Source organism: Cucumis melo, chromosome 6, assembly GCF_025177605.1.
Source record: "Cucumis melo cultivar AY chromosome 6, USDA_Cmelo_AY_1.0, whole genome shotgun sequence".
Taxonomy (NCBI): domain Eukaryota; kingdom Viridiplantae; phylum Streptophyta; class Magnoliopsida; order Cucurbitales; family Cucurbitaceae; genus Cucumis; species Cucumis melo.
The window spans coordinates 15,810,667-15,882,755 of record NC_066862.1 but is presented as its reverse complement, the minus strand read 5'-3'; the positions used below and the strand labels follow the sequence as shown (position 1 = coordinate 15,882,755).

The following is a 72,089-nucleotide window of genomic DNA, read 5'->3' as shown; positions in this document are numbered from 1 at the left end:
GGAGTTTTAGTCCAAGTGGGAGTTTGTTGAAATTTATGTCCTAAAACTCGTACTTTGTTATTTGATTCAATAAAGTTTATGATTGAATGCTATAATTTTAAAACCAATAAACATTAAGGTCCCGAGGCTATTTTATTGAGTTTGTCAATACACTTGAAATTTATGTAGAGACATAAACATGGATTAAGTTCGAGTTAATAGCCTAAATAGTCTATAGTGTATGAATAAGGTTGTGCGCCTTATTCTGGAAAAACACTATGGATGCGGCCCCCTCCGTAGTTAGTACAAATGATCGTAATCCTGAATCGTTTATGTAGAGACATGGCAGTGGGGGCATCCTATGTAAATGGTTTGCATAAGACTGGAACTCCGAAATAGTCACTTTTAGTTATAACATCGTAAACTATAAACTGATTATTTCAATTATGATGACCTAGGTAACTTGATCTTAATCCTGAGCTAACTATGAACTTCTGTTCATTTGGTAGTATCCTTAGATCTGCATAGGTGAGGGCAGCTCATCATCGCTGACCCAATAAGCCTCCCATTTTAGGGATAAGACCGAGTGGATAGCTAGGGACATAAGGTCCAAGATGGAGTTCACTCCTACCCACTTCTGGAATAGTAGATAGGTTGTTTCCTTAAGAACTAAATCCAAGTCTTGAAAAAGGGGCCCCACCTTCTCATTGGTCCGAGAAGGATTCAAGTTTATAGGTTGGAGCTTAAACCAATTGTTGAATAGTGGATCAGTGCGTCTTAAGGAGCGAGATGTAATCTCGGTGGTAAAATGGTATTTTGACCCAGCCAATATTATGAACAACATGTGAAGGATCGACTTACTCATCATGGTTATATCAAGTGGACAAAAATATATCAATAGTGAGGGGAGTACAACTATGAGTCTTTAATGGAATGACTCATTAGTTAACGAATGTTGATTAAGCTTGGTCTAAAAGAGTTTAGCCAATTAATCTCGAATTGTTGGAGCCTATGATCTATAGGTTCATTAGATTCCCCTACTAGCTTATATGGATTCAACTAAAAACAATATGTTAGAATAATTCGAATTGTTTGAATTAGGAAAAGAGAGAGAAATCGACAAGTATATATAAGATATAAGTCGGTAGATATAAACTTTAAGCTTTGTGTTTAAATATGATTTAAATAAATATGAATGTAGATTCATATTTAAAAGCTTGGAAAGTTTTGAAATAGTCAAAGTTGTAAAAGTCAACATGTTGACTTTTGACTTTGAAAAACAAAACTTTGACCGGATTTATATTCAAATATGATTTGAATTTTAGAAAAATGAATGTAGATTCATACTCGAGAGATTAAAATTAGTCAAGACGGGTAAAATAGCAAAAATTCAAAAAAGTTGATTTTTGACTAAGAAAAGTCAGTTTGACTAAGAGAAAGTCAAAGTTTGACTTTGACTTAAATTGGTCAAAATGACCAAATTGCCCTTTGACTAAATATATTTTCTACTAAATGTTAGTGGGAAATGTGGTAGATTGTAATGCAATTAGAAGCCACTAATTCCATTAATAGTTAATGGATTAATTATGTGTTGAGTTTATATGAAATAAATTGCATGCAAATTGCATGTAATTTTTCTATTTAAACTTCTCATTTTAGAATGAGAAAAGATGATGATTCTCATATAAAAAAAACTCTAAACGATTCACCTACATCCTTCCTTCTTTCTAAACGATTCCCTTCACAAAAACGAGTCCCACAACTCGGTTCTTGGTCTTGAGATTAGTAGGTCAACTTAGTGGTTGTCCTTGCTCGTGATCTTCAGGCAGAGAAGAAGCTTTGGATCGAAGAAGAAGTTGAGAACTACAAAAGGTAAGCTCAGCATTTACCTTTACATTCTTCGTTTAGGTCTATCATGTAGTAATTGCATGTTAATTTCAAAATCGTTTAGATGTATATAGAGTAGAATATGATCCTTTCTTCCGCTGCTGCATGCTTTTGGTGTTTTTTTTTCCATCACAGTCATGTTTTCAACTAATAATTAATTTAGTAATTTAGATATAATGGTAGATTGTAACGGTTACTTAGGCTTATAATGCGTCTCTTAATTCACAAAACCATCGAGTTAATGTTAGATGGACAGTTGAACCATTATTACCACAACAAATGAGACACTTAATTAGGTGCTTCTATCCAAATTCTTAACCATTTATGGTTCTTATCTGCTTAGAATCCAAACGATTTCGTATTCAATCGTTTGGGTGTCTTCCTTCATGGGTCCTCTAAGCTCTCTTGCGCACTACCCTACGAGTACACTCTCTTATGGGTTCTCCTCAAGGTGAGCTTCTCTTACGAGGCAAGGTCTTTTCTTGTAGGTTCTCCTCCTCCTATGAGTCCTTTTACGAGGCTAGGCTCTCCATCGTGGATCATTTTCCTCATGTAAGCTCCTACTTTGGCTACTCTCCCATGTTGGTCATCTTCCTATTCCTTTTAGGAAGTTAGACTTCCTTGCAAACTTTCTTATGCGAATCTTTCTTCTCTTATGAGCTCCTCTTAAGAGGCTACCCTAGAGAGGGGTGAAAGGAGTTTTTACAAATTGATGAAACTTTTAAACTAAGGAGGCCCGATTAATCAAATTAGTAAACGTTTTGCTAATAAATAAATTAGACAAAATTTTTTATACAAATACACATTTACATTAAAATGACTTATACATAAATGACATAAACAAATTCAAGCACAAGTTGTAGCAATGAATTATATCAATGAACAATGTCAACAAATTAATTGCAAAAACTAAATAGGAGAGGGTTAGAAATATTGACGCCGATAAGTTTATGGTGGTTCGACACAACCGTCCTACGTCCACTATCCAAGCTCCTTTTGGGTATCACTAAATTCTTTGACTTTTTCCACAAATTAGAGACAACCGGTACTCTGCTCTTTTTATAAGTTCAAGAGCAAACTCTATGGATCACGATCAAACCATCATAAATGAATCTTTTTAAGGATTAAAAGTAACCCCTTTAGCAATGGATTTGGAAATAAAGAACCATACAAGGAAAACTTTATTAAATAGTAGATTTACAAATTTCAAGCACTCAATAAATCAATCCCCACGATATAAAATTTCTCTCTAAGAATAAGATGAAGAGAAGAGAGTTTAAGGTTTGGAGAGAGCAACAATTGAACCTTTGAATTTTTGGAGAGGATTGAAAAAAAATATAATTATTGTTTCAAATGAATATTTTAATTTGAAGATGTCCTTAAATAGAAAGAGGAAATGTTGAAATCTAAAATCAATTTAATCCATTTGGACTTGTAAAATAAAATTAAATGCTAGAGATTTAATCACAACTATTTGTTAGACACAAACAAAATAATAATATAATAATATATATCTTTATAAAATTATTTCTTTTAAACCCCAATAAAACTAAGTGTCCACCATAGGTCAAAAAACTAGCAATTAGACACAAATATAAAATGTTGGAGTGTTTGTCTAAAAGATTTTATGAAATATCTTTGACTAATTATCTTTGATTAATGAATTAAAAGATGAGATATTTAAGAGATAAAAAGATTTTCCACTATTCTAGGAATCTTGTTAAGATAAGAAGATCTATACATATATTATATATGTGACGTTACGTAGAGGTGAGGTTTTGCGGCGAAAAAGCGAAAAATACAGGTTGAAGACGGTCTTTTGCATCAAGGTCGTCCGCAGAAGCTACGGAGTTAAAAAGGTACGATGATCTTATGTCAATGAGGTCGTCATGTTGATCGTAGTAACAATTATTGATGAGTAACAGACAAAACAAGTGATTGGTATGATCACGAGGATCTTTAGAGGGATCTAAAGACGTCACCAAAGATATTCACTCATGTGTTCAGGGGAGCCTGAAGCTAGACATCGTGAAGATAAGTAACTCAGGGGGAGCCTGGAGTCTGATGTCAAGACGCATGTTATTAAGTTATATTATTGAATAGAGTACCATATGCTGTATCGATATATATTAACTCTAGTGAATATTAATAAAGATTACTCATCAAGGCTGTACGCAGCTCCCCAGACGTAGGCAATATTAGTCGAACTGGGTTAACAAAGTTTCATGTGTTATTCTCCTTTGCTGTCCCTCTAGCTCTTACAACTGTTATTAGCTTTAGTATTAACTGGAGTCCTAATTGATTATCTCACTGTTTTATCATAAAATAATATTGAATTCATTTTCTTTTTAAAATAATATTAAATTTATTGTTTTTAAAAAATGTTAAATTCATTTTCTTTTTAAAATAAAACCAATTAAATTCCAAAATCTTTTTCTTTTTAAAACCAACCTAAGTGACACTTTCAAGACTCCAAATATCACTCTTTGATTGGTGCTATGTAATCGCTTGATATTTTTCCATTAAGCTTGTTTTAACTTCTCATTTTTTTATTTAATTGATTAAAATTGTGTTGAAATTGTTGTTTCGAGCTACATACTATAGACTCATCAAAACACTCAAATTGTTAATAAATTAATTTGAGTTTGTAATAATCAAATTATTGATTAATTAATTAATTAAAATTAAATAATCTGAGATTAAGGACAAAAAAGCCAACACTTACTTCTCTTGAGTTTACCTGATGGATTCTATTAAACTCTTCTACGTATATGCTCCTTTTGAGCTCTCTTCTAACATTTGAGCTCCTCATGAACCTACTTCATGGGTCTCATAGAGCTTTCTACTCGAGTCTACTTCATGGTCCGACTAAGTTTCTTAAGTTCTCTCCCATAGGTGCTCCTCTTGAGCTCTCCCCTAGGAGCTCCTCTTAGGCCTTTCTTAAAGCTCCCACCGAGCTCTTTAAGCTCACCATAAGTAGTCTTAAGCTCTCTCTTTGGCTCATAAGCTTCTCTTGAACACCTTATTGGTCCATTGAGCTCTCTCTAAGCTCACTTGGGCTCTCCCACGGATTCTCTTGAGTAGGTTAAAATTCATGCACAACCATTCCCCCCTTATTCTCGAGCATAACTTAGGGTCTAACTTAGAAGTCATTGTTAGACTCGTGATTAGATTAGAATGGTCAATTAAGTATAAGAGCTTTTGAAGAGAAGAGTTTTGGGAAGAAAGTGTTTTGAGGGATACGTTTAGGCATTCTGATGGTTCACATTGAAGCAAGGTAACGCAAGGAAGGAGTTTGCAAACAGATACAGTAGGCATTTTGAGGATCAAACGCGAGATGAGGTTAGGCATTGAAAGAGTTAGGAAAATTAGGGAAAAATTTCTAATTGTGCTCAATTAATGGGCAACTGCTTGTTTTAGTTTACGCAACAATCATTCATGGATATGTCATGTTAAGCTTTAAGTAAGCGACTTAATAGGAGAACTAGAATATGATGATGCAATAAAAGGTGCATGTCCTAACTATGTGTTGCTTATTTCTAATGATATACATGTAGTACAAGTTTTCCTCTCTATCGCCCAAGTGTAAGTGAAGAGAGAGGTTTCTTGGTAAGCCCAAGGTCGAACTCAGGGAATTAGTGTTCCTATTGAATCTATCATGTAGCTAGTCTTATGCAATATACTCTATACAGTATTAATTATGCACAATATTTTTATCCTAATTATATACACTAAGGTGCTATTGACGGTGCAAGATAATCATGACGATGTGTATGGAAATGTGAACTCATATAGTAGGCATGGCATGAAAGAATATTTAATCAACTAATAGCAATGTATTGTGCATTAATATTTTTAGTCGATACAAAGTATCTATTAACTTCAGAATTAAGGTGAGCGTCCTTTTGGTGCCTTTGCCTAATTTAAGCTATGATTTATATCTAATCAGTTTGTATGCATCACAAATAATTTATCCTAATTTAAGGAGAGCATCATTTTGGTGCCTTTGCCGCACATTAACATTTTTGCAAATTATGCGAAGGATGAATTCAACGATGAGATTGCATTGCTACGATCTCTTAGACTCTCTCTTTGTTAAATACGAGTTCTCACCTGTCAGGTGTTTACTGTCAATGCAATTGTTTTTTCCCTCAAAGAAACAAGACTTGATTTTTCGTTTAGCTAAACAAGACTTACAAGACAAACATCCATATTCTCTAATATCAATAGCACATTACATTGTTCAAAAACTAATTAAATGCATTGAAAATGAATAGCACAAGAGAAATGGGAGAATGGTAGAAGAAGTGCATTAATATTATAAACATAATTTCATGCCTTTCGGCCATAGAGTACATATTAAAACTTCATACAAGAAAAATACAAAATATAAATAGAAATGAATCGAGCTTCAGAGTATGATTTCTCATAAATTTTGGCTCTGATTTTTGCTTGTTGTGATGAGGGGAAATGGTGGGGAAGAACTCTCTCTCTTTTGTTCTAAGCTCTCATCTAAAACTTAAGACATAAAGGATGAAATCAAGAGTGAGCTTGTTCTCCGAGATCCAATTTCGCACACTTTCTTCTGAAGTAGATGCCTCTATTTATAGGTGGGAAGTGATGTTGATAGGACATTTCACACCTCATTAATGCTGTTAATAAAGTTGTATCAGCATCGCACAAACGTTCTTTTATCTTTTTCTGACATTTGCGCCAACCAAATTTGTCTGCTAGCGCTTCAAATCGCCTAGCTTGATGTGATCATCACCCTGTTGGTTGAACGCATCTCCTCACGTGAAATTCTATCGCCAAGCTTTACTTCTTTTTGCCTAATATTCTGCGATAAGACACATAAAACGCGATGAAACAGAGATAAAGTTCTTTTGTAGTCTGGGATACCTGAGTTAGTCAATTCTTTTACTTTTCCCGTGTTTTCAATTCTTTTACTTTTCCGTGTTTTCTTTTGATCTTATGCGATAAGACTTCATTATCTTACATAAAATGCTACAATAACTTGTAGTTTTACAAGTTAGCAACCATGTGTAAGAACTTAAGCTAAGCATGGTAATGAGAAATGTTAATTTTACACGTGTGTGACTTCAAGTAGGAGCGGGCGGTTTAAAAGAACTTATAGGGTGACTAATCCGACTTAGGATTAGTATAAAAGGAAGATTAGAACCGAAGAAAAAGGGTTACTCTAAGAATTTGTTAAGAACAGCTAAGTGTAGAGCTGCTACTAGGCAAGAAGAGTAGATATGAAACTAGGCATTATGAAGAAGAGAAATTAGTATGTGAGTGATTTTTCTAAATGTTGTTTAACAATTTAAAATTTTTCTTTCAAAGTCCATGTTGTCATGTAAAGTTGTTTTATACATTATTTTATGACTGAAATGATTTCTAAAGAAAGTTTTTATGGTGTTTCAATGAAAGTTTTATGCGTGATGATTGCATGTTATGCTTTGTGTGTAAGTATTAATTAGTCTTATTTCTATCATTGAGTCAACTATTATGTGCACATAAGGAGTAAAGGCAGTCATATAGAAAAGGACTACATGGTGGAGTGAAGTTGGCCAATACGTAAAAGGAGCGTATTGAGCTTAGCGGCTTGAGCAAGGGAAAGTGAACCAAAAATATCTCCTATGGATGTTGTTGATAAAAAGGACATCACAGTAGTCTATGCGTGGAAATGTTCATATTCTTGGAAGGAAAAATATGATAGACTAATGATTGATTTTTGTTATATGAAGTAAGGTGATGAAAGCCATGTTATAAAAAGGATTTCATATATTGTACGTCTGAAAAGGTTTTAAAAAAGTATCACTCACTAAGTTTTGACTTATATTTTAAGTTTTTCCTTCCCTAGGTCACCAGGCGTTATGACCAACTTGGGATAAGAAAGGTGAGCTACCATGCGTTGAAGACTGTGCAAGGCGTTTAAGACTTTAAGTTATAATTCATGTACTTAAGAAAACATGAAAAATTTGGATCGCATATTATTAAGTTAATAAAAGAGTAAATGTTTGTTATTTCTGCTACATTATGTTATTTTTATGCTTAGTAGCTAAAGATGTTAAGTTGAACTAGGCGATAAAGTCAAGTTTCAAGGACTTAAGTTGAGCATTCTGGCGTTTCATCTTGAGGTGTCAAGGTTGCTCAAGTCGCGGTGCATGCAACATAGCAAGATTTAAGACACGTGGGGGGTGAGGCGTGATAGTCATGGTCAAGAGTTTCATCTACGTTGTTTTGTGGTCTCTTATTCAATGACTTGGCTGACATGCTCAGTTGCTCCTATGACCATAGGGTGTTGTCTTCTAATCTTGACTCATTTGATGTTAAATTTTTTGATCTAGCTCGATTTGATCTTAAAAATTCAGATTACCATCTTGTGGTTGACTGGCTCAAAATATGTGGAGGAAGATAAATTTTCTCCACCTTTGAGTTATGGTTTCAATTTTTTTTTTTTTTGCTACTTTTGTATTCTTTTGAAACTATCTTGCATGTACTTTTCCTTTGGATGGTAAGCACAATTTTTTTGCATTGTGTTTTGCTTATTATTCGTACCTTCTTGCCCCTCTACTTGTTCAACTATTGTCTAGTAGGAGCAAGTTGTGTGTTGAGTATTATAAGGATAGTATACCTCTAAACCATATATTTCATGTCAAGAATACAACTTTAACTTTTAAAGTTCAATATCCTTAAACTCAAAATTAAAATAAAAGATAATTTAAAAGATAACCTTATTGTCAATAAAATGAACATAAATAGCTAGCACACTCTTGCTTCTCTATTTTCGGTCTATTTTCTCCTTTCTTCTTCGATGTCCTCTTACTCCACTATAATCTAAAGGGTCTTAATGATTTATGTTCTTACATTAAAAATGAGCATTTTTTTAGTTTTTTTTAATGCAAGGATATTTTTAAACTTCTAAAACTCATAAATCTTTTCGGACACAAACGAATAACAATTTCCATATTTTTGAGTTCTTTTTAACATTTAAGGATATGCTTTAAGATGACCCTATCAATTAGGTTGATTTGATAACAAACATGTCTTTAAAATTGTAAAACATAACTTTATTTGTAAGCATGTTTTTTTAAAATATTGAAAAGGAAAGGAATTTGATGTAGAGGAGATAACATAGAATAGTGAAAGTGGAGAAGGGGAAAAAGGGAAAAAGGAAAAAGTTGGGATGCATATTCGGAGGTGGGGCAAAGAGGGGGAAAAGAAAAGAAAAAAGGAAAAAGGAAAAAGGAAAAGGCGAGTTATATGCTTCAAGATGACCCTAATTAAAAATAATAATAAAAAGAAAAAGAAACTAGAATAATTGAACAAGTAGGTATGGAGGAGATGAGAATAAGAGATAATCAAAGGTTCAAAATAAAGAAACAACTCTTTTTCATCATTTATTTATTCTGAAGATTATGAGAATAAACGTTGGATATTCATTGGTTGCAACCACTTTGTGGGCCGCCGAAGTCGAAAGAGGTCGCTGCCATTCGAACTAACATAAGATCGAGCAAAACACTTTTATGAGGTGGGTAGCTCGTAGCATAAGCATTCTTGTGGATCTTGGTTTATGGACATTCTCATCCATACTTTCTATATTTCTATGAGTTTGAAACAACCAAACACAATATTAATAACTAAATGTCATTAACGTGGATACCTATAATATAAATAATAAGCATTTTAACTTATTTATCAAATTTATAATATTTGTTTATAACTTTGTTTTAAAAAATATATATATTTATTAACATCAACATCGTTTATCAAGACATTTTAATAAAATTGAGGTCTTCACATTTATTTGTTATTAACATTTTAAGCATTATATCAACTATACATGATATTGGAATGAATATTAAACAAATGGATCTGTTATTGGAAAAACTTTATTAATTAACTCTAAACTTGGCTGGTTTGTATCATTTTTAACTACAGATTTATAATTTTATTAATTTTAATCTAAAACTTCAACATCGGTGAATTTTTACTTCAAACACTGTCATATTGGTTTTCCATACATGATACATGCTCAATGCCACTTTTTTGCACTATCAAATATATGTAGATGATCTTATTAGTAGTATCAACCATCTTAGAAAGGATGAAGGTAACATTCATGTTGGATATAGGAATGGGAAAAGTGGTTCTTGTGAGGGTACACCCCAAGAATTTTGGTCTTTGACAATTTTTTCTAGCAACGTAAAAAAAGTAGGCACATCATCGTTTTTGTCGAAAAAATATATACGTGTGCAAAAAGTTATGTGGTCTTAAGGAAAATTTTTAAGTTTTATTTCTATCGACGTTTATTTTAGTTTCTGACCACGTATTCTGTGTCGATAGATATTTTAAATACTTTTCAATATAGTTTACGTGGTGAAAAAGCTTTTTAACCCACATTTTACTTTTACCTACACTTTTTAAAAACTCTATTCTTCATTCTTTTTTTTCCCCACACTTTCTGAAAACCCCTATTTTCTCCATTTCTAACAAAAAAGATCCTATTTTTTATAAAAGATTTCCCCCTATTTGGGACTTTTGCAGATATGACAAAATTAGTTTGATAAAGTAGGCCTGTAACACACAACTTTTAGGTTTGCAAAAATGGAAAAATTCAACACATTTAAAAAATACAAAATTACAAATCTACCCTTTAAACATTTCACGCATCTTCTTTCTTCCCTTCACATTTCCACATTTCATCTTCCACCAAAATGTTAGGGTTTCGTGTTCCATCTTCCCCAACGGTTCACCATTGAACTACCGAACTTTAGACGAAGACCAAACTTCAACCCCAATCAAAGATCATCTTGTTGATACACTTCACGAGACTGAACTTCAACCTTGTCTTCAAGGAACTTCGATTTAAGAACATTGTTGATAACTATTTATTATTCATTATTCAGCTTTCGAACATTTCCTATTTCAAGACATTGTTGAAACACATGCTTCAATTGAAATGGCAAGGGATTTCATACACTTTTATACTGTTAAACCATTGTTTGATTAATTTCTTTATCCAATATTTAATATTGTTGTTGAATACTAACAACTTGTTAAAAGTAATATTTTATCTATTATTATTGAATACAAACAAAACAAAGAAAAGATTGAAAAAGTTAAAATGACAAAGAGGAAAATGAATTTTGAAAAGAGTGAAGGTTCAAAAAGTAGAAAAATACAAATAAAGAAGAAATGATCATCGTCCAAAAAAGAAGTAATTATTGTACCTGGCACTTTTTGTATCTTTACTAATTAATGTACTTGGCATATAAAATATCTTTGACATATCACTACATACTGTTGATACACTTGATTTGTTTCACTAATGTAATTCATACACTTGTTTTTTCCTCTCTGATACTTCATTGATACACATCATTAGTTTGATACACTTGATATGTTGTTGATGTACTTGCTAAACTTTGTTGATACACTCAATCAGTTAAATATACTTGATGCACCAAGCATGATATATTTTATGTATTGTTGATACACTTATTACGGTTTGCTGATACACTTGATAGATTTAATACACTTAATAAGTTTGATACACGTGATGTATTTTTGTTACACTCGACAAATTTAATACACTTGATGCAGTTTATATGTTTGATACACTTAATGTATTGCTAAGTGTTGTTGGTACACTTTCTATGTTTACTAATACACTTGAGGTTCTGCTGATAAACTTAATATACTTCACTGGTATAATGGATACATATTATATGCTTGATACACTACATGATTGTTGGACCAGTATGGCAAACCTAAAGGGGGGAGTAGGGTTTAATTAAAATTTTTAACAAAATAAGCCTAAATTAAACTAATTAGATAAAATTTAAATTAAATAAAGAAAGTTAGCTAAAATATGTTAAATAACAAGATTGATAAAAAGTATGCAATAGAGTATGCAATGATCAAATTAACTTAACCTACAAGAATATGTAACTAAAATTAAATGCGAAAATAATTAGAAAAAAGTTAGGGAAAGAAGACACCGTAATTTTATAGTGGTTCGGTGAAACTTGACCTCCATTCACTTTCCCAAGCACCTCTTGGAATTTTGATTGAAAACCTTCTTTTGACTATTTCCACGGATTAGAGTCGAACCGCTACTTACTCCTTTTTCGATTTCAAGAGAAAACCCAATCATTTCCACGGGTTAGGATCGGACCGTCAAAATATGTTGAAGTTTTAAATTACACAAAAGAAAAAACTCTCTAAAAGAGTGAGTATATAATTTTATACTCACAATAATTAATCATCATAATACAATAAAAATTATCTCAAGGACAAGATGAAAAGAATGAAAATTGGAATCTTTAGAGAGAATAACAATGATGGCTTTTGCAACTTTTTGAGAATTGTAAAGATAAACAAAGTTCTTAAAAAATTTGGGGAAAATGGAATATTTAAAAAGAAGGGAAAGTTTGAAGTTCAAAATCATTTTGGGTCATTGGATGTAAGTAAAAAAAATGAATGGTTGAGATTTAAACTCAATTAGCCGTTAGATACAACACAAATATTAATATAATAATATGTCTTTTCAAAATAATTTGTTTAAAGTCCAATAAAACAAATTCACAATATTTAAAAAACAACTAGCTGTTCACACGAGATTTTCAGAGAAATTTAATTCGTGGAGTTGAACTTGTGTTGATGTTGTATTTACGTTGATTTGATGTGATGTGGTTCGATCTTTATAATTTGATCATCTGATTCTTTCTCGGTTGGATGCTTATGCTTAATTTGAGAAAGTGGAGCACCCGATGTTCTTGAAGTTGGAGTATTGGAAGAAAGCTTGTATCTTCAAAGGAGCTTCAATCTTCGATGGTGGTCGACTTTAGGAGTTGGGGAGTCTTCTAGCTATTGGGAGAATTCTCTCTAGACCTTCTGGAGTCAAAATTTTCCAACCATGAATGCTTACGCTTGATTTGAGGAATCGAAGCATGTGATGTTCTTGAAGTTGGAGTATTTGAAGAAAGCTTATATCTTCAAATAAGCTTCAATCTTCGACGGCGGTCAACTTCAAAAGTTGGGGAGTCTTTTAGCTCTTTGGGAGAATTCTGTGTAGGCATTTTGGAGTAAAAAATTTTCAACCTACACTTATGAAGAGAACTCCTCTATTTATAGAGTTCCCTGGTGGACTTTTATGGACTTAGGCTTGGTCTGGTTCATGGACCATACCTATGGGCTCAATCACATGGATTTTGGTCATATTTAATTTTGGGCTAAATTAAGCTTATTTTTTCGTTCAATTGAATTTTAGCCCAAGTAAATAATATTTAATTGAACCAACATAATTAATTTGATCTAATTGTCATAATAAAGACATGTGACATCATTATAGTTGTCCAATTTGTCTTTAAATTTAATTTGGGACACACTTCAATTTTTAGTTAATTCCAAATACAATTATTTTAGTAAACGACGTGTCAATTTGTAATTGGTTCCAAAATTTCTTATTCAACAAATGCCTCATTTCGAATTTATACACGTGTACGGGTGGGTGAATCTCGAAAAGATAAATTCAAAGTCCAAATACGAGCTTTTCTTTTTTTTTTTTTGCTCAATTTGACATATCAAATTAATCAAGCTATGAATCAAGGTTGATTAATTTGAAATAATGGTTGGAATATAGCCAATCCTTAATTTAAGAAAAGTTTAAAGTTTTATCCTGAACTTACTTTGATTTGAGGATAAAAATTTGATGATTTTTTTTTGATAAAATTTGGAACCATATTTTAATTTGAGACAAAGATGAGGTTTCTAGCATACCCTAATTTGTCCTTAGATGCACAAGAATTTGGAATGACCAATTTTAATTTTGGGATAAAATGACCAAATCTAATTTTGAGATAAATACGAGATCTTAATCTTAGGATAAAGTTAGATTTATGACTCCAATTCAAATTTGAGATAAAAATGGGGGTAAAATCTAAATTTTAATTTTGATTTAGGGGTAAAATCTAAATTTTGAAATATTTAAATATGCTTAATTTTCTCAAAGAGAGAAATTCGAGATTTATTCCAAAATAACATAAGATAATTGAATTTTAATTTTATTTAAAAAATTAAAAAATGTTTAAATATCTCAAAAGTGAAATCCGAGATTGTATTTCAAAATAAAATAACATAAGATAATTGAATTTTAATTTTATTTAAAAAATTAAAATATGTTTAAATATCTCAAAAGTGAAATCCGAGATTTTATTCCAAAATAAAATAACATAAGATAATTTAATTTTATCATTTAATCATTTTAAATTATCTTAGAAATTGAACTTGTTAGCCTATAAATAGACCCATACCTTCGATCATTTTTCACTCATCAAGCAGAACAAAGGTATGAGAGAAAAAACTTCTCTCCTCCCTCATTTTTTTTCTTTTCTATTTTTTTTAACTTTTAACTTAATTCTTTTTTTTTATCTTCTAGTTTAGTAGCTGTTAATTTGTTGCACCAACTTGAAGCTCTATCAAAGGTTAAGACACTTTTTTTTCAAGCCTTTAAAGGTCCCACGCAAGTATATATGAGGTTACAATCTCCTCAACGTCATGATTCTTTGATCGTCGGCTTCTGGGGTTTGTTCATGATAGACGATGCAACTCTATCATGACGCCCTATTCCTTCTTGGGGTTTGTTCACGATAAACGATGCAACTCTATCATGACACTCTACTGCTTCGTCAGCATATGGGATTTGTTCATGATAGATGATTCAACTCTATCATGACGCCCTGCTCCTTCTTGGGGTTTGTTCATGATAGACGATGCAATTCTATCATGACGCCCTACTGCTTTGTCGGTGTATGGGGTTTGTTCATGATAAACGATGCAACTCTATCATGATGCCCTATTCCTTCTTGGGGTTTGTTCATGATAAATGATGCAACTCTATCATGACACTCTACTGCTTCGTCAACGTATGGGATTTGTTCATGATAGACGATTCAACTCTATCATGACGCCCTGCTCCTTCTTAGGGTTTGTTCATGATAGACGATGCAATTCTATCATGACGCCCTACTGCTTTGTCGGTGTATGGGGTTTGTTCATGATAAACGATGCAACTTTATCATGACGCTCTGCTGTTTTTTGGGGTTTATTCATGATAGACGATGCAACTCTATCATGACGCCCTACTGATTCGTCAACGTCTGGGGTTTGTTCATGATAGACGATGCAACTCTATCATGATGCTCTGCTGCTTCTTAAGGTTTATTCTTAATAGACAATGGAACTCTATCAGACGCCCTACTTCTTCTTAGGGTTTGTTTGTGATAGATGATGCAACTCTATCATGATGATCTGCTGGTCCTGCTGCTTCTTGGGGTTTGTTCATGATAGACGATGCAACTCTATCATGACGCTCTGCTACTTCTTAGGGTTTGTTCATGATAGACGATGTAACTCTATTATGACGCCCTACTGCTTCCTAGGGTTTGTTCATGATAGACGATGCAACTCTATCATGACGCCCTACTGCTTCATCGACATATGAGGTTTGTTCATGATAGACGATGCAACTCTATCATGACGCCCTATTGCTCCATCGACGTATGAGATTTGTTCATGATAGACGATGCAACTCTATCATGATGCCCTTCTTCGTCCAATTTGCTTTTATATATTCTTTGTTCTAAGACCATGTCATAAGCACTAACTTGCTTCTGACGATCTTATTTTGAAGAACGGTGATTTACTTTAAAGAACGATTCTTGTCTAGAGTCTGACACCTCGTAGTATTTTTTGATAAAAATCAACTAAGAGAAGATGGACTTAGTCTCCTTGTGGAGAAGCCATGGGCTGGAAAGGGTGTCAATGAAACATGATTTTTTTTACATGTGACTAAACTTAAAGTGAACTTTAAGCTGCCTACGTACCCTTTTTATAACAAAGGGATCAAGTCATAACGTAGTTCAATTTTTTTTATATTACTAGATTAAGAATAAAACTTCTTGCGAAATTTGTCGTTGATTGGGTCAATTCGTAATCTGTCATGATCGACGATTTTGTATGCTCTATTCGTGAAAACTTCTTTGACAATGTAAGGTTTGTCCCATTTAGGTGTGAACTTATTTCCCGTATGCCTTGTTGTGATGATAGGTCTTCTTACTGCGAGCACTAAATCACCAACTTGAAATGATCGAGGCTTTACATGTTTGTCAAAAGCTTTTGACATTCGTGCTTGATAACATTCGAGTGCTCCCTAAGCGTCTAATCGCTTTTCATCAAGTGCTTATAACTCTTAAAGACGTAACTTGACATTTTCTTCGATAGTCAACCCCTTTTGCACTGCCATTCTTAACGATGGGATTTCTCTTTCGAGGGGAAGGACAACCTTTATACCGTAATAAGCAAATATGGTGTAACCCCTGTAGGATTGCGATGAGTGGTTCCATAAGCCCACAATGCTTCACCGATTCTTTCTTGCCAATCTCTCTTTGACTTGGAGACAATTTTCTTGAGAAAATTGCATAAAGTTTTATTGAATGCTTCTACTAGGCCATTCGCAATTGTGTTGTACATAGATGACTTGTATTGCTTGAACTTGAATTTTTCACATAATTTTTCTATCATGCTATTGGAGAATTTCCTTCCATTACCTGTCAAGATCCGGTGTGGAATACCGTATCGATAGATGATGTGAGTACGAATAAAGTTTGCCACATTCTCTTTCTTGGCCTCTCTCAAGGAAATAGCCTCAGCCTACTTTGAAAAATAATCTGTTGCTGCAAGGATATAAGAATTTCCTGCTGATGATTTTGGTGTAATATGACCAACCAAATCAAGCCCCCAAGCCTCGAATGGCCAAGAAGCCACAGTTAGATGTAGAGGCTTTAGAGGTTGATGTATGAAGTTTGCATGGTATTGACAAGCTTCACACTTCTTTGTAGTCCATTGAATCTTGAACCATCTTAGGCCAATAATATCTCATTCTTCTCAACTGAAATTGAAGCTTTGGTCCCGATTGATGTGCTCTACAAATGCCTGGATGCGCTTACTTTAGAGCTTTTATCGACTCTTTTTCAAAACATCGAAGGAAGAGCCCTTCAAGAGAACGACGATATAAGGTTCCCTTGTAATAAATGAAGTATGCAGCCTTTCTTCGGACCTCAGTTTTATGATGAGAATCCTTTGGAAGCATTCCATGTTCAAGATACTCTATGATAAGTTGATGTCAATCTTCTTCATCAATCAAATGGGATATTGTTACGTTCGCTTCTTGACATTCAGACAAAATTGGAGGCATAATCCATCGTTGACAAAGTGGTATATTCAGAGCTACGTCATTCGACATCGTCAATGCAGTGGCCAAATTTGCCAATGCATCTGTACTCTTGTTTTCTGTTCTAGGGACATGCTCCAACATCACACTGTCAAACCTTTCCATCAATTTTCGAGCATAAGCGAAGTATAGCTTCAAGTATTCATGTTTCACATCATATTGAAGCGAGAGTTGATTGATTATCAACTTTGAATCACCGTAAATTTCTATGAATGATACTTCGATCTCTAATGTTATTTGAAGGTCAATTATCAAGGCCTGATATTCAGCCACATTGTTTGAGCACAATTTAGCAAGTGCAAAGTTATAAGGCAACATATGTTCTAAGGAGAAATGAGGACGATGCTTGCCCCTGCGCCACTTCTTCGTGCTACGCCATCAAAATACATAGTCCAAGGTTCCATAACTTCCGTGAAGAAAACTTCATTGTCTGGAAAGTCTTCACATAACTTTCAATCTGAAGGAATTGGGTGGTTTGCTAAAAAGTCTGCCAATGCTACTAGACAATGCCATATTGTCTAGTGGGTTCTTTTATCGCCTTCTAGGGAATATAAACAATGTCATATTGTTGAAGTAGAACTGCCCATTTGGCTAAGCGTCCAGAGATAATTGACCTAGATAGAACATACTTTATAGGATCCGCCTTTGTTACTAGATGAACTGTGAACGTCTGCATATAATGCCTCAACTTATTGATAGCAAAGAAAAGTGCAAGACACATTTTCTCAATGAGAGAATAGTTAACTTTGGCCTCAACTAAGGTTCTGCTTAGATAGTAGAGAGCACATTCCTTTCCCTTCTCCTCTTCTTGCGCCAAGAATGCGCCTAGAGACCTTTCTTGTGCAGTAATGTACAATATTAATGGCTTGCTAGGTACTGGAGCTTTTAATACTGGTTGATTAAGCAAGTATTTCTTTATGCTATCAAAAAAATTCTGACAAGCCTCATCGCACATAAAATTTTCTCCTTTTCTCATCAACGTTTTAAAAGGTTGGCACTGACTGGCCATGTTGGAGATGAACCTTCGAATGTAAGCCAATTGTCCCTGAAGACTTCTTAGGTCATGTAAACTCTTTGGCCTTGGCATCTTCTGAATGGCATCAATCTTGGACTGGTCTATATCAATCCCTCGGTACCTTACAATGAAGCCAAGAAACTTTCCTGAAGTCACATCGAACGCGCATTTGAGAGGGTTCATCCTTAGCTGATATTTTCGCAAGCAGTCGAACACAATTTTTAGATCCTTCAAATGGTCTTGTCGTCTCTCAGATTTAACCACAAAGTCATCAACATAACACCCAACATACTTATGTAGCATATCGTCAAACACTTTTTGCATAGCACGTTGATAAGTGACACCAACATTTTTCAATCCAAAGGGTATCACCTTGTAATAATATATTTTCTTTGGAGTCCTGAAAGCTGTCATTTCTTCATATGAAAGAGCCATTCGTATTTGGTTATATTAAGATGAGCCACCCATAAAGGACAATGCGTCGTGTCCAGTAGTTGCATCAATCATGATTTCTGTGATGGGCAAATGAAAAACATCTTTAGGACGTGAATTATTCAAGTCACAAAAGTTTACACAAACGTGAAGCTGCTCGTTCTTTTTTTTTTTTACAGGGACAATGTTTGTTATCCATGTGAGATATTTGACTTCGCGAATGAATCTTGCTTCAATCAACTTGTTGACCTCAACCTCAATTTGGGGAATAAGCTCTGGTCGAAAACGTTGTTGCACTTGTTTAATCGGTCGATATCCTGGTTTACTTGGGAGATGGTGGACTACTAATTTTGGATCAAGTGCTGACATCTCCTTGTATGACCAAGCAAAAATGTCTTTACACTCTGCGAGCAAACTCATGTACTTACCCTCCTCTTCACTAGAGAGAGATGCATTAATGAAAGTTGGGCGCGGTTTCTCTATTGTACTAAGGTTTACCTCTTTCAGATCATCTATGGTAGATTGGCCACAATCCTCTAAACTTTGTGGAGCATCTTCCGCATCTTCTTAAAGGGTTTCAATCTCTAATTCCTCAAGAATGGTGGTGTGATAACATGAGGTTTCACCTTCTCCTTGTTTTGAGTCTTCCTTTTCAGGATTAGTTAGTATAACATCATGTCTTTTCACCTTCAAGGAACCTTGACTTGTATTGAGAGTAACAAAAGTTTTTCTTTTCATTTAGGAAGGAACATTGCTACGTATTTCTCTCCCTCCCTTTACCTCATAAAGAAACTCTTTATCATGGTAATTCTCGACGCATATATGCTTAATTCGGCGCCAAACTGACACGCGAGATGTTGGTTCCTTATTCTTTGTATCCATACTAGAATCATTCTTGACATGTGGGTCTCCATCCCCAATACGATCAAAAATTAGAGCATGAGGTGTTTGTACATTTTTTTTAGCTACCCTTAGCCTTTCAAAGGCTGATGGTCTTGTAGTCGTTGAGGCCTGACATGTGCCTTTCTCTGTTTTAAAGGTCGTAATTAGCCTTTAAAGGGCCGATTGTTGGTTAAGGCTAGATGTTGACTGGTGACCTTTTCTTTCTGTCTCTGTCATGCTTAGTCTTTCAAATACTGGGGCGCATGTAACATGCGGTCTAATTCGGTCAAATGTTGAGATTCTCTAACTGTCATCTTCTTATTCTTCCATACTATCAACCTCCTCTACAGTTTTATTATTATTGTCAACCACTTTTTCCTTCCTCTTTTTAGTTATACGGATTGGTTCTGGCGACTTGTATCCGAGTCCTTTTTTTGATACAAGTATAGCATGTCCTTCCCGTAACAGCTTCTTTTGAATTGAGGAGAGCTTAGGTTGTTCGTGAATTTTCAAGCTTTTAAACTCGGTATGAGTTGTGAAGTCATAACCTACTTTCACCATCAATTTGTAAGCCTTGGGGTCGAACCCGTCTTTCGTTTGCCTTTGAGGCAAGCTTGCTTCTGTCAGGTCTATCTTTATTTCTTGCTTAGTTATTTTGGTAAGCAGTGTAGTAAAGCTTTCTTTTAGAACTTCAATGTCACCAACTTTCAAGCCTTGTGGGGACTCTACAAATGGTGACTCGCCTTTCTTGTGTATCGACAGAAGGACATAACGCAAAATCAATAGGTTTTAAGTCTTTTCATCCATCAAGATCATACTTTTTGTGGTGCTCATGGATGCCTCACCCTTTCCAGAGTTAAAGGTTCCTGTACTTTTATGTGGTTTCCTGCTTGCACGTGATTTCAGTTGTAAATTATCTTCTCTATTTACAAGAGGAATTTCTGCAAGCACGACTTCTGAGCTATTATCATTCTTCAATTAAAACTTTGCATCTGCAAAGTGAGACTCAGCCTCTGAGAACGGGTTAGAGTTGGCCTTAACCTTCTTTACGTCGTCTTGATAAAATTTAAAGCACTAATGCAGTGTCGAAGTTACTACTCCATTTCTATGAATCCAAGGACGATCGAGTAATAACTTATAAATGGTCCTCGAGTCTATAAAATGAAATAATGCACTAGCCTTTAGATCACCAATTATGAGTTCTATGCGTATCATACCTATTACTCTTTGGTTGCCCTGGTTGAAACCTTAAATTACTAGTTTACTATTTGAGAGTTCATCCATCAAAATGCCTAATTACCTCATAGTCGACTTCAGCACTATGTTGACAACTAATCCATTATCGATGAGGATCTAGTCAATTCTCTATTCCTGAACATATCCAGAAACATACAAGGGTCTATTATGAAGTTTAGATTCCAACAGTAAATCCTCATCTTAGAAGTCTATAGACATGCAATAAGGAGTACTCTCGTATGTCGTAGTTGGAGCACACAAACTTGATGCTGCTGAATTTAACAATGCATTAATAAGGATGATTTTGGTTTCTTGAGGAAGTGACAACAAATCATCCACATTGAACCTCGATAGGTCTTTTAACACTCCTTCCTTCTCTACTGATCTTGGCGGAATCTTTTCTTTCTCCGTTGCGTTAATAGCATGACATACAACAACTTCTAGGTTTTCATCCTGATGATCACAAACGAATCTTGTTGGAAAGAAGTCCGCCAAGGTTACTAAGCGGTGAGGTCAAGGGAAATCCATGTCTTCCTCGTGCACGAGCTTAGGTTTTCAAGTCTTCTTCTTTTTCTTATTTTTTTTTAGTCTTATTCGCTCTTCTATAATTTATGTAGAAGTGACTCTTTTTGGGCCGAAGTTGACTTTCTTTTCTTTCAGCAGGTCACAACGATCCACCCTTCATTGTCTTCTTCGATCGTTCTTTCTTTTTCTTGAGAATCCTCGGATGCTACTTCCTGATAGAATTTAACCACTATAGCCTCGAAGGTCTCGAACTGGACTAAGCTTTCCCTTTGCTAAAAAATCAATCTTGGCGAAAGAGCCTCTGACATTATCATTACTGCAACATGGTTTGTTTGAGCTACCTTTTGAAGGTCTAGCTCGATCTTTTTCTGACAAGCTAACCTTAGAGTTAGCTCCTTCAACACAAAACATTTCTCTACTGGGTGACTGATGACCTGATGATACTTGCATTAATTGGGATTATCCACCTTTCCTGCTTGCTCGGATCGCTTACATTTCGACAGCTGGATCAGCTACTTCTTCAGTAGTTGCTCTAGCATGTCAACAATATCAGAATCAGGAAATGGGTAAGCTTTTTCCTGTCTTTCTTTTAAAGTCAAACATTGTCTCTCAATTCCACCATCCTTCTTTTCAGCTCTCCCTTCTTTTCTTTTGGAGAACTTCAGTCGAGTCGTGTTTACGATCATAGATTCCTTCACGGTGCTCTTCACTAACTTTCAGCACCCTTCGTCTCCTTCTTATCTTTTCTTACTTCAGGAACAGGAAAATCCTTAGTTCCTTTGCTGGTGATGCTCAATTCCATATCATGAGCGCGAGTTGCTAACTCTTCAAATATGCATAACTTTATTTCTTGTAGAATGAAGAGGAGTCCCTAATGCATGCCTTAGGTGCACATTTCTACAGCCAACAGTTCAGTAAGTCGATCTTTGTAGTCAAGACTTAGAGCTCTCCATCAATTTATGTAGTCGATGACTGGTTCTCCTTTTTGTTGTTTCGTGTTTGTAAGCTCTATCATGCTCACGGTATGTCTAATACTGTAGAAACTGTTGAGGAACTCATTTTGTAGCTGCTCCAAACTGTCAATGACTTCTAACTCTAGATCGGTGTACCACTCGAAAGCATTCAATTTCAAGCTTCGAACGAACTGCCTGACAAGCTGGTCTTCTCTTGATCCAACATTTTCATATGTTTCGACGAAGAGGGCGATATGCTGCTTTGGGTTGCCCTTTCCATCGAACTGCTAAAATTTTGGAGGTTGGTACCCAAGCCACATTCTCAAGTCATTGATTCTCTTGGTGTATGGCTTAGAGTACATGAAAGAAGTTTGCGGTGGTCCTCCATACTGAGCTTTAATGGAATTCGCGATCATATCCTGTAGCTGTTGAACTGAGAGAGAAGCAACAGAAACTGATTTTTGTTGTGGTTGGTTTTCCTGCACCACATTCTTCCCTTTATCAGTAGCTTTGACAATAGAAGTTTGACTTGACTCAGCAGTTTCATGAGTCGGCAGCTGCTCTCTCAAAGTTGTGATTTCATGGTCTCGTTCCTCCATAACCTTCATCAGAAAGTTAATTTTCCTCTCCATCTCTGCCATGGCAGCCTCATCTATTATATCAACCATCATGATAGACATCACGTCAAGGTATGCTTCCTTTTTTAACTTGCTAGAAGCAGAATCAAAATTATCATACAAAAGATTTTTTTTAGGATAATCCCAGCTTTAAGAGACTCCATCAATTGCTTAAGAATGCTCTGAGCGATGTCAGAACTTTGATCCTGCTCTGGAGTGATTCCCTTAGAACGACTACGGGTGATGTGTTCTGTGTAAGCGTCGCTTGCGACATAAGATTTGGATGCAGCCTTTGATGCCATCGATTTTCTTGTAGATGTGGATAACGAGAGAGAGATGTCCCACTGGACGTGCTAATTTTTCCACACGAGATTTTCTGAGAAATTTGATTTGTGGAGTCGAACTTGAGTTCATGTTGTATTTACGTTGATTTGATGCAATGTGGTTCGATCTCTAGAATTTTGTCCTCTGATTCTCTCTCTGTTGGATGCTTACACTTGATTTGAGGAAGCAGAGCACGTGATGTTTTTGAAGTTGGAGTCTTTGAAGAAAGATTGTATCTTTAAAGGAGCATCAATCTTCGAGGGTGCTCGACTTCAGGAGTTGGGGAGTCTTCTAGCTCTTGGTAGAATTCTCTCTAGACCTTTTGGAGTCAAATTTTCCAACCTTGGATGCTTATACTTTATTTGAGGAACCGAAGCACGTGATATTCTTGAAGTTGGAGTCTCAGAAGAAAGCTTGTATCTTCAAAGGAGCTTTAATCTTCGAGGCGGTCGACTTCAAGAGTTGGGGAGTCTTCTAGCTCTTTGGGAGAATTCTCTCTAGACCTTCTAGAGTAAAAAATTTTCAACCTACACAAATGAAGAGAACTTCTCTATTTATAGAGTCCCCAATGTGCTTTTATGGACTTGGGCCTGGCCTGGTCCATGGACCATACCCATGGGTTCAATCACATGGATTTTGATCATATTTAATTTTGGGCTAAATTAAGCTTATTTTTTGGCTAAATTAAATTTTAGCCCAAGTAAATAATATTTAATTGAACCAACATAATTAATTTGATCTGATTGTCATAATAAAGACATGTAACATTATTAAAATTGTCCAATTTGTATTTAAATTTAATTTGAGACACATGTTAATTTTTAGTTAATCCCAAATACAATTACTTTACTAAATGACGTGGCAATTTGTAATTGGTTCCACACATAACTATAGGAACACACATGATTAACAAGCAATTCTATTATCAAGTATATGTATATCAAGAATGTATATCACCGTAATGTTCGTGCATCTATTTCACCACAAAGATCAAACTTGAAAATAATAGAAAATATATTCTTCTCCCACTTAATTAATTCTCCCTCTAAAAAAATATGTATTATTCAATAGAAACAATTATGCTACAAATTCATAAAAACATATTTTTCTTATACTTCTCCCCCTTTGGGATCATAAAAAAGAATAAAAAGGAAGTAAACTCTTCCTAACAAATTATGAACACATAGAAAATGTCTAATTCTCCCCCTATCAATATGCATTCAGTAACAATATCAAGTAAGATATAAAATCAAGATGCATCACAATGGATAATACCAAGCTCAAGTCTATTTTTATAAAAATTTTCTTCATTCAAAGGCTTGGTAAATATATCCACTAATTGATCATTAGAGCTCACAAACTCAAGAGTAATATGACCATTTTGCACATGCTCTCTAATAAAGTGATGCCTAATATCAATATGCTTAGCTCTAGAATGATGTATAGGATTCTTAGTCAAATTGATGACACTAGTATTATCACAAAATATAGGCACATTATCAAATTTTAATCCAAAATCACAAAGAGTTTGTTTCATCCAAAGAATTTGTGCACAACAACTAGAAACCATAATATATTGCGCTTTGGTAGTGGATAAAGCAACCAAATTTTTCTTTTTACTAAACCAAGATACTAAGGAACTACCAAGAAATTGGCAAGTCCAACTAGTACTTTTACGATCAGGTAAACTACCAGCAAAATCTGCATCGGAATATCCTACCAAATTAAACTCAACATTTCTAGGATACCATAATCCAACATCAATAGTTCCAAGCAAATATTTAAGTATCCTTTTAACATCATGCAAATGCAATTCTTTAGAACAAGATTGAAATCTTGCACAAAGACATACACTAAACATGATATCGGGTTTACTAGCCGTCAAATAAAGTAAGGATTCGATCGTACCTCGATAAGTCTTTATATCCATACATTTACCTTTTTCATCTTTATCAAGCTTAGTGGTAGTGCTCATTGAAGTTTTTGTAATTTTACCTTTATTGAATTTGAATCTCTTGAGCAAATCCCTTATGTATTTTTCTTGACTTATGAAGATGTCATCCTTGAGTTGTTTGATTTGAAGACCAAGGAAGAAACTAAGTTCTCCCATCATACTCATCTCAAAATCGTTATGCATACACTTGGAAAATTCTTCACGCAAGGATGATTAGTAGAACCAAATATAATATCATCCATATAAATTTGCACTATAAGCATGTCATTGTTTTTAACCTTAATAAAGAGAGTATTATCAATTTTTCCCACCTTAAAGTCATTCTCAAGTGAAAAATTGCTAAGTCTATCATACGAAGCTCTTGGAGTTTGTTTTAAGTCATAAAAAGCCTTTTTCAACTTATAAACATGATTAGGTAAATCAAAACTTTCAAAGCCCGAAGGTTGTTCTACGTAAACTTCCTCCATAATATAACCATTTAAAAAAGCACTTTTTACATCCATTTGATACAAAATGAAATTTTTATAAGAATAAAAAGCAATCAACATCCTAATAGCTTCTAATCTAGCAATCAGTGCAAAAGTCTCTTCATAATCTATACCTTCTTCTTGACCATAACCTTGAGCTATGAGTATAGCTTTATTTCTAATGATATTTTTATTTTCATCCATCTTATTTCCAAATACCCATTTAGTTCCAATTATATATGTATTAGAAGGCCTAGGGTCTAATTCACAAACTTTATTCCTTTCAAATTGATTTAATTCTTCTTGAATAGCTAAAATCCAAAACTCATTACATTCGACATCTTTCAAACTTCTAGGTTCAATTTGAGACACAAAAGCAAGATTACTAAATAAATTAAGAAACGAACGAGTTTTCACACCTTGTTTGGGATTACCAAGAATTAAATCTTTGGGATGGGATGGAGTATATCTCCACTCTTTAGGCAAGGATGAAGAATCATCTTCTTTCTTTTCTATGATGTTCATATCCTACATATTTGGAATAATTTCTTTGCTTTTGTTACTAAGTAGTAAATCTCCAAAATATTTTTCTAAATCATCACTATAAATAGCCTCGTTAGAAACATTATTACAAGATTCCTCAATAACTAAAGTTTTCTTGTTGAAAACTCTATAAGCTTTGCTAATAGAGGAATATCCTAGAAATATACCAACATCCATCTTAGAATCAATTTTTCCAAGTTTTTCTTTGTTATTCAAAATTTCATTTACAACCAAAAACTTTGAAATACCCAATATTTGGAATTTTGCCATGCTAAAGTTCATAAAGAGTATTATCTAAAGAGGACCTAACTAAAACTCTATTTAAAACATAACAAGCGGTGTTAACAGCTTTCACCCAAAAATATTTAGGTAAACCATACTCGTTCAACATCAATCTAGCAAATTCTTGCAAAGTACGATTTTTCCTTTCAGCCACACCATTTTGTTGAGGAGTTCTTGGAGAGGAAAAATCATGAGAAAAACCATTTTCTTCACAAAAAGCTTTAAAAACAACATTATCAAATTCTCCTCCATGATCACTCCTAATTTTAGAAATGAAAAATCCTTTTTGATTTTGAACTCTTTTTGCAAAAGTAATAAAACTTTTCAAAGCATCATCCTTACGTTTTATCATCAAAACCCAAGTAAATCTAGAAAAATCATCAACTATCACAAACGCATAATAATTTCCTCCATAGCTAGTAATTCTAGAAGGGCCAAATAAGTCCATGTATAATAGTTGTAGGGGTCTAGAAGTAGAGATCACATTTTTAGATTTGAAAGAGGACTTGGTTTGCTTACCCATTTGACAAGCATCACAAACTTTATCTTTTTCAAATTTAAAATTAGGAAGACCTCTAACCAAACAATTCTTGGAAATATTTGAAATTAAGTGCATGCTAGCATGTCCTAGTCTTTTATGCCATAACCAAGAATTATCATGCAAAACCGAAAGACATTAGGACAATCAATCAAATCAAGAGTGTACACATTTTCATCCCTATTTCCAATAAAAAAAAAACATTTCTATCACTAACATTTTCGATTATGCAATTCTTTTTATCAAATAGTACTCTAAATCATTTATCACATAATTGACTAATACTAAGCAAATCATGCTTTAAGCCATCAACCAAATAAACATTTTGAATCAAAGTAGATGAATCATTTCGTATATTACCCTTACCAATTATTTTACTATTCTTGTTGTCACCAAAGATTACCATGCCTCCATCCTTTTTGGAGAAAGAGATAAGCTTGGATCGATCTCACGTCATTTGTTTTAAGCAACCACTATGTCACGATATTCACGGCTGCCATCAACCAAAATATTCACGATATTTTTATTCTTTTGTCACTCAACCGCTCGCCGTCGACCGAAAAGTTTCCTATATATCAATTCTTCTGCCGCTCAACTGGAAATTGTAATGAATATTCCATTTGTTTTCTCCATTCTCCCCAAGGTACTCTTCTTCACTGTTTCAACCCATTTTCCCCCTTCTAAAACTAAAATGACATTGTCTTGGTTCTTCCAATAGGATTTTAGTTCGCAAGAAAGCTTCTTGGCTTGAGGTGGCAAGGCACCAGAGTAAATACTAAAGTGTCCTACCTTCAACCTTTTTGTTTTTGTGCTGTGTAAGTTGCATCAGTTTTAGGAAACTATAAAGTGATGATTTCAATCTTTATTTTGTTGATGACGAGCTTCCAGTAATGACAAACCAAATTTCCTTCCTTTATAAACTGGTGTTTTTTAATTTCATTAAACACTTGTACAAGTAAGTTTGTTATGAGACATTAAAAGGAACAAGATATAAGTAAAGAAAAGGGAAGTCATTTTCTTTTTTTGTCTTTTCTTCTTCTTCTTCTTTTTATTTTTCATTTTTTATTTTGACTTCATTCAAAAGTCTAAAAAGATCAACATTTAGATTGATATGTTCAAGAACCAATTTAAAATTTTAACTTATATGCACATATGATATTTAACCAAAAAACAAAAAGGCTTTAAGAAAATTGTATTATACTTTCCATTAGTTTTAAATTGGATATTGAAGAAATAAGATGAGATTCTTTAGTTGGTTTTAATATTAAAATTACTACTAGTACGCTCTAGCCAACTTGCTGACATCTTTACATCTTTACAAGACCACCGGTATATCCTTCATATTTTCCATCCTATCCAATATTGTTCATCTATATAGTCCAACTTCGAGGGAGACATTAGATGAAAGAAGTTGTTATTGATATGATAGTTTAAAGAAATTTGTTAATTATGAGTTATTTGGTTTGTCTCGTCAATGTAAATACCCCTAAATAGAGAAAATATCAATATCAAAGCCACTTATGTTTCTTTTCCAATGTTCAACTTTTAATAATTTTCATGTTTTGTTTGTTTGTTTCAAGTTAAACCTCCGTGACTTTAAACATATATTATTAGATAATCAATATACTAATTAATAGTTAGCAGATAATTTAGGTTAATCAATGTTTAATTAGTTATTTTGCATATTTCATCGTAAGATTATAAATAGTCACTTTAGGATTTATAATATGAATCTCTCATATATTAAATTTTAGTTACTTGAAAATTCTCTTAACTTAGGGATGAAAGTCCCTTGTTTCATTGTTTGATCATAGATTTGACGTAATATTTTCCATATGTGATGTTAAATTGGTATTAATTAGAGCATTCAAATGTCAAAACCATATATAGAGGACAGTGATGTACAATAGAATTTTCTATGAAAATCTACATGTATTTATATACTCTACTATTTAATTATGTAAAATTGACGATTGAAAAATTGAAAGGTCATACATATTTGAGAATTAATCCATGAATGGATTTCAAATGTAATTGTAATGAAATGTCTAAATTGACTCGTCTATGAAAATTTAGGAATTAATTTTGATCGAGAGCAAGTAAGTTGTCTTAGGATCTTTTAGTGACTTTCATAGATTGTTTTTGTTTCTTCTTTTTATCTTATGCTTTTCAGTTTTTATAAAAAGAATGAATTGTCTCAACTTTGTATGTATATTTATTTATTTATTTAATGTTTTTGTATTCAATTCAGTTTAGAGAAGATTGAATGTTTTTTTTTTTCTTTTCATTTTTATGTTTTTTTTTTACCAATTAAGAGTTTGGTTTGTTTATGTTTTTATATTTTACTTCCTTTTATTTGTAAGTAATCTCATTAGTATAATATGTTTCATCTCATTGCTTGATATGCTTAGAGTAGCTTGAGTTTATCATGATGCTGACTTCGATGCATTAAATGACTATCCTGCAGTTATGGTAGTCACTCAGATACTTTTTCATTTGATTTTTTTCATTTTGTTAAGGTGATTTGTCTAATTAATTTCATTTAATTAGATTATAACACAATGGATAAGTCGTGGATGATAAAAGATAGATTATCTAAGGAATATGAAGATGGTGTTGATCGTTTTATTGAGTTTGCACAAAAACATTCAAGTGGCAGAACTTCTATGTCATGTCCATATATTAGGTGTGGAAATTGCAAAATACTTAATACCAATGAAGTTAGAAACCACTTATTAATCAATGGTATTAACCAAAGGTATGACAATTGGATTTGGCATGGCGAAAACCTTACTAAGTATTGTCCAAAAAATTTAATTCCTGATGCAGACTACAATTCTAGGAAATAATTTTTGGATGATAATGTTGATGACAATATGGTTGAAATGGTTGAAGAGGCACAACAAAATAGTGTAGATGATTCCCAAAAATTTAAAAAGTTACTTACAGATGTTGAGAAACCTTTATATCAAGGCTATGAAAACTTGACAAAAAAGGATACACTAGTCAAATTTTATCACTTAAAAGCAAAATTCGAGTAGAGCGATACTAGCTTTACAGAGCTGTTGAGTCTGTTGAAAAGTATACTACCTGAAAATAACGAATTGCCAACACCGACGTATGATGCAAAAAAAGTTTTAGTTACTTTAGGAATGACATATGAGAAGATTTATGTGTGTCCTAATGGCTGTTGCCTAAACAAAAAAAAAAATTAGTTGATGTATCTAATTGTCCTCATTGTAATGAGTCGAGGTGGAAGAAGCGTAAAAACTCGTCTAAAGTACAAAAAGGAGTGTCTGCTAAAGTTGTTTGGTATTTTCCACCAATTCCACGATTTCAAAGGATGTTCAATAGTCAAATACATTTGAAGAATTTAACATGGCATGCAAACGAAAGATTGGTTGATGGAAATTTACGTCATCCAGCTGACAGTCCATCTTGGAAATTGGTTGATCATTTATGGCCTGATTTTGGAAGTGAGGAAAGAAACCTTCGTCTTGCTTTATCTACTGATGGAATTAATCCTTATAGTGAGATGAATAGTAAATATAATTGTTGGCCCGTGATATTGACAACATATAATCTCCCACCATGATTATGTATGAGACGTAAATTTATGTTGTTAACAATGTTACTTTCTGGGCCAAATCAACTCGGGTACAATATAGATGTGTATTTAGCTCCTTTAATAGATGATTTGAAAATACTATGGAATGATGGTGTACCTTGTTATGATGGATATCAAAATGAGGTTTTTAAAATAAAAGCAGTATTATAGTGAACTATTAATGACTTTTCTGCATATAGTAATTTGGCGGGTCACACTATCAAAGGATATTGTGCATGTCCCATATGCGACAAAAACACATCTGCTATACATTTAAAATTTGGAAAGAAGATGGCATATCTTGGACATATAAAATTTTTACCACTTAATCATCCATTTAGAAAACAGAAAAAAGGATTTCAATAACGAAAAAGAGCTTGGAATAGCTTCCCAACCGTTGTCAGGAGAAAGTATTTTTGAAATATTTATCGATAATGATTTCTCTAACGACGAAAATTCATCGAGTACTAGAAAGAGATCAATAGGCTTTTTACGTAGTTGTTGGAAGAAGAAATCCATATTTTTTGAACTTGAATATTGGAAGAAGCTTCACGTTCGACATTGCTTGGATATTATGCACATTGAGAAGAATGTATGTATGAACTTGTTAGGTACATTGCTCAACATTCCTAGTAAGATAAAAGATGGATTACAGTCTCGTCTGACTTAGAACAATTAGGCATTCGTTCTGAGTTGGCGCCAAAGGTTGTAGGAAATAGAACATACATACCTCCAGCTTGTTATACGTTATCCAAAAGTGAGAAACACACAGTTTGTCAATCACTGTCTAAAATGGAAGTTCCAGAAGGGTATTCCTCAAACATAAAAAATCTAGTGTCAATCGACACTTTAAAACTTACTGGGTTAAAGTCTCATGATTGTCATGTGCTCATGCAACAATTACTTTCGGTTGCAATTCATGTTGCACTACCTAAACATGTGAGAACCACAATCACACGATTCTATTTGTTTTTTAATGCTATATGTAGTAAGGTTGTAGATGTCGCACAACTAAGTGTCTTGGAACAAGAGATTGCAGTAATATTGTGTTTGTTTGATAAATATTTTCCTCCATCATTCTTCACCATAATGATTCATTTAACCATACATCTAGTTAGAGAAGTTCGATTGTATGTGTAACGCCCCAAAAATTAAGATAATTTTGGAGTTAATTATCTTAATTTTATTTAATTAGATTTAATTTATTGGGCGTTATTTTGAATTCATTTAATGAGAATCATTTGATTTATGTGGGAATTGAAATTAATTAAATATTTGTTGAATGAATATTTAATTAATTAGAGGTTTTGGCATGTGGTGTTTGTTGAGTTTTTGATTGAATGGTAGGTTAATAGGATTAAGTAAAGTTGTGGATTTTTAGTGTTGTTGAAGTTGAATTTAATTAAATAATTATGGATGTTATTTAATTAAATTGTGGGGTGAAAAGTTTGTTGGAGATTTAATAATTATATGTATATGTGGAAACATATATATAATTATTATGTTAAAGGAAAAGATAATTATATTTGTTGAAGTATAATTATTTAAGGAAAAGATAATTGTATTTTGGAGAAAGAAAATTTAGCAAGGGAGAAAAGGTAAAATAATTATATTTTGAAAAAATATAATTATTCGTAAAAGGACAATTATTTTGAAAAAAGATAAATAATAATTAATTATTGTAGAAGATAATTAATTAATTTAGAGAAAGATAAATAATAATTAATTATTGTGTAAGATAATTAATTATTTTGGAGAAAGATAAATAATAATTAATTATTGTAGAAGATAATTAATTATTTTGAAGAAAGATAAATAATAATTAATTATTGTGGAAAATAATTAATTATTCTACAAAAAGATAAATATTAATTATGGAATGGAGTTGTTATGGTTGGGTTAAGATAATTCATGTTGGAAGTTATAAGTGATTTATTGGAAAAGATTTGATTGATTAAAATAATTGAGGATTTAAGTTAATTTGAGATTTTGGAGGGAAAAGTTGGTTTTGGTGGAATTGGATTTAATTGAGTATATATATATTGATATATATATTCAATTAATGATATGGAAAAGTGTAGTTAATTATATTATGGAATATAATTACATTTGTTTGGAAAAGAAGATAATCTATGAGAAGAGAGATGGTTGATTTGATTGGACGAAAAAGATAAATATTTATTTATAAGAGAGAACAATGGTTTAAATAAATATATATGTTTATTGTAGATTTTGGTGAGAGAAAAATAATAATAATAAAGAAGTATTACTATTATTAATAATGGTTATAAATGTCTAAGATTTTGTGCATTTAAGGCATTTATTTAGAAAAGATAATGGGAATAAAGATATATGTACATTTTTGGTATTATATATATATATCCTAAAAGGAAAAGGAAAAGGAAATAATAATAATAATAAATATTATTGTTATTATTTGGGTCTATAAATAGCATTGGAATGCTTAAGTTAGAAAGTAAATGAAAAAGAAAAAGGTTCTTCATCTTCTTCTCTAAGATAACCCTCTGTTGTCGCCGCCTCATCAGTTGAAGTTAAGATTGGTCTCCTTGGAAGCTTGAGGATTTAAAGTGATGAATTTTTCCATCAAGGATAAGAGAATTTTTCAACCTCCATCTGAGTAACAGGTAAGCCAATGAAATTAAATTAATATTTTTATTAATTTAATTTTGGATCTATTTGGGGTTTCTTTAAAGGTTCAATTGACTAAACTTTTTAAGATTTAAATCTTGGATTTTTCCCAATCAAGGTTGAATTGGTTTCAACATATTTTTTTAGAAAGTTAATTAATTTGGGAGAATTTTTGGATGTTAGCCAATTGCTAATTTTATTAATTAAGATACTAGGTTTTTCTTTTATGATTAGGATGAAGTTAATTGGAGATTTTTTTTACTGTCAGCTAAGGAGTACTTTGTTTGGCTAAAATCTCCAGGTAAGAGATTCTCCTACTAGACATTCGAACTGAATTTAAGAGACTGCATGTAATTATGATTATGCATTGATGGTAGCTAAAATGCATAATTTGATGCTATTGATAAAGACTGTCATTGTACTGATATTATGATGATGACTAATGTTATGTTAATGATTGGTAGTATGTTGTTAATGACTATTGATGTTGATGTTAATGCATGATATATTAATTACATGATTAAGGACGTTAAGATTAATACTCATGCCATGTTATGATATGTTATGCTACATGCTATGGATAGAATGTTCTGTTAACTTTGTCTATTAGAGTCGTACCTGCATGGGTGTCCTTCGGGATCACCACCTTTTTAGGACTGCGTAGTCCGACGGGACCGCCAGTCTGGCATTGACATAGACATGATTCGAGTGATTCGACGAGATCGCTCGCAGTCCGATTGTCTTAGTGTTTCCTCCGGGTACACTACAGACCAGTTTGTCCTAGGTGTTCCTTTGGGATCACCAAAGACCAGATTTGTTCCTACGGGATCACATGTTGCACGTGTTCAGAGACGTGCCAGTTCTTGGGTACTTCTTTTTAGGACTCTAATGGAAAGTTAACAGACACCTAGCGGGACTAGTAGTGGGTCCCTTACTGAGTATATGTTTATATTCACTCTTTCTATATTTAATATTTTAGGCGAAGGTAAAGGTAGAGGAAAGCTGGCGAGCGACAGAGAAGGATCCGTGACATGCCATATGGGGACTCAGTTTTGCTTGCGTGTCTATGTTTCAGTGTTTCAGTATTCCGTTGCTAATGAAAATTTAGTCTTCCCTCCTTTCAAAAAAATAGTGTATCTTGTTATTTCTTTTTAGTAATGACCTCAGCTTAGTATAAAGAGTTGGGTCGTTACAGTATGACCCTGTGTATCTTCGATGGATGTATCCATTTGAATGTTACATGAAAATTCTTAAAGGATATGTTCAAAATCGAAATAGACCTAAGGGTTCTATTGCTGAAGGGTATATTGTTGAGGAAGCTATAGAATTTTGTACGGAATTTTCTTAAGATAACATGTCAATTCAACTTGGGAAGGCTAAAGAACGAGATCAAAATGATGATATTGGATGACCCTCATCTGCAGCTTCTTACATAAGGCCTGAAAAAGAACAACTAATGCAAGCTCATTTGTATAATGTTAGAGAATACAAATGACATTCAACCTTACATAGAGTATGTCAACTTTAAATATTTACTTTATTTATTTATTATGTTATACCTATTAGGATATATCTAACCATTGTGAGTTGATACAATAACTTTGTAGGAAACATATGGATCATTTGAAAAAAGTCTACTCATCAAAGGAAAAACATCTAAAATGGCTATAAGATAAGCACAATCAATGTTTTATTTCCTGGATACGTAGCCAAGTATATAACTAACGATGTTCAATTATTTTGTTTTAGTTACTTTGTAAAAAAAGTCTTGCTAATTTATATTTACATGACTATGATTTTTAGGTTGCTACAGAACTTGAGTTACCAAACAACACAATATCTGATACATTGAGATGGATATCACATGGTCCTTCACCTAGTGTGATAACTTACTTTAGTTATGTTATAAATGGTATTCGTTATAGTACAGAGCATTGTGATTGTGTTCGTAATGTGTAGAATAATGGTGTATGTTTAGTAGCGAATACGATGTAGATATCTAGTGCAAAGGATAAAGATCCTATAATGACAAACATGTCGTTTTACGGTGTGATCCAAGAGATTTGGGAGTTAAACTATATTCAGTTTAAAATTATAATGTTTAAATGTAACTGGGTTGACAGTGTTAGCAGTGTCAGAACAGATGAGTTGGGGTTTACATTAGTTAATCTTAACCGTATTGGTCATAAGATAGATTCTTTTATTCTAGCATCACAAGCAAAACAAGTATTTTTTCTTGAAGATCCAAGTGATTCCCAATGGCATGTTGTGTTGAATCCTCCCAATAGAGAATACGAGGATCATATTAATGATGATGAGTTAGGGGATATAAGCTTAAATTGTATCAGTTTTAACAATGTTCCTATAAATGTGTTTGAGGAAATGAACGACGAAGATGATTCAAACTACATGTGAACTGATTGTGATGGTATGTGGATACTAAATGAAAATGAATAATAGATGGTAAAGTTTGTTATTATTTTTCTTATTCTTTATGAATGTTATTGACTCTATAATAATGTTTATTATGTTATTGACTCTATAATAATGTTTATTTTCATGACAGGTTAGGTACTAATGAACTGTAGTAGTGATGACCACCTCTCAGTTGGAGCCGACGAGGATGTAGCTCAGGTTGTTTTAGAGACATCTAGTCAAAGCAGTATGCGTGGTCCTACCACGATGATTCATTTGACATAAATTAGCTCTGATTCAAAACGATTGGTTGTTGACTACAATGAACATGGTGAATAGATTGGTGAAAATACAACTCAAATGGTGAGTTACATCGGGACATGCGTTCGAAATAACATTCCGATTACATATGCTTCATGGTTAGACGTGTCGTTAGAATTAAAAGATAAAATTTATGTTTGCATTCAGGTAAGTATCTTTTATTCTTAAATTAATATATTGAGATATGATGTTATTTTTACATATGTTATTTTGTCATTTTCATAAATTATTTGTAACAAACACAAAGTCCAAGAAAGATATTTTGAAAAAAGCTAGAAGTGCATTCAGAAATTTCAAAAGTATTTTGAGAAACAATTATATTTTTTCATATATAGATGAAGCAGAATGCTTAAAATTTCCCCCACCAAACTACCCTACTATTGATCTATCTGATTGGGAAACGTTTGTATCACTATCCATGAGTGAAGATTTTTTGGTGAGTGCTGTGACTTATTTCATGTTTCAATAATTACATATATCAATGCATCATTGACTTGTGTTATGTGTATGATACAAAAACGTAGCAACATGCAAAAAGAGAGATACAAGAATTACAAATATAACCATAAAACGTCTCGCAAAGGCTACGCAAATTTGGGAGAAGAGTTGGTAAGTTTATATTACTATATATGCACAATATTATTTTATGTTTATCAAATTTAATGTTTAATTTATGTGTATACATGTAGAAAAAAGAAGGAAAATTACCACCATCGATCGATCGAGCTACCCTTTGGAAACATGCTCGTGTGGGTAAAGACGAAGAATTTATGAATAAAGAAGTTGAAGAGATTGTAAGGAAAATCGTAAGTAAATTTGATTACTAGCATTTTATATGTTTGAGGCATATTTACAACTTGTAACAAACAAATTTTTAATTATTTGTTCATATTATAGGATAAACTCCGGAAAGATGTTGATAAAACAAATAGTGTTTCAAATGATATTTTAACTCAAGCTTTGGGGACACCTGAACACCGAGGATGTGTGAGAGGTGTAGGCGAATTGATTACTCCTTCGTTCTACTTTCACAAACATATTCCATTAGAATCTAGAGAAACTCAGATTTCTGTTGATGTAGATGCCAATTGAAAATAGGAGAAATCACAGATTTTATCAGAATATAGTCAAATGGCAAAAAAAAAAATGATTAAGTTAAAGTCTTTGAAGAGAACTAGAGAAACAAGCTTAGTGCACACTCTGGATGCAATCAGAATATTAGTGAGAAACAGTTGATCTCGATTGAAAAAATGCTTGCCATGCACTTGCCTGGCAGTGCACCCATGCACATGGCCTATCTTGCTGCAAGCTATGTCTCTAACACACTCCTAATGCCCAAAATAACCTCTTTTAACCCAAAACGCACGCATATCTCGCCCAGAAACCCTTGACATTCGACCAACCACCCACACTACCCAGAACTTACTTTTTCAGCCAGAACCTTACCTTTACTTTAGATCTTAATATCTTAAAATCTACAACTCAAATGAAAATACGGTCTACGAAGCTATTGCAAATTGGCTTAACGTGTTTACCTCAAACTTTCAGCCAATGACTCTTTGTAAGGAGTTCTATAGCCTCCTTGAAGTGAAGACTGCTCAGATTTCTCCCGAGAATGACCTTTTTCTCTTGTTTCAACGCAAACACAGTCTTTATTTTGTCAAAATGAACCAGCAACCTCATATTAGAAAATAGACTCAGGTTTAGAACTTTTGAGACCAATTTTAGCTAACACGCACGAGTAAATTGAGAGAAAATACAATCTGAAGTGACCTATTTATACTAAACCATGCATGAAAAGTTCTTGACAGCTCCTACTTGCCGAAATTTAACCTAAGCATGCATATGGCATTTGTAAAGCACTTCACCAACTCCAACTCTTCATCATCTCGCCTAACCAAAATGCCCAAGTGCTAAACATCAAACAAAACGCCTTGCTGATCTCACTTGACAAGCCCGCTAACCTCATCTCGCATAGTCTTGCCAAACAAACATCTAAATAAGCCTTCTTGCCAAGCCAAAATGCCCCAACTAACCTCCAAGACATGTCTTCTCGACTAGCCTAAGGCCATCTCGCCAAGCACACATGAGGTTATTTTAACCTTCTCAGCCATACATATAACACTAGCTTGTCGCCTAGCCTATGTCCAAAACACCAAGATAACCTCTTTAGAGATTATTTCCTCCATTTTGGCTACTCAACATGCCCAAAATGCCTACGCCATGGACTGTATCCAAATTTCCCTTTTTTTTTTTTCTTTCAATTCAACTCCCCTTTAACTTTAAAACCAATTCTTCTTAAGCTTACTTTCTCATCTTTACTTCATTGAAATCATCATTTCAAACTTTTTTCTGAAAAATCCAAGTTCCTTAAGGTTCGAGGTTTACATTACTACCTATAGGCAACAAAACTAAAAGTTCAATACATGACTCAACCTAAATTTCAATACGTATCAAGTTCACAAAAGAATGAAAACACAATTTATTTTGTAATCCCACATTGCACTGTCACTCATCCCATTGACCACTATGAAAAATAATTAGTGCAAGGTTAACCATAACTACAATGAACTGTAACAATTTTGGAAAAATAAAAAACACGTAGTAAGTGTATTAAACTAATATACATAATAAGTACATAATATCACTGATATACAAAACTAATACAAATTAAGAAAAACTAAAAGTAAATAAACAAAACTCTCTTACCAATTTCGATAAAAGAGATGAGAAACAAATAAAAAAGATGAGGAAGAAAAAACTTGATAACTTGTAGAAATACAAGTTATTATGACCTTTTAGGTAAAACAATGGAATCGAAACGCAAGATAATGTGTTAAAACACGTAGCTTCTAACGTAACTCCATAAACATTAGAGAATATAACTTGCATAAATCACATGCCTGTTTTATCCCACTTTTTAGTGTTTTATCGCAGAATTATAAAGAAAAGAAGACATGGAGAATTATAAGAGAAGCGCATGCAAAAGCTTTGCGATAGGAAGCTTGTCTAATGATTAAATATCCCTAAGCGAGGAACCACATCATCATGCGGTGAAGATTCACTGGCAGACAAGAATGGGACTAGACATTACTACAATCAGCGCTGATATGTTCAGAAGAATAGAAATTTTTCGTCTAAAGTAGTCTGTATAAAGTCTCCTTCCTTACCATGTAACCTTGTTTGGTCTGAATGGACCAAAACCTAGAGAGCTCCATGAGAGTCGATCGAAAGGACTAGCCTTTCCGCCTTCTTTAAAAGATCTTCCCTCTTCTCCAGCCAAACTTGTAGGTGAGAGCTTAGAGAGAGAGAGAGAATCCATCATCTTCTTCCTCCTAACTTGTAAAAGAGCCAAGGAATGCTTAGACATTCTGCAACTCGGTTCCCTTTTCTTACTTTCCATTTTTGTTCTTTCATCGTAATGTTAATGTTTATATTGTACATGGTCATACGACCTAGATTCTTTCATACATTATAACTTTATTCCCTTTTAATCTATTGTTTCTTTACTATTCATCTATTAAAGTATTATAAGTATCTTATGCTTGTGATGAGCTCTTGATAAGAGATCTAACTTATAAGGTTCAATGCGTTTAACTGAGTTCACTCCATCGCTTGGCTAGTGCTTATTGCTAACTACTTGAGAGACTAAGCAGTAAGAACATGGCTAAACGCATGCAGAAAGCCTGACGATTAAACCCCCATCATTTGTATTCTGAAAGGAGAACAAGTGTTGTAACTTACCACCGAGAGAGGTAATGTGACCCTTACAAGAGACGAACTCTAGATAGCCATCGCCTAATCACTCTTTATCATTTGCATCTTAAGAGACGAGTAAGTGTGGCATTTGGACACAAAGAAGTGAGTAAGTGTGGCATTTGGACACTAAGAAGTGTTCGCCTTAATTAAAAGATGATTAAGTAATAGTTATCACATTAAGGACTATCGCATGGCCCAATCGCCTAATGACGCGGAGACATTCCTTCACACTTTCTAAACACAAGTTAGTTCAATCTCCATATACACACCACTTATCAACTTTTACAGAATCTTTAGTATAGATAGTAGATTTAGTACACAATCATATATTTACTTTATACTGTATAGAAATTGTATACTGTCTAGATGAGAAGTAGACTTTAGAACTAAGGTTTGATAGAAATTTCCTATGTTCAACCTTGACTTACCTATGAAAATCTCTCGCTTCGCTTATACTTTGGCAAGCGAGAGGAAACTTATACTACATGTTTATCATTTAGAAATCAGCAACGCATAGATAAGAAGACACCTTTTATCACGTATTTCTATTATAATCGCCTATTAAGTCATTCACTTAAAACTTAACATGACATATCCATGAACAAACGTTGCACACACGAAACAGAAGCACAAATCATAGCCTTAATTTTAATAAATAATAAACATGAGCAATTCACAGAAGAGGAAGAAGGAAAAGATGATGATCAAACCCCCTTACCAATTCGAGAAATACGTACATAAATATAAGAAAGAAAGATTATGGTTTTAAAAAATGGAGAAGAATACATACATAATTAAAGAAACAAATTGTTTTCCCCGTAAGAGAGAATGGAAGAGCAGATAGGAAAGGAGAAGAAGACGATAAAAAGGGAAGTATGTGAAAATGAAAAACCTAAAAGAAAGAAACAAAAGAGAGAGAGAAGAAAAATGAAGAAGAATGTTGGAGAAAAAGAGAAGCAAGCAAAAAGGAGAAGCAAGCAAAAAGGAAAAACCTAAAAAAAAGAAACAGAAGAGAGAAGAGAAGAATGAGGGAGAAGATGGCAGTTTTAGAATAATTAAAAGTTGGAATAATTAAAAGTTCAAAATAGATAATATCAATCAAACTCAAAAACTTGCTAGGTTTGAAAAATTGAAAAAGTTAGTGCTACTATTACTAAAACACACACAATTTCTCCCTTCTTTTTTAGATTTCCCCTATTTTCCTCTTTCTAAAAAAAAACCCATTTTTTTAAAGATTTCCCTTTTCCTAAAATATCTTCATTGTTCTCTCATCTATCTTCCTCTAATCTTTCTCTCCACATAAGCCTTTTCCTCAAATTTTTAGTCTCCACGCAAAAAGTATCCATCAGTTGTCGTCGTGCGTCGCCCGCCTCCAATTTTGCTGCCTTTGTCTTTGTAAGTGGTTTCAAAACTCCCTTTGTCTTTGAAAGTGGTGTCTTCCATTCATGAAGAGAAAACTCCAAATGATTATGTTATGTTTCAATTTTTTGGAGATTGTTAAAGTTGCAGTGAAACTTTTTAATGAAGGAAGAGAGTGGATGAGCAAACTTTGAATTTAGTTTGTTGCATTTGATAATTTCAAAATCAACACACCCACTACGATGAGTAGAAGACAAATCAAGCTTGAGGTTGGTGAGAAATAAAAGGAACAAAAAACCAATACTAACAAATTATTTGAATGAGAGTACTTCATTTAGGGAAAATATTGTGCAAATAAGCTTTGTTTCTACTAGAAGCTACATCGAACGATGTCGAACTCTCTAGTAGGACCAAGTGAAGTTTTGTTCCTTTTTAATTATGTAATAGTCGAAGTACGAGTCACGTCTACAAGAAACCTTTAATTTCTCAGTTAGAATGCTTACGGCCTCAAGGTAATCAAGGGGGTCGATTTGATTTGAATGCAAGAAAAGTAAATTTGTAAATTTTCATAAAAGGAAATCAATCAAAGAGAAATACTATGAAATAATGACTTAGCTTGGATTTGTTTTGGAGTTTTTCCTAATTGGTCCATTTGATCATTGAACACAAAAATTGGTTTAACTTCTTGTCTAGGCCTAGCCAATTTGCTTGAATAAACTAATTAATTGTCCTAATAAGATGGAAAACATACTAAACATGCATGCTGCTACCAAGTTAAGTTGGAGGACTACACTAGGATAAATATATAACTGATTCCCTCTAGATCGATTAACCAATGCTCATTGATGTTGACTCTTAACTTACAAGCTAACCTAACCTTTTTCTTCTTAATGATTAACATATAATTATATGTCATGTATTGCATGGTAATCAAAAGCTTCTAATTAAACAATCAATGAAAAGTTTACCAGACAACCAAGGATAATATGATTGCTAGTAAAGTACTAAGATGGAATAGAAAGAACAAGAATTACAATATGTAGTGTCTGTCTGCATTGAGAGTTGGTACCAAGGATGAGGCGGTGAAGTGGGGGTGAGGCAAGGAAGACATTATTGATGGGAATAAGAAATAAAGTGAACTTTTGGAAGGAAAGTTGAGGTATTGACGTTGAAAGTGGTTGCCAATGAGTTAGGCATTGAAGTTTTAGACGCGAAGAGATTTTGGGGTAGAGAAGTTGGTTGCCTAAAGAGAAGAGTGGAAAAGAGACAGATGTTGTATAACTGGGATTTTGGACTTGAGGTGGTGAGATTAAGGTATGTTAAACTGAAGATATGTCAAAAGACTAACATTTGTCGAGGTCTAGTAGGAGGTAGCGGCAAGATAAGGGCTAAGTGTTGACTAAGAATTTTGAAGAAAGGTATACATAGAGGAGGATGTGCTCATTTTAAAGGACGAAAAAGAAGAGATTGAGGGAATATAGAAGTGCTACTAGAGTAAAGAAGAAGTTGAGACGATGCTGAGGAAGAAGAAAAGCTGGAAAGAGAAGTGGAGTTAGTTGTGAGTTTACCCTTCAAGCAAAAATGAATTAAAAGATGTATAGCATAAAATGTAAAGTTTTTAAAATGTGTTTTGAAATATTTTCTTGAAACTGGTGTTTTAAAACTATTTGATATGATACCCACGACGAAACTTTGAGCTTTGTGTGCATAGATGACCGATCGCTAGGCGTTGAGATGTGTCCACCTTAGTAGGATTGACGGCGTGAGATGTGCCTGCCATGGAAAACTGAAAGTGTTATCCATCTTATTGCCTGAGTGTGTTAAGTTGTTGTACACATTTAGGACTTGGATCCGTTGAGTTGTGTCTGACCTAGCGGTGTACATCTCCGAATTTGATAAGGTTTTGACATATGTTGCTTTTGGTGATTGGCTCATTATCAGTGCCAAGGAAGAAAATTGATTTCAGAAAGTTACATTAAGTTATATGAAAATGGACTTCAAATATTGTTTATGTGTTGAAAAGTGGTTTCTTTTGAAAAACTTATGTTTTCTTCCAAACATTATCTATGTCCCTCGTAGAGCTTACTAGCTTATCTTAAGAGTGTAAATTATTTTAGTTTAGATTATAATAGTATGTTTGTAAGGTGTAAACTTTTTTAATTTATCAAATATCAAATAATAAAAATTGATGAATATAAAATAGTAAAAATTATAGCAAAAAAATAAATAATGTAGCAAATGAGGGTTTTGAATAGTGTTGAATGTAGCTAATCAGAGATTACAAAATAATATTTACTAAAGCATGAGGTGGTCATTATAGTTTTAGAATAGTCATATCCCCGGTGCCCTTTATATTTTGAAGTTTATTGAATTCGACCCATATGCATTTAACATAAGCATATTTTTAAAAATTATTTACAAATTCTATAATGAGACATTTTCAAATAAAACATAATGAACCAAAATAATTATAAAATATAATGAAATTTAGGAAACTTTCCTAAATATAGCAAACTAATGAAATATTTACGGTTCATGTAACGAAATCCATAAATTTAGCCATTTTTTAAATATTCCAGATTTGTTCTTCTATATTTTTCTCCTCTATGCGATTTTTTATCGTCTTCTTCCTCTGTACTCTTCATGCGATTTCTTCTTTTTTTTTTTTTTTTAAATTTGGCTAACCAAATCTATTTCTTTTTATTCATGTTTCTTCTTCTTTTTCTTTTTTTCATTCACTACATGCATTGTATCGTCTTTTTTTTTTTTTAAACAGATGGTGTATAAAGAATCTTGAAAAAATTGGTTAGGCATTTAAATTAAAGTAACCAAAACTAAAAGATTGTATATAAAGAATATTGAAAAAAAATTGTCTTTCTTTCTTTTCTTTTTTACGTGTGCAAAGGATCTTGAAAAAATTGGTTAGACATTTAAATTAGAGTAACCAAAACTAAAAGATTGTATATAAAGAATATTGAAAAAAATCGTCTTTCTTTTTTTCTTTTTTACGCAGATGGTGTATAAAGAATATTGAAAAAATTGGTTAGACATTTAAATTAGAGTAACCAAAATTAAAAGATCGTGTATAAAGAATATTGAAAAAAATCGTGTATAAAGAATATTGAAAAAATCGTGTATAAAGAATATTGAAAAAATCGTTTATACCAAATTTTGAAGAAAAAATCCAAATCTAAACGATCGTGTAGCCAAGTCAAAACGATTGTATACCAAATTTTGAAAAAAAAATTAGATTTGGAGCCCCAAATCTAAATGATCGTGTATCCAAATCTAAATGATCGTGTAACCAAATGTAAACGATCGTGTAACCAAATCTAAACGATCATATACCAAATTAATTTTTTTTTTTTTTTTTTAGATTTGGAACCCCAAATCTAAACGATCGTATACCAAATTTTGAAAAACAAATGGTTTAGATTTGGGGTAGCCAAATCTAAACGATCGTGTATACAATTAATTAAACGATCGTGTACCAAATCGTGTTACCAAATATATTACGCGCATTGTTGACGGGACATTTTTTGTATTTTACACGGTAGGCATCTGGACTTTTTTCATTTTCGGAATTGTTCTATACAATGTAAATACTTTGCCGCTTTTTATATGTTTTAAAAGACCCCATAGAATTTCATATTCTATAGTTAATAGAAAATGATAAAAGTCTATTTATGTCACTATTTTTTTGTAAACGTTTTCAACTAGCATTTACAATAATTTCCCTTATATAATCCAAATAAAATTATATATATATATACAAATACACTCAATTTTCATTATGATTGAGTATGCTTAAAAATAATAAACTATAAATCGAAATTAAGAACTACTGACAACAATTTATGTAATACTTGTTGGAATTTATGTCCTAAAACTCGTACTTTGTTATTTGTTTCAATAAGTTTATTATTGAATGTTATAATCTCAAAACCAATAAATTAAATCCCGAGGCTATTTTACTAAATTTGTCAATACACTTGAACTTTATGTAGAGACGTAAACATGGATTAAGTTCGAGTTAATAGCCCAAATAGTCTATAGTGTATGAATAAAGTTGGGCACCTTATTCTGGAAAAACACTATGGATGCAGCCCGCTCCGTAGTTAGTACAAACGATGTAATCCTGAATCGTTCATGTAGAGACATGGGAGTGGGGGCGTCCTATGTAAATGGTTTGCATAAGACTAAAACCACGAAATAGTCACTTTTAGTTATAACGCCGTAAACTATAAACTGACTATTTTAATTATAATAACCTAGATAACTTGATCTTAATCCTAAGCTAACTATGAACTTCTATTCATTCGGTAGTATCCTTAGATCCGCATAGGTGATGGCAGCTCATCATCGCTGGCCCAATAAGTCTCCCATTTCAGGGATAAGACCGAGTTGATAACTAAGGACATAGCGTGCAAGACGGAATTCACTCCTACCCACTTCTGGGATATTAGATGGGTTGTTCCCTTAAGGACTGAATCCAAATCTTGAATAAGGGGCCCCACCTTATCATTAGCCCGAGAAGGATTTAGGTTTTGTAGGTTGGACTTTAAACCAATTGTTCAATAAAAGATCAGTGGGTCTTAAGAAGCAAGATGTAATCTCGGGAGTAAAACGATATTTTGACCCAGCCAATATTACAAACAACCTGTGAAGGATCAACTTACTCATCATGGTTATATCAGGTGGATAGAAATATATCTATAGTGAGGGGAGTGCAACTAAGAGTCTTTAGTGGAATGACTCTTTAGTTAACGAATGTTGATTAAGGTTGGTCTAAAAGAGCTTAGCCAGTTAATCTCGAATCATTGGGGCTTATGATCTATAGGTCCATTAGGTTCCGCTACTAGCTCATATGGATTCAACTAAGAACAATATGTTGGAATAACTCGAATTGTTCAAATTAGGTAAAAAGAGAGAAATCGACAAGTGTAGATGATATAAGTCGATAAATATAAACTTCAAGCTTTATGTTTAAATATTATTTAAATAAATATGAATATTGATTCATATTTAGAAGCTTGGAAAGTTTTGAAATGGTCAAAGTTGTAAAAGTCAACATGTTGACTTTTCACTTTGAAAGACAAATCTTTGACCGAATTTATATTTAAATATGACTTGAATTTTAGAAAAATGAATGCAGATTCATACTCGAGTGGTTGGAATTAGTCAAGACGAATAAAATAGCAAAAAGTTAAAAAGTTGACTTTTGACTAAGAAAAGTCAAAGTTTGACTTTGACTTAATTGGTCAAATGACTAAATTATCCTTTGACTAATATATTCATTACTAAATGTTAGTGGGAAATGTGACAGCTTATAATAAACTTATAAGCCACTAATTCTATTAAGGGTTAATGGATTAATTAGGTGTTGAGATTTCATAAAAGAAATTTACATGTATTTTGCATGTAATTTTCGATATAAACTTCCATTTTACAGAATGAGAAGATGATGATGAAAATCTCATGAAAAACCTCTAAACGATACACCTTTCTCCTTCCATCTCTCTAAGATATCCTTCATAAAAACGTCCCATAACTCGGTTCTTAGTCCTGAGATTAGTAGGTCAACATAGTGGTTGTCCTTTGCTCGTGATCTTCAAGTAGAGAATAAGTTTTGAAACGAAGAAGAAGTTGAGATCTACAAAGGTAAGCTCATCGTTTACCTTCTATATTCTTCGTTTAGGTCTATCGTTTAGTGACAGCATGTTAATTTCTAAATCGTTTAGATGCATATAGAGTAAAGCATGATCCTAGTCTTCCGCTGTATGTTTCTCTTGTGTTTTTTTTCCATCAATACTTTTATCTTCTATCCCTTTGTTTGCTAAGAAGTTGAAAAGAGATTAAGAGTTTTGCCCAGATCTCGGAACAAAGGTGCTAAAACTTGGTTTATTTCGGTTGAGAGAAGAGGAAGGGAAAAGACAAAAATGAGAATCTCGAGTCAAACCTTAAGTAATCTTGGTTGAGATGGAAACATGGAAAGCAAATCTCGGTGCTATCTCGAGGCCATTGTAGCCCGAAATGAAAAATAAAAAAGTTTAAAGTTGTGCTCTCGGGATATCTCGGGGTTGTGGCTGCCCAAGATGGAAAACAGAAGAGTGTTTAGTTGGATCTCGAGCCATCTCGCGGTTGTGTTTAGCCGAGATTGGAAGTAGAAAAAGAAAATTCTAGGATTCTCGGACATGATCTTGGACATGCCCAACCAAGAAGAGGGTGGATCTCGAATCGAGTTCGGGTCAATCTCAACCGAGATCATTAAAAGAAAATGTGTGAAAAATCTCTAGAAATTCTTATCGTGCGAGGTTAGCATTTTTCAGACGCAATGAGTGTTTTTAAAGACAACAGACCCTCATTTCTCTCATTTATCACCATTTATCACTATTTCCACTTCAAGAGCAAAGTAGAGGGAAGAAGTAGAGAGGAGTTGAAATTTTCTTGTAAGTGTTGGAATCAAGGAAGAGGGTAGTTCAAAAAAGCTCCAGCTAGGGATGTTCGATCAAGAGACATCCAAAAAGGCAAGAATGTTAGTGAGCTTGAGCTAAAGAGCAAGAGTAAAGCCTATGGTTTATATCTAAGTAAGTTCAAGTTTCTTCTTCTTTCTTTAAGAAACTCAAGATCAAGCTTTCTAAATTAGGGCTTGTTGTTTTAGGCTCTAAACCAGTTAGGAGCTCATGAGGAGCTAGGGCAAACTTGAAGATCTAATCTTGAGCAAGCTAAGACCACACAAAGAGTTCAAGCAAAACCAAGATTAGTAAAATAAAAAAAGTTTTCTAGAGTAGAAGAGGGAAAAGATAAGAAGTTAAAGAAGCTTCCTTTAGTTAGAACCCAAAGTAACTTGATGTTTTCTCGTTATTTTCAAGGCAATAAGAAATAGGCAAATTTATAAACCAATAATCTAGCCAAAAGTTATGAGTGACTAAAATGAATTTCTAAGTTTGAATAAAGAATTTGTGTTTTAAAGCATTCTTTGAGTTTAAAGCATTTGAATATGCTAGATTTATGAAATTATTTACAAAAGCATAAGTTTCAAGTTTAGAAATGTGTTATGAGAAAGTATAACTGAGTTAAAGTTCTAAAGCATTCGATTTGAGAAATGTTTCTTAAAACATGAGATTTATGAGAATGTGTTTGAATGTTAAGTTTTTGCATATAATTGAGAAAAAATATTATTTAAAGCAAAGCTAGAATTGAGACTTGCTTACTGCAAGAGTTTTTCATGAGCGTGTTAACTAAGAAAGTTAAAGTTTTAGCATGAGATTTCTGAAAATACTTAAGTCTATAATAAGATGTTTTGATTTGATAGCAACCCTACGGGAGAGATTGTCTTGTGCACAGAGGTCGTGTGATAAAGGTATCAAGTAAATGCCTACAGTTTCCATCATATAGACTAGGTAAGAGATGAGGGCCTTTACAAACGTCTAAATTTTCCATCTCATGATAGCTATAGCAAGATAGGGTGCTACTATTGCTTAGAGCTTCGTCTTGTAGGTATTGTATCGAGGGATAGAGCTTCCATGCATAGAGTTTCGTCCCATAGATATGAAGAGTCCAAGGTATATAACAAAAAAGAAAGAAAAGAGAAAGTTAAAAGCTAGGTTTGAAAAAAAAAATCTTTGCTAAGTTTATGTATGTTTTGCTCAAAGTTTTCATTATCATGCTTTGTTTTAAAAGTTGTCACTCATGGGGCTTTATAGTTCATCCTTTCAATGTTTAATTCCTTTACAGGTAGAGATTCTGGTTCTGGTGCCTGTTAGCATTCACCTACTCTGTTAGAAGTTTGATTAGATTTTTGTACGACTCGTTCCATGCATGCAATATGGTGTGACAATTTAGACTATTCTTTCCATATTTTATGTCTAAGTTTAATATGTAAGAGTTACAACTTAAGCAGGGTTGACAGGTATTGTTAGAAGAAGAACGATGTCGGTTGACTTCACACCATATCTCGAGCCTAGTGAGGAGGTGCTCTGGGATGTGGTGTGACAATTAAATGAAAGCCTTCTCATATCCCACTTGAGAGAACTGAAAAAGGATGTTCACCTCCTAAATCTTCATCCGACTAGACTTCTTATTTGTTTTCCTGTAATGTAACAAAGTAATAATCTCTTGAACTTTTTGTTCTCCTTTAATTACTCACGGTCACATTCCTCTAATGGTGGGAAAGTTCATGGTTTAATGATAGTTTTAGGAAATTGCCTTTCAATCATGCAAAGTTTGGTCATCCCAAAATTGCATTGTATGTTGATTGAACAATCTACGACCAAAATAACTTGTCATCTTTATCATAATATTAGGTTCTCCAAAGTTTATGAGCAATTCTATGATACCGTCCAAATGAACTTTATTTATCCTTCAAATCCCACCAAAAGGTTAGGGCTACCTTTTAGTTGTGTCCTTTCGAACTTCATCTTTGTGAACATCAATAGTGATAATAGATGTTTGTTCCATAATATACATTACAAAATTCATTCATAGATATAACATGATGAATTCTAATAGTGCGATTAATTTGGTGGATCATGCGATAAAAGGTGCAAATCCTACTTATATATTGCTAAACTCATAATGATTTACATTTGGTACAAGTTTTCCTTTTTCTTGCCCAACTGCAAGCGAAGAAATAGGTTTCCTAGTAAGTACAGGGACAAACTTAGGAAATTAGTGTCCTATTTGAATTTATCTCATGTGCTAGTCTTATGCAGTGACTATACAGTATAAAATCTATGTGCAGTATGATTTTCCTAAATATTTACACTATGGTGCGAATGGAGCAGCAAGGCGGACATGGCGATGACATGTAATGTAGCATGAACTTAGTGATTAGGCATAGATGTGTAGGAATATTTAATTAATTAAATGTAAAATAAGGGAGTTTAATATGTTGAGGTGATATAAAACATCTATTAACTTCAACCTCGCATGCTTGCCTTTCGGGACCCAAATACTTGAAGTTGAGCTATGATTTGTATCTTATATGTTTCTTTGAACCATAAGCAATTCGTCTTTTATTAAAGTAAGCAACCTCTCGGTGCTTTCGCAACACATATTGTGCATTTCTATAATATATGCAAGGGACAAATTCAACGACAAGATTATATTACTACAATCTCATCGGTGCATAGTTAGCAAATTATGGATCCTTATGTGTCAAGTGATGACAATCAATACTTTAGCTTTTCTCTCAAAGAAGACAAGGTATTGATGATTGTATTTAGCTAAACAAGACTTATAATGCATTCAATCAAATTCTCTAGTGTTAAAAAATTCTACATTGTGAAAACAATCAATCAAATGTACATTGAATGGACAGAGAAAGAAATGTGAGAATGATAGAAGGAAAACATCAATGTTATAAGTAAAGTTTTATACCTCGCAGACATGAAGTCAATCTTACAAATTGATGCTTATTAAATATAAAATGGAATATAGGAAAATGAGGTAAGCCGCAGAATATGAGTTTTATACTCATTGGCTTTGATTTTTGCCTTTTACACTAACGGGAATGATGGAAATCGATAGACATGCGAACCAAAATTACGAATCAATTTTACTCTAATTACGTCTAAACAATTTAGAAATTAACATGTATAAATTACCTAAATGAAAATTTAGGGTTTATCGAATACGTACCTTCAAAGCCTCCCGATCCTCGTAATCTCCTCACTGACTCGAAGCCAGGACCACCACTATGTGAAGGAAATCGAGAGAGATGAAAATTGGAGATTTGATTTTAGCTTTGAGATTTGGGAAAGAAAAATGGGTTGTTATAAAATTTGAAATTCAAAATTACACAAAAATGGCAAAAAGATTTTTCTCATGTGAAAAGGTGCCTACTTATAACCTAATTACATGCAAAAATGCATGTAATTAGTTTATAAAATCTCAATACCTAACATTTCAATAACTACCAGGGAAACTTAGTGAGTTAAGTGTTTACTCTTACGTAGCTACTTATCCTAAATTTTAGTGGAATTATTAGACAAAATATTAAATTTTTTCACTAACTTGAGTCCAAAGGAAATATGGTCATTTGACCATTCAAGTCAAAGTCAAAATTTGACTTTTTCAAATCAAAAGCCAACATTTTGACTTTTTACCATTTTGTCAATCTTAACTAATTCCAATATCTAAAGTATGAATCCGTATTCATCTTTTCAAAACTCAAATCAAATTTGACTATAAATTTGGTCAAAGTTTGATTGTTTAAAGTAAAAAATCAACATTTTGACTTTTTACAACTTTGACCATTTTCATCAACTCCGAGCTTCTGAATATGAATCTGGATTCATATTTTTAATATTTAAATTATATTTAAACATAAAGCTTTATATCAAACTGATAACCGATAACTATATCACATATATAGGTTTGAAGTGAAAGGAAGAAAAAGAAGAAAAAAATCGGACAACAAAGTTCGACAATTTGAAATGAAATAAAAGGAAGATCATATCCTATTATTATGCCACAACTTATTTCCATGGGACGTCGGACATAAGTTTTGGAATGAATGAGTCTGACCTATCCTTAATATGATACAGAAAGCCTAGGATCATGAATCCATTAAAAGGCCTTTGAGCTTTCTTCTTTATTATCCCGCTTCGTCTTCTTTACTTGAAAAGAAGGAGGTTTCTTCCCTCCAGGAGTAGGCCTATAAAAAGGGTAGGACTTTGATTCCTTAAAAAAAGAGAACTCAAAAGGGACATTCCGCTGACTGCCTCTTTGTTATAAACACGGTCGGTTCTCTTCCTTTTCCTTTCTGGTCTTTTATCTTCGATTATACTCCTTTTAATGTGTTAGGCTGAAACTTTACATGTTGCTGTTGGGAACTCATTTCACTCGATCTCTTCCATCTGACAATACGACTTCGATCCATATACCTTCTTATTCCAATTAGACCTATCCAATCTCTCAACTAATCCGACTCATTTATCCTTGGGATAGCACCGTGGTGGATCGATCCGCGATCACCAATCCCAATCCCACTCTGAATCTAGGTTCGAGCTGATAACCGCATAGTGGGCATCTCCTTAAAGTAGAAAAGGCGTCCTAGTCCATTATTGACGAGTCAAAAACCTCCCCCTTATTTATGGTTAAGATAATTCCCTTGATTTAAGAGCAAAGAATTATGTTCTCTAAGTGCAAATCATAGATTTCCTGCTCGAGAATTAGCCAAGTGAGAAAGGATAAGTTAGTGATATGTGCTTAAAGTCATAACCTCTTCTATCCTAATTGGAAGATTGAGCCACTCGTTGAGTGGAATGAAGAAAGAGAAGTGGTGCACGTCCCCATTCCTTGGTCTTGGAAGTTGCTTTCTTTATTCAAAATATGGTATATGAACCTACTACTCATAGGATTATCTGTCACCTACATAGCGGTGCAGTAGGCACAAACGAAAGTTGACACGAGGCATGATCTCTTCCTGTCGGCCTTATTTATTTAATTGACTCTAAACAGGTGCAAACAAAAGGTTTCATCCTTGTTAAGAAACCCTTGAGAAATTGAATCTAACAACCTTGTTGGTCCACAATAATTTTAGATCTAATTACTCAATAACCCCTAGACAACAAGATATCAATCCAAGGAAACATTTTTGAAAAGATTACCTTGATGATCAACATCAAGAGTAAAGAAAACTCGTTTCTAAACTCGAGATTCGAATCACTTCACAAGAGGTTTGATTAATATCACCTGAATGATCCTAGCATGTAAATTCTAAAAATACAAGAAATTGCAAATGGAAAACTTTGCTCTCAACAAAGCTAAAGAAAATATTCAATGCATTAACTTATCAATCCACCATGGAAGAAAAAGAGGCCTTTATATAGCCTTGAGACCATAAACCTAAACACATAAATTTAAATAGCTGATTTATAGAGAATTAAGTAACCTACATGGATTACAATTCTCCACCTTCTCTTAATAAATAGCTGACTTATGGAGAATTAAGTAACCTATATGAGTTACAATTCTTCACCTTCTCCTAATAAAGGAAAACAAGGTTTAAATAAACAAATAACAAAACAATAAAAATATAAATTGTTTGTAGCGTCCATAAAATAATTTAAGCTTGAATTTTGCTAATGGAAAGGTAGTTCATTAGCATTTAATGCACATTATCTTGAAGCTCAACTAAACACAACACGAAAAAATGTACTTCAATATCTTCTACAACAGTTTTTGTCAAATTCACCAATGCTTGCATATGAGTGATCATAGCATGTTATAGCTTCTTTGCTCCCGATCTTGTAATGGGACCTTGGGGCCTGATAATTGATGTGGCTTGGTTCATATCAACCCTCCTCCTTTGGTATAGAATATTGAATAACCTCCGTAAGATGCAAGAAAGGAATTTTTGCATGCAAGAAAGGAATTTTTGCTTGAACCCCTAGTCTGTCCTTTTGATAAGCTTTCCTAGAGATACTTTCTTGTTGTTGGACTGATTTATGGTTGACCTCTTATTGGAACTTAAACTTTCTTTTTCCACGTAGATCCTGAGACCTATAACTTTACGAGTGTGGTGTCTAACTCGAAGCCCTTATATGTCAATCTTTGATGACTAGAGTAAGGAAACTCCGTGGGATCCCCAATTAATAAAGTTTGAATATTATAGACTGTAAGCTAGACTTTCTTCTCAAAAGCAATGAAAAGGTTTTTATAACTTTTGGACCCTTCGTAGGACTCAAGCTCTTTCTTCCTTTTCTCTATCGTAGGTGAAGGCCTCTCGTCTTCTGACTTTTAGCTTCTTTAGAAGACTTTGGAGCATTGCTTTTATTTACCTCAGGTTCTTCCCCTTCCAGCAAGGAGAAAATTTTCCAAGGCTCGATTCGATGAAATTAAGTTACCGTAGGTTGGGCCTGGGGAAAGAGGAATAGAGGAAGGTTATACTATAATCGAAGAAGACCTCTGCTTCAAGAGCTTCAACTAAAGCAACTTAATAAAGAGTCATTTCAAAGCGGACAAGAGCCGAGTGGTTCGTGTGGTAACTCCTTTGTTGGATGAATTTCCTATGGGTGGATGGAAGAACCTTTTTTCCCCACTTAGTTATGAGAGTGAGTTTTCTGGTAACTCCTTCCCTGAAACTAAAAGAAATTTTCGTTAATTTCATTATCCAACTTAGTGATCTTCTCTCCTTCTCTGAACTCGATGTGCTGGTGGGGACGGACGTCTATGATCATCCTCTTTATTGGCTTCTGCCTCTCCCTTTCAAAGAGAAGCTGCCACTTTTGAAGCTGCAACTTCTTCCTCAGTAACGGATAAAGAGTCAGAATCAAATGTAGGTCGAGAATATCTTATACCTTTTCTCTAGGTCCTTAATCCTCATTCATTTTGTCAAATTCATATGGTAGGCTTTCTCTTTCCCTCTTTCACTATTTGAAAATGAAAAGAAGATCTATGATCAACAACACCACCCTATATCCTTTACAATCGATCAATTGGAGCTAGCCTGAAGGGAAGTTCCTAGTTGGATTTTCAAGGATGAGAAAGATAGAAAGCCTGTTGACTCTGATGCTTGATGGGAGAAATGGGTTGGGATCCTGCCTTGCCCACTTGAGTCCAATCCGATCGGAGGTCAACCCCATATGATAGAATATTTGTCTTCACTGGTCCTTTTGATCCTTGACTAGTATTAGTAAGGCATTTTGAATATATGAGATAATAGGGAGGAATCTTTCTACCTTATGTGACTTATGCCACAACAATTCTATTCAGCCACTTTCTATGAAAGAGGTAGGTCTTGGTTAAGTGGGCTTCCTCTGTCTAAACTTTTCGTGTAGGATAAACTCTTTCCTTCACCGCTTTGTAGGGGTGGTAAGGCTTCTGTCTTGGTACTTGTAGTCTCTTTGTTTATCCCCAAACATTAAAGAGTTTCAAGAGTGAAGAACTGAAAGAGCCATAACTACAAGAACTTATATTGAAAGAAGAACAGCTGAAAGGGAAATCACAACTAGATAAGAAGTCGAGTTATTAATAGGCTAACCCGAGTGGAAAAGATAGGCTTCCTCCCGACGTAGGAAAAGAGTAAGCTAGGGAAAGAGTCGGATCAAAAGGATTCTATCATTGAAAGAAAGTAGCTCGAAGAAAGCAAAGGAAAAGGCACAAAGGGGAAGCTATCACAAGCAACTACCCCAAGCAATTATCAGAAGAGTAGCAGGTAGCTTTCTTGCTCAGAAAGAATCAGAAGTCTTCTTATGGGCAAGCAAAACTGTATCTTTCTTCCACTTAGTTTTGGGAGATAGGCTTTCTGACTGAACTTTCTTTTGAGGAGTCACTCCACATCGACAAGATGACTTCTAGGATTAGGTAGATTACCTAGGAGAAGGACTATTTAGTCTTAGAGGGATGTTGCGTAAAGCTATGCTATGCCACTAGCTGTAGACATACAAGTTCTTTCCATTTAGGCAGTTCAGGCTTGATTCCAAATGGGTCGTGTCCATCATATCTTCCACACCATAGCACGCATCGGAAAAAACTTTCGTATGTATTATTAGATCAAGTCCATTGTGAACGTACTCACCAACATATATTCAGCCATGTTCGGTAGCGGCGCCAATAATGTCTCGAATGCCTGCAAGTATTTTGATATGTTTCCCTCTTATTTAATGGCTAAGAATCAGGCACACAAGGTCCTTTATTGCTCGCAACGAAAGCCGTGATATAATTTAGGTTTTGGCTCTTTCAATGTTTAAATTTTTGCCGATTCTTAGCCCATCGAAACCAACTTAAACCCTTTCTTTCTAAGCTCATCATCGCGATCTTCAACTTTCCTTGCTCTGGAAATAGTGCTCCGCCCTATAAAACCATATGTTCAGATTTTCCCCATTAAACATCGACATTAGCAATTTTTAAAACTGATTCAGTTCTACCCTATTCCTAACTTCTGAAGTTGGGAAGAATCTCCCTCCTTCGTTCTTTCCCCAGCATCTTACTCATCGTCCATCTTCATTTTCCTTTTTCTTGTGCTTGTGCCGGTGACTTTCGATAACCCTTGTTGTCTCTGCTGATCCTCATACATCTCAACTAGTATTACATACATTTTCTCCACTATCTTCTCCAATATTGGTATCCTCTGTATCTCTTACTTAATAGCACTAATATCAACTCAATCGAAGTTAGTTGGTCCTTGAGTTGTTTATGTATCATCTTGCTCCACCTCCCCAGAGTGCCAAACGACTCTAATACCATTGCATGGCTTCACAAATCTTGTCATAAAAGGAAACACAAGAATACACAAGTACCAAGGGAAATATGTGTATTGAATTCCACCACAAAATTACCTTTAGAAACTCAGTCTAATAAGAAGGTTGTACTCTCCACAATGAACAAACGTTCATCCACATAAACACAAAGTTCAAGATGGCTAACATTAGCACGAAACACCCACATGTATACTAGCATTCCCCTCTGCCACTTAAGGCCCTAAGACCACCTCAACTACCCAGTGTCTAGATTGAAAACTCCCTTTTACCCTTCCTCTTCTATACATGCTTAAAGGGAGGCCAAGCAGTTGCTGATTGAACCTTTCCAAGTTATGGTTGGTCTCTTCTGCCATCCAAGGCTGCATCTCAAAGGAAACCCATTAGAATTAGCCAAGAGTTGGAGAGGCTCAAGAAGATAGCCCCTTGATAATTCGCATGCATGCAAAATAAGAGGTAAGAATAAGAGCTTGTATCGATAAGACAATGAAAATTGACGCAGGCCACATGAGATCAAGGAAAAACTTGAAATAAAAAGTACGATATATGAAACCTCCAGAACTTCAAGACACAATGTGTACTTTGTTTAACATAGTCCAGTAAGGAGGATTAACTCATGTTTCTTGTTGATGTTCCAATCTGGTGCAGAGCAGACAACTACAGAAGCTCCCCTACGTTGAAAGACATCACTCATAATCCCATAAAGCCAAGTCCACTGCATAAATGTCTGAGTTAAAAGTTATTCATATATTTTTGGACTGCCCTTCTTGTAGGGCTGAGAAAATCCCAAGTCTCAAGCCAAACTATTTCGGAGAACTTCGATACCACAAATACCATCTATAAAGTCATCCTCATCCACATCCTTTGAAATCTCACTCTCAACAATTGAAGGCCTAGTTGGTCACTTGGTCTTAACCACATTCTGTCAATGGATAGTTTCAAAACCATCAAACACTCCTCGTGATAAATGTACCTCCAAATAGAATACCTCAACCACCAAGCCAGCTTGCTGATATTTCCTCATGATAAACGAACCTCGTGAAGAAAATCAAGGGCACATGAAAATAATTTAGATTTAGGAAAAGAAACCCCAAGGTCTTTGGTGATTATTTAATTGAGAATAGTGGTTGTTTATAACTCGATAATCGGAGCTAAAAGTTAGGAGGGATTAGAAAATGTTCATATTATTGTAATCACAAGTTTCTCATACTTTGACAAAATTATAAGAGACAGGTTGAGGATAGCCAGTATAAGTATAAATTTCTCGTATCAGTAATCACTAATTTAACTGTGTGTTTGTGTATCTATATACATTTTCTCACAATCTAAACAAAAGAAAAATCTGTGTTTTTTACAGTAATCAAAATGATTTCTTCAAGTACTTAAAATGCATGGACGAATCAATACAATCTAGCCTATCTTTGTAGAGATTCAATAATTTCAACATCTCAGTGACCTTGTCTTTCATGTCACCACCACAACCAACCTGCAAGAGAACCAATATCTTCTGGAAAGCACCCAGTTGGGCTGCTTCAACTCTCACCTCATCCTCGCCCTTCTCACCACTCTTGCAGAGCTTCAACAATATTGACAGAGAATATTCAGTGGCTAACTCTGAAACTCTTAGGATCTTCTTGACTAAGAGTGGAATAGTTAGTGCATTATTATAAAGCTTCTCTCTCCCTTGTTTGTAATCACAAATTCCATCCAAAATTCCCAAAGCCTTCTCACATAGACTTTTCTCTGCATCTACCAGAAATTCTAGTAGCTGAGAGACCAAGCCGAGTTCCACAAATTTCAATGCCATTTTCTCGCCAATATCTGATGGTAAAATCATGTAGAAAATGACTGTAAGGGATGATTTTGTATTAGAGGGGCAAAGAGGATCCCTGATAATGCTAACTAAAGCTTCAGATACTCCTTCAATCGCAGCCAATGAATTAACATATCTTCGATCAGCTGCCAAGAGTTCTTTCAGAACAAAAACTGCGCTCTGTTTGGGAGAGAGATCTTTACCGATTAAGAAGGAAACCAAGCATTTCAAAGAACCCGCAGATCCAAGCTTAGATATGCCTTCAATGGCGACTGGAAATATACAAGTCAAAACCAATAAAATCTCCTCCAATAAACCCACATGTTTCTCAATCGAAACACCAGCAAAATGCTCAAACGAGGCTGCTAAAACATCCCCAGTTCCTCCATTTACAAGACACCTCCGATTCCTCTCGCTCTCTTTGGCCCAATTCCTGATCTTACCCATCAATTCACTGCACCTCTTCAAATCGCTTCTTTGAGTCGCGATTGATATTCTCGAACAAATCTCCTTAACTTCATACGGGGAGACTGGAATCCGCGGGGTCGGAATCCGCTCAATCCCGTATGACCGATTCGCAACACACCAATCTTGGATCAACCTCCTCAATGCATGATTAGGGATTAGGTCGAAAACAGTCAATTCCTGTTTCGTCACAGGACATGAAAAATTTCCCCCATCAATCCACTTCTCGATACTCTCTCTATCGTAAGTAATCCCAGTGGACAAAATCACAGGGTCCTTCATCAAATCAAGCGAAATCGGACACATATAATGTGAAGGAATCGCAATTTCGGAACCGCAATCGACACCTGGAAGTTGTTTCTTCAACTTTGTAAGAAACCCCAATTTGTTTTTCCTCCATGAAAAGATCATTGCAGCTTCCTCGCAATAGAAATCAAACGAAAACCCAGAAAAAAGACGAATGCTGAAACACAAATCCTGTTCTACTTCTTCTTCCTTGTTCCTGTTGATAGAGCTGATGAAGGAATGAACGGGGTGGCTTTATATATCACCGGAAAGAGGAGAGAGAGAGAGAGATTGAAAATTTGTTACGCGGGTCAAAATTCAACGCTGATGAATTCGAAATTCATCAAAAAGAACTGGCTCCCTAATTTAGAATTGAGCTGCTTTTTGAGCTTTGACTGCTTTTTTGTTGGGTTGTGCGTGTTAATGGAGGAGAGAGAAAGAGAAGGAGAGATCGGGATTTTCAAAAAAATGGTTAATTTTTATTTTTTTTCCCTTTCTTTTATATTAAGCGACCGAAAATGTTGACAAATTTTGATAAGTACCCCAAAAAAGGGGAAAATAATTTAGCCCCAAAAAAGGGGAATTAATGACGAAATAAATTATTTCTAACATCAAGTCAAATCCTAAATTGCGTATCTTCCTGTGTGTATTGTGTATATATACGGAGAGAGTTCAATATATGGTAAAATTCTTCATTGCTACCAAATTTTCAATTAGGTCATTTAAAAAGAAATAAATTAAGATTCTCAAATAAAAAGAAGATGGGGATCTTTTTTTTTTAAATATTCTAAAAATAAAACAATAATTTTTAACTCACTCACTCACCCTAAAAAATATCAAAAATGTTAAATTTGGCTAGGTATAGATTTGGTGTTTAGATTTGGATTGCCAAAATTTAAACTATTTGATCTTGACGAAATTACTATACGAATTTCTAAATTCTTTTCATACCCTATTAGATTCTTGCTATTGTTTAGATTTAACTATTTTTTTATCTTTAAAAACCAAACAACCATTTGAAAAAAATAGCTATTTTTATATTTGATACGTCATATACAATAAAATAAAAAGAATTACAAATCTGGAATATTTTTAAAAAATGGTTAACTTCGTACCTTTATTATTAAATATAATTTGTTATATTTATGAGAATTTTCCTAAAAATATTATTCATTAACGAAATTAGGTTAGTCAAATATCAATTAACAATAAAGTGTACAATCAGTTTTGATGTGAGATGGTGAAAGGTTCAATTATTTATATTCAATGTATAAAAAGATATATTTCAAGATACATAAACTTACTACTTTAGTTACAAAAAAAAAACGACGGAGAGTGAGCAACAAAAATTGAAAGAATCATTATTCTTAAAAAAAAAAAAAAAAAAAATCATGTGACGCGTAAGAACTCAGTATGATAGACCATTCAACAATGAGTATGGTAAATAAGTGAAGTTAAGATAATAATGTATTTTAACAAATTGTTGATTATAGTTTCTAAGGCCGATATTTAGATCCCAATTTTTGTTCTCGGTGAATTTAAAACCTAAACAAAATAATAAAAAGAAATTATAAGTTATAAAACCGCTAATTGACTTTGGTTTACAAATATATCTCACATTCATCCTATCAATTTTAAATTTATTATTTATAAAACTAAAAATTTAAGAAGTTATCTGGGATTTACATATATAAATAAAACTTAAATTTAGTAAAATAGGAGATAGAATATTTTTAAATATAATAAGATAGAATCAAAATATTTATAACATACAATAAAATTTTAAATTCTATTATCAATAAACATGGATTAAATTTGTCATGACTTGATAAAAGTATCATACATAAAATCTTAAATTTTATTATATTTTTTTTAAATGTTTTCAACAAAATGACATTTACAATAATTTTTGTATTAAAATATTATATAAATATAAAAAGATAGAATAAAGCTATAATATTACCGAGTCAAGACTGTAAATGAATGAAACACGTTAATACTAATCAAAGTCTGCCGAGATCTCAAAATTAGTTTTGTTTTATATTAAAAAAGATAAAAAGGATAAAAAGAGAAGGAAAAAAAAAAAAAAAAAAACAAGTAAAAAAAGAAAGATATTGATTAGTTGGGCGAAGAGAGAAACGGAATAATGAGAGGAAGAGCGGTGGTTAGATAAGCTTAGCTGGTTATTTATTGTATAAATTCAAATAGTTTGACCGTCGACCGTTGACTGTTGAATATTGAAATTTGTGATCATGAGGAAACCCAGAATTCCATTTTTATAACAAAAAAACTACAAACCAAATTTTATTTTTATTTTTATTTATATAAATAAGTAAGGCTACGTTTTTTACCATCAACTAATTTTTACTTTTTCCTAAACAAATACTATTGGAAATTTAGAAGTTTCAACCATGTTGAAAACCTTTTATCAAAATTTCAAAGTTCTATGGCCTCCAAATTCTGATTTGGGGTAAGTTTCGTTTTTTCCTCTCATTTCCACAAAATTTTGAGAAATTTGTGAGTTATTTTTTTTTTTAATTTAGGTACATTAAAAGGGACCATTAACCAAAATAATGTTATTTTGCAAACTTATTACCAAAATATGGTTGTTTGCAAACTTATTACCAAATTGTTGCCTTTTTTTAAAAAAAAATTAATTAATAGGGCGAGTCTCGAAGACTCGCTCTATGTAAAATAACAAAGACGCCCTTCTATATTTTTTTTAAAAAAAATTTCAAGTAGGGCGAGTCTTTATATATTTAAAAAAAAATTGCACAAGAGTCGGCTAGAAAAATGTAGAAAATTTGGTATGTATGTTGGAATTAATATTTGGAAGATTGTAATGAATAAATAGAACTTTTATTTTGTCATTCAACAAGTGGGTTGTGTCTATTATTTAGCTCATTCAATTAAGTCAAAATTATAAATCATTATTAATTGAATCCTACGTATGTATATATTCAATAGAAAAATATATATTTGTCGTTCAACATGTGAATGAAAATCTTGAAGAATTAGGATTTAATCAAAACCTTGAAAATTTATAATTCTTTTTTGGCTCGTTTTGGATTTCGTATTATAAACTTAGATGATCTGGTATACTCTGCATGCATCTCTTCACCATACAAAAAATTAAAATATATTTGTCTATTAATTGGAGGCCGTAAATTTGTAGTAAGTACTTTTGATTGTAAAATAATTAAATATGAATCAAAATGTTTAATACAATAATTTAACAATTTTCATTCAAAGAAAAAAAAAATCAATGTGTTCCACAACCTGGACGTCGACGATTTCTAGCTGGTTGTCGTCGTCAACTTTGAACTCTCTGATGTTGTATTTCCTCCTGATTCTCTTGTTGTTGTTGCTCATCTAATTGCTCGGGTACTGCTGCATTCTCTTGTTGTTGTAGCTCATCTGATTGTTCAAGTACCGCTGCAGGCACTTCGTAGTACAAATATTCATTATGTTCTCCACGACCACGCCCGTGACCATGCATGTATGAAGACGATGGATCGCTCCCTAATCATAGTATTGTTGCCCAAAGTCCGTTGATGATTGACCTGCCTCTGAATTGTAATATCCTCTTCCAAAGTCTAACGATTGACCGACTCCTGAATCATAATATGTCGTTTCAAATGTTGGCATCATCATTACTGGACTAACGTAATTATGTTCGCTTTGTGTCTCTGTCATTGGAGGCACTTCTTCCCCGTGTTGGTCAACTTCTTCCAATTGATCGGGCTCTTGCACTAGAGGACGTCTCCTCTGAACTGGAGCAGGTACAATAGGGACATCGTACATATAGTGGATGTTCTCCATGTACTGCTCGTTATCGTTGCATATATTTAGAACCTGTTGTGGATCATCTGCAACATTCCGAAGTCTAATATTGTTTGATCTCTGTAAAATATTAAAATGAATTAGAAATCATTGAAAATAAATTAACACTAAAAACAAATATACAATTTTTAAATGTATACCAGATGACTCATAGCAGCTCCCAGTTGGGTGATATAGAGCTTGCTAATGTTTTTGTACCAATGGGTGTATTCTTGAGTTACATCCATATCAAACTGCTCAATTGGAGGTCCCGTAGCAGTAAACCTTCTGCGATTATGCCATCGCATCACTAAATGAGCAACTCTATCTGACCAATCAGCAGTCCTCAGGTCAATGTTGTGCAACAGTGGTTCAGTATTACAGTCACGTGGAACAGCTTGTTGAATACCGTGTACAATTTGGTGTACAATTTGGTGTTGTCAGTCACCATTGGAACTATAATTGGATCGTGTTCTTGAATGGCATCTACTGCATTCATGTCTAAATCAGTGAATGTATTAGATGGAACTTCATATTCACAACCATCGAAATCCATCTCTTCAAATTCGTCATCAGTTTCTGTTCTAAACTCTGTGTATTCGTTCGTAGCTACCATTTCTTCTTCATGGCACACTGGTAGTGCATCTGACTCCGGCTCAACATCAACATATTCTTCAACATATCTCGGTTCTACATTTAAGTTTATGACAGTATCTACCATACTCACAGTCACATACAGATGCACCATGTTTGGAAACGGCAGTGCAACTGAAAACATGGTGTTCATTTCTTGTTCGTTTGAAATAGGGAATGACATAAACCTTACTGTTCCGGATGCGATTAAATTAGGGTGTCTATATATTATCTCTATCTAGCTTGAACTCATATCTACACCAAGTGATAATCCTACCATTTGGAGGAATTGTTCGAACACAATTCTACTATTCCAATTTATGCTAAAATTTCCACATGGAGGTTGATCGTAATCAACCCCATCAACACCGTTAATCATATGGCCATTTGTAAACAATAAAAATGACACATATTTGTTTGTCATTTTCTATATAGAAATAAAGACAAACAATAAAAATAATTAATTATTATAAAAAAAACACAACATCATAATATAAATTAAACCAAAACATAATATACATATGACACTTTAAAAAAAACCAGTTATATATAACACCATAATACAAATATCGTTGTTGCTGTTCTTATTATTATTATTATTATTATTATTACTACTATTATTACTACTACTACTACTACTACTAACACTACTACTACTACTACTACTAACACTACTACTAACACCACTACGACGACGACCAACACCACTACGACGACTACCAACACCACTACGACGACCACCAACACCACTACGACCACCACCAACACCACTACGACGACCACCATCACCACTACGACGACCACCAACACCACTACGACGACCACCAACACCACGACGACTACGACCACCACGACTACGACCACCACCACGACTACGACCACCACCACGACTACGACGACCACCACCACGACTACGACGACCACCACGACGACGACTACGACGACCACGACGACGACCACGACCACGACGACGACCACGACGACTACGACCACGACCACGACTACGACTACCACCACGACGACTACTACTACCACCACTACGACTACTACCACCACTACGACGACTACCACTACTACCACCACCACCACTACTACTACTACTACCACCACCACTACTACTACTACCACCGTGGTAAAAAGTGAGAGCCTTCAATTGTATCATGGAGAAAATAAATATTTTTAATATGGTTTTATTTGATATCCAAGATTTTCTTTTTTGATTATCAATATTATTTAATTTGGAAGATTCATATCATGAAATAAAATCATAGTCATGCATAAGAAATTAAAATATAAAGTGTAAAAATCAATATATTATATGTTTGTTCGTTTTTTTTATGAAAATAAATTTAAATGTGACATGCTTTAAATGATATATAAATTTCTAAAAAAATCAATATCTTTATTTTATAGTAAAGATTGTTTCGATTACTCCTCATATTTATAGAATATATTCCATTTTATTTGCCCATAAATAATAACTATCAATCTTTTTAAATAGTTTTTTTTTCCTTGTAATTTTTTTTTACACTTAACTTTTATACCATGAAAGTTTGATTTCTACATAACTAAATGCATTTTAAAATGAATTAAAAATAATAACATAAAAGGGTTATCCTAATTTATTTAATTTTAGTCTACGTGCCATCGTATTTGATTAATGCTTGCTTTTGTTTTAGGGGATAAAAATATCAAGTTAATGATTTTTGTAAACTAAACATACATGTTAAATAAATTCGAAAATAACACAAAATCTGATAATATAATACAATAACATATTCAAATAAAAATTACATTTACAAATAAATTTCATACCTAGATTTGTGGAAGAGGAAATATATTTGTGATGGAGAAAAAGAATGGAGGATATGTGATAAGATCAAGTCTTTTTTACAACACCCGAGAGGAGGTTGAGAGAAGAAGAAGAAGGGAGAAATTTTTCGTGAAGGAGAAGAAGAATGGAGGATATGTGAAGAAGAGAAGAAAAATGGTCAATTTAAATGGTTAGAAAAATCATCTACACCATACGATTTTCTGCCACCATCCAATCTCCACCCTTCATTTTTCTCCTTCTTTTCCTCCTTTTTCAGGCGACCATCCTTCTTCTCAGTGTTCTCTGGTGTGGCGTGGCGTGACATCTTTTCCTGGCACTTTGGTCACGAGTCTTCAAGACTCGCCCTATTAAAAAATTAAAAAAAAAAAAAGCAACATTTTGGTAATAAGTTTTGAAAGAGCATTATTTTGGTAATATGTTTGAAAAAAAGCATTATTTTGATAATTAATCCCATTAAACGTTAGTTTTCATAAATATAATAAATTGACAAAATATTTATCATTCAGGTAACAAAATAAAAAACTCATAAGTTGACCTTTTTTTTTAAAATATTACATATTTGTCCTTCCTTTTTATCGTGTTTCTTCTTTTCTTTTCTGTAATTTTTTTCTTTTCATCTTTTTCTCTTTTTCTGTAATTTTTTAAATATTTTCGTTTACCCTCCCTTTCCATCTTCTTTCTTCTACATTTTTTTCTCCTTTCCATCTTTTTTCTTCTACAATTTTTAAAACTCTTATTTGATTGTTTAAGATTATGTATCAAATATAAAACATCGTGAAAGAAAATGGTTGGAATATTGGATAGCCAAATCTAAACAATTGTGTGCCTAAAAAATCGTTTAGATTTGGGTAGCCAAATTTAAACGATTAAATATAAACGATCATGTACCAAATCTAAATGATAAACAATCAAATCTAAACGATCGCGTACCAAATATAAATAATAAATATAAAAGATCATATACAAAAAGATCTTGAAAAAAAAAAATCGTTGAGATTTGGGTATCTAGATTTAAACGATCAAATCTATACAATTGTGTATCAAATCTAAATGATTGTATACCAGAAAATCGTTGAGATTTGGCTCCCCAAATTTAAACGATCACGCACCGAATCTAAATGATCGTGTACCAAAAAATCTTGAAAAAAAATCGTTTAGATTTAGTAAACCAAATTTAAGTGATTAAATATAAACAATTAAATATAAATGATCGTGTACAAAGAAAAAAGCCAAATCTAAACCAAAGAATCTTGAAAAAAATCGTTTAGATTTAAGTAACTAAATCTAAACGATCAAATCTAAATGATCGTATAGGAAAGAATAGCCAAATCTAAATAATTATTTACCAAATATATTACACTCGATGAGTGCCAATTAATCACGAGGCATTTTTGGTATTTTCCATTTTGGGCCTGTAGGCTTTTTCCATTTTCGGATTTGTTCTATACAGTGTAAATATTTTTCCATTTTGTTATATTTTTTAAAAGACCCCTATGAAATTTGTAATTTAATTAATCCAATTAATTAACTTACAATATAATTATAAAATATAATATTATAAAATAAAATAATAATTAATTAATTCAACCATTTAATAAATTATTGTCTAATATCCAATATTAAATTATTATTTTATTCAATAATCTCGATTAATTTGATTGACCTAATCTGAATCCCTATTCGAATTTAAATCTTATTTCTCTCTCTATACTATGTTGTTAATTATATTGAATATTATTAACAAAACATTTTCAATGTCAAATCAAACAATTTAAATTTTCCAACATAATGGACCTACAAATCATGGGCTCTAACAATATGAGATTAACTAGCTAAACTTTTTTTTAACCTAGTTAATCAACATTCGTTAACTAACTGGATTGTTCACTATTGCCTGTAATTGAACTCTCATCATTGTAGATAATTTGTGTCCACTTGATATAACCATGATCTGTAAGTCAACCCTTCACAGATTGTTCGTAATTTTGGGTTAGTCAAAATATTGTTTTACCTCCGAAATTACATCTTGTTCTTTAAGCCTCAGCTGATCTTCTAATGAACAATTAGTTATGGTTTCATTCATTAAATCGAGTCCTTCTTAAGGTCAATGAGAGGGTGGAGCTCCTTGTTCAAGAATTGAAATCAACACTTAAGAGAACAACCTCTCTACTATTCCTAGAAACGGGTAGGATCAGAGTGAGTTCCATCTTGCACTTTATGTTCTCAACTATCCACTAAGTCTACCCTTGAAGTGGGAGGTCAATTGGGCTAGAGGTGATGAGTTGCCCTCACCTGTGCAAATCTAAGGATAATATCAAGTAAATAGGAGTTCATAGTTAACTCAGGATTAAGGTCAAGTTACTTACATCCTCAAAACTGAAATAATCAGTTTTAAATAGTAAACATTGTTATAACGTAAAAGTGACTATTTTATGGTATGGTCTTTTGCAAACTCTTTTTACATAAGACACCCTCACTCGCATGTCTCTACATAAACGATTTGGGATCACATTGCTTATACTAAATACAAAGTGGGTTATATCCATAGTGTCTCCAGAATATGGCATCAAACACTATTTTTGTGGGACCCGTACCTAACTTACGAGGTTAGATTTTGGTTAAGTATGAAAAGTAGGCATTTTAGATGAAAGAATGTGAAGAGAAGTTAATTTTGGCGTTGAAGCAAGGCTACTTGAGAAGAGGTTTGCAATTGAGTTAGTTTGCGAGAAGGGTTATATGACAAGACTTTTGAAGATTAAATGTTAGCATGTGATTAAGATTTTTCACGAGTTGACAGACTAGGTGAGGAGTAAGGAAATTTCCCATAATTTTCCTAAGTTTACTTAATGGGCCATGTGTAGAAGTTTAAGCTAAGTATGTTTAAGCTAAACATAAGATTCACACGTGTATCACTAAGAGTAGGAGGTGGCAAGCTGACAAGAGTTTAAAGGTGACTAAGCTGATTTGGGATTATTGTAAATAGGAGTCTTCAACCATATTATTAAGTATTATTACTCTGAATTTTGAAAAGAAAATTAAAGTGTTGAAGTGCTGCTGAAGTGATTATGCGAGAAGAAGAAGAAGAGAAGCATTTGGAGTCTAAGTTTCTAAGTTTGTGAATATTTTCTTTAAAGTGATTTTATGTTAAAAGCTTTCTTTTTAATGTCTTTATTTATTTGAAATGATGATTTTAATATCAATATTTCCAAAGAGATTCCTGTGAAAAGCTTACACTATGTTTTTAAGTATGTTTATGTGAATCAAATGATTTATGAAATTGTTTTCAAACCATTAATCTTCTTCCTATCAATAAGCTAACTGTTATATGCACATAAAGAGTAAAGGCAACCATGTATAAAAGGCGTGCATGGTGGAATAAGACAGGACAATACATAAAATATGTGTATAACGCTTCGTCCTAAGCAACAAGAAATGAATTAGGATATTCTCGGATGCTGTTGATGAAAAGGTCATCTCAGTAGTCTAAACACGAGATGATGAATCTTTGCGTAGAGAATGATTCAAGTTCTTGACGAAAGGAATAACTATAGACTAATGTGTGTTTATATGAAATGTATGTGTTATGCGAAATGATTTATTTATGTCAAAATATGGGTTTAAGCGGTTTGAATTGAACAATGATGTTTATGAAAGATATTTCACAAAAACATTTCTTAAAACCTCACTAAGTCTTTTGATATGTTTTAAAGTTTTACCTTCTAGGTGTTAGATGTTAAGGCTAAAGTAAGGAAATGATGAAAAACTTGCTAGACGAGAAGAGCTGCCAGTCATTTAGCTTTAAAGTTTAAATATTGTTTTATGTAATTTTGCTAAGTGTTGTAAACGTTTGATTTAAGTAATAAAAGTTTGAAGTTTAGTTATTTCGAATTGTGTTAAGTTTGTACATTGCCTAAGGTTTATTTTTAAGTTACAAGTTAAGTCAAGAAAAAGCTACTAGGCAATTAAGGAAAGCTTAAGGACCTCAAGCTAAGTTTCTTTGGCGTTTAACGTGTCAGAAATACCCTAAGTTACTTTGCATCTCGCATGGCGAGTTGGGTTGCATGTGGGGCAGGGTGTGACTGTCCCTATACTATAGGCCATTTAGACTATCTACTTGAACTTAATCCACATTTATGTCACTACATAAAGTTTAAGTACTCATCTAATAGTCAATGAACCTTAGTTTATTGGTTTCTGAGTTTATAAAACGAGCAATCTTTTGTTCAAGAACAATTTAATGAACAATATCTCAATAATAACTTTATTGAACAAGAAAACAGTTTAATATTCACAAGTTGCGAGTTTTAGTATATAAAACCCAACGAAAAATATTTTAATGATGCAAATTCTTTTTGATACATTTTGTATCACAAGTTTTTACTTCTGCGACATTTTTAAATATAGTAAAATAAACTAAAATATTTACCATACATAGCAAAATTTTGGATTCTATCAATGATAAACACTGATAGACTTCTATTACTATCTATCAATATGACTGATAGAAAGAAGCATATCAGTGTCTATCAATATCAATCATTGATAGAATCTGAAAATTTGCTATATTCTATAAATATTTTGTTAAATTTATCATTTTTGAAAAAACAAATTCTTGTGATTGGTTAAGAAGGCTCTCCATGATCAACGTTTCCTTTTGTCAGTATTTTTTAATTTTTTTAATTTTATAATTTTGAGGAAAAAGTTTGATTTTGAGGCTTTGGTGATTTTGTGGAACTTCCTACTTTCTAACGTGAATTTGGTTGTTAATAAAATTGGTGTAAGTTGTACATATGAAAAAGAGAAATTTTCATAAATATAATAAACGACTAAAATATTTATGGTCCATGTAACAAAGCTCATGAAGTTAGCCATTTTTTAAATATTTCAGGTTTGCCCTTCCGTCTTTTTCCTGTTCGCTGCAATTTCTTTCTATCGTCTTTCTTCTTTTCTTTTTTTTTTCTTTCTGCTGTGATTTCTTTCCATCGTATTTCTTCTTTTTCTTTTTCTTTTTTACGTCGTTTAGATTTAGGTAACCAAACTGATTTTTTCTATCATCTTTCTCTCTTTTTTTCGCTGCGATTTCTTTCCATCGTCGTTCTTCTTTTCCTTCTATTTTTTACGATGTTTAGATTAGGGTAACAAAATCTAAAAGATCGTGTATAAAGAATCTTGAAAAAATTCGTTTAGATTGAAGTAGCCAAATCTAAACGATCATGTAAAAAAAATAAACGATGGTGTAACAAATCTAAATGATCGCGTACCAAAGAATCTTAAAAAATAAACGATTTTCTAAACAAATCTAAACGATCGTGTACCAAAAGAATCTTGAAAAAATTCATTTAGTCAAATCTAAACGATCGTGTACCAAATTTTGAAAAACAAATTTGTTTAGATTTGGGATAACCAAATCTAAACAATCAAATCTAGTCAGATCTAAATGGCCAAATCTAAAGAATCGTGTAACCAAATCTAAATGACCATGTACTAAATATATTACGCGCGCTGTTGACGGCGTGGTTGACGAGGCACTTTTGGTATTTTTCATTGTGGACCTGTGGGCTTTTTCTGTTTTCGAAATTGTTCTATACAGTGTAAATATTTTGTCGTTTTGTTATATTTTTTAAAAGACCCTATGAAAAAGTTGAAGGTATCTGTATTAGTGCATTTACAACTTGGTTCTTTTCCAACTCAAGAGAATTTTAAAGAAATCGACTATTTAAATATTTATATTTTTTTATATTTATGTTTTGAGCTTGCAATGGGAGAGTTCATCTTATTTATTTAGAATTCTAAATCTAATATTTAAAAAAAGGAGGAAAAAAAAAGGACAAATGAAGAAACTTCTAGAGATTGAAAATTAAAAGTAAAGGATTAATAGGTTATTGAAAAAGTGAGGTAAAAGAAGAAATGGAAAAGTATTATGTCATAATGAAACTGTTAAATGAGAAATTTTGAATCAATCACAAATTGTCATGCCATTTATCAAATTAATTACGAAAGTATAAATAATTGAATTTAGGACTAATTGAAAGTTGACTTGTGTTTCAAATTAAAATTGAAAAAATATATTTGGCCATTTTTTATGACGCTATGTATTTTCATCAAGACCGTTGGATCAAGTTAATTATTTTAATTAAATTAAATATTATTTATTTGAGCTAAAGTTCAATTGAGTCCAAAATTAGACTTAACATAAGTCAAATGTTAAATAAGACACAAATCTATATGGCTGAGCCCGTAGATCTAATCTATGGATCAACCGATCAACCAAACCCAAACTCATAAAGCCCACCAGAGGATTTTATTAATAAGAAAGATTTAGAGAAATCACTACCTTTAACATTGATATTTTACTAATGTCCTAAATTTTCAATTAATATCTTAAGTAAGAAATCGTGGTTTTCTAGGAGAATTTTAACCTTCATATCATTTTTAATAATAATGATTTTCAAAAATCATAAAAAATAATTTCTTTAATTATCCAATACTATATTTATTATATAAATTGTAACTTCCATAATTATTAATACTTATATATTTGTATTTATTACTAGCATATAATTTAATTTGGATACATTTTAAATATAGTATAAATAACTATATAATATGGTACTAATATTTCTAATTATTCTACAAATTAAAAAATTTCAATTTCATCATCAAAACAAAAGTATTATTCTCCCCGTTAGCAATTTCGCTGCTATAATTCTTCTCCGATTTCTATTTCAAAAAAATTTTGTTCTTTCTTCTTCCCTTTCGATTTGCTTCAGAATATCCGGTTAGTCTTCTTTTTCCCTTCATTTTTCTTATTTTTTCATAGCCTTTTTTCCTTCTGTTTCGTCTTAAAATTAACTTCTTAATATCTTCCGGTCATGTTCTTAATATATTTTTCATTTTTCTGTTTAATTACAGCACCTTCTGATAATATTTATCATATATTCCTTTCAAGTCTGGCATATTTTTTTTTTATTTACAACATATTCTGGTCA

The 72,089-nt window shown here is 33.1% G+C and overlaps 3 protein-coding genes and 1 long non-coding RNA gene across 4 annotated transcripts; 1 reads left to right on the top strand and 3 right to left on the bottom strand.

Moving 5' to 3' along the window:
* The first annotated feature begins 40,820 nt into the window (after positions 1–40,820).
* LOC127149668 (uncharacterized) lies at positions 40,821–49,358 on the top strand. Its single transcript, XR_007821391.1, has 2 exons — positions 40,821–41,078; positions 48,780–49,358. It is a non-coding gene; the product is annotated as an uncharacterized LOC127149668 (long non-coding RNA).
* Positions 49,359–57,498: 8,140 nt separating this feature from the next.
* On the bottom strand, positions 57,499–59,151 carry LOC103496814 (U-box domain-containing protein 21-like). The gene has a single exon (XM_008458813.3). It carries the CDS (start codon positions 58,935–58,937, stop codon positions 57,609–57,611), a length of 1,329 nt encoding a protein of 442 aa, XP_008457035.1. The 5' UTR covers positions 58,938–59,151; the 3' UTR covers positions 57,499–57,608.
* Positions 59,152–61,980: 2,829 nt separating this feature from the next.
* Positions 61,981–63,683, bottom strand: LOC127149667 (uncharacterized). The gene is made up of 2 exons (XM_051085530.1): positions 62,795–63,683; positions 61,981–62,714 (listed from the first exon to the last, which is right to left on the bottom strand). Exons 1-2 carry the CDS (start codon positions 62,939–62,941, stop codon positions 62,334–62,336), a joined length of 528 nt encoding a protein of 175 aa, XP_050941487.1. The 5' UTR covers positions 62,942–63,683; the 3' UTR covers positions 61,981–62,333.
* On the bottom strand, positions 63,505–64,428 carry LOC107991514 (uncharacterized). The gene is made up of 2 exons (XM_017046569.2): positions 63,913–64,428; positions 63,505–63,693 (listed from the first exon to the last, which is right to left on the bottom strand). The coding sequence occupies exons 1-2, from the start codon at positions 64,426–64,428 to the stop codon at positions 63,505–63,507; spliced, it is 705 nt and encodes a 234-aa protein (XP_016902058.2).
* Positions 64,429–72,089: the final 7,661 nt, after the last annotated feature.

Coding starts and splice junctions, on each gene's coding strand:
- LOC107991514 (XM_017046569.2), bottom strand. CDS start 64,428: ATGATACAATTGAAGGCTCTCACTTTTTACCACGGTGGTAGTAGTAGT. Junction 63,694..63,912: donor GTAGTAGTAGTAGTAGTAGT/GTTAGTAGTAGT, acceptor ATTTCTATATAG/AAAATGACAAACAAATATGT.
- LOC103496814 (XM_008458813.3), bottom strand. CDS start 58,937: ATGATCTTTTCATGGAGGAAAAACAAATTGGGGTTTCTTACAAAGTTG.
- LOC127149667 (XM_051085530.1), bottom strand. CDS start 62,941: ATGCGATGGCATAATCGCAGAAGGTTTACTGCTACGGGACCTCCAATT. Junction 62,715..62,794: donor GAGCTGCTATGAGTCATCTG/GTATACATTTAA, acceptor AATATTTTACAG/AGATCAAACAATATTAGACT.